Genomic DNA, 71,220 nt, shown 5'->3' with positions numbered 1-71,220 from the left:
TATTTTATTTCACATTTATTTTTTAGCATTTTATTTTATATTTTATTAATACCCTTGTTTCCTTTCCGGTTTTGTAATGTAAAAATAATTGTCATCCCCCGTCCAGTAGACTCCCTGTTTCGCTCATTTCATTCGTCAGCTGTTTGATCGGGATATGGTTTCATTGGTGCAAATTCAATCACCTCCATTTTCAATTTAAAACGAGAGAGAATTTCCCATTGGTAGCAAATGATTATCCTTTAAGCTTACAAGAACGAATTACTTCTACAAAAGAAGGGTCCATAACTTCGATTCAAGCAGTTTATGTACATGCGGACGATTTTACCTACAGTTTGATACAAAAGAAATTGTCCATCATTTTTTACCGACATACGGACAGGTTCGATAATCAATATTACACTTCTTCATAAACTGCCCCATAGAAGTTAAAAATATAGATTACTATGTGCCCGTTGAACATTGCTGCCCCTCCGGTAGATATTGATGGTATTCGTGAACCTGTTTCTGGATCTCTACTTTATGGAAACAATAATCAAATTATTAATGACTGGACGAAACCAATAAATAACCCCTCACGTGCGAAATTATAGAACTCTTTTTATTTATAATTTCTAAATTTCTAAAAAGAAAATTTTTCGATAGTATTAGAGCTATTCTCTAGTTCTTTACCGTGTTAATTTCCAAGTTCCCGTTGAAATAGGATCTACACAAGGAAAAGCACTTGCCATTCTTTGGTTATTAGGGGGCATCTTGAAAACGTCCGGGTCGAAATATGGCTTTCAAATTAAGTTCCGAATTAGTGGATGCTGCCAAAGGGAGGATGATACTGGGCTATGCAGCTCTTTTGTGTGGATCATTATTATCAGTAGCATTTCTAGTAATCACATTTGGAAAAATCATAAGAATCCTTGATATTGATAAAACCAATAATTTATTAAATGATTCATTTTCCCGTCGCTATTACAGAACCGTCCATGAGATTTTCACCTCATACGGCTCCCCAAGGCCATAAATAAATTTAAGGACCAGATTGCCCTGCCGCCAGCTTCCACCTAGACAAAAAACGTGAGCGCTAGAGCTTGCTTGCTATTCATTATTCAATTCATTGGAAACTTGAGTAAGGAGTAGCTCTTTTTTTTATTGATTTTGAAATTGGAAAACAGGAACCCTTTCGTTCGATTTCTAGATCCCGGATAACTGGAAATTTTATTGATTCCTAAGAAAAGGAATTTGTCCATTTTTCGGGGTCTCGAGGGGGTGTGGAAACACATAAGAACTCTTGAACGGAAATGGAAAAGAGATGGTTTTGTAATGTAAAAAAAACTGTCATCCCTTAATTAATCTTAATTTTAATATTTAACATACAATTTAGATAATGAATTTCAGTAACAATTCTTTAGTCTCTGTGATAAATTGACTATTTTTTTTTTTACTTATTTATTTTAAATCCTTGATCCGAATCTGCATCTAAGTTTTTTCTTTTCTTTTATAATGATTGATCTTATAATGAAGTTTTCATTCTGTATATGCCAGATCATGAATTAGTAACTGCATTCAATCTCCAAAAAAATCACAATTGTTTCGAACTTTTTCTTTTTTTGGAATGGAATATTTACGGAATCCCCATAAAATAAATAGGATGATCAAACCTTATTTCATGGCATTTACCTCTTTCTTGGCACTTGAATATTTCCTAACAGTTCTGGACCATTTACTGTTATTGCTTCTGTGAACATAGTAGCCAAATAATCCCATCGTGTTACATAGGGTAAATATTGCCAATAATCCCTCTACTCTTTTTTCTATTAGCTTTTGTTTGGCAAGCTGCTGTAAGTTTTCGATGGGATCTTTAATACTGCTCTAGAATAATTCATGATTTATTCGAGAATATTTTAATGATATTTTGTCGAATGACTATTCATCTATTTATTTAAATGTAAATAGCAGCAAGAAAGTTCTATGGAAACCCGGCGGCATATGATTCAACATGCCAACTATTAAACAACTTATTAGAAACACAAGACAGCCAATCAGAAATATCACCAAATCCCCCGCTCTTGAGAAAAAATCAAAATGGATACGTAATCAATCCATATTGATTATTTTCAATAAAAAAAATTATTCTCAGTTTCAATTATAACAACAATTATGAGTATATGTAAACCCTAGAACATAAATTTTTTTACAGATATCTATCTTATCTGTCTATGATTCCTATAAGAAAATTTTGATTTAATGAAAATGGAATAAAATTTTGATAGATCATGACATGGAAAGAGTGTGATCTCAGTTTCCTAGCCAGTCACAGGGAGACCACGAAGGTCTTCCTTATGGTTCGCTATAGTCCATTAATAGGTCTAATAATCCTTCTTGTCCGGTAAGCAAGCAAGGCGAATGACCCCGTCCCTTCGTCTCGCCACAACACAAGCTGGGCCCACTGGACCAGAAGCTTCTCAAGCTCAATCTTTTACTTTTCTAGTTAGAGATCAACGTCTTGGAGCTTAATCCGATCAGTTCATCGATGGTCGGCAAGTATGATGGTTTTAATGATGATCCTGCACGTATTTCGTGTTTATCTCACAGGTGCTCGATTGGTGAAATAGTATCTCTCTCCAAAAAAAGCATGTTTTTTTTACCGCGGTTCGAATCAATATGGAATTATTACCTCATGCTCAGTTCATCCTTCAGAACCATATCACATCCCGGATCTGGTGAAATAGGATGAATTGAGTGCACCTACCATTGAAACGATGCCTGCTGCTGACATGCAAACCATTGAAGATGGCAAAAAGAATGCTATCCCAGGCTTCAGCTATTTCTATCCGAGCCCTTTCCTCTCTTTTGTTGTCGTCTCTTTTATCCTCGTCTCGCAGGAGGTCAAATTCGGATTGTTCTTCTATTTTCTTTTTTCCGTATAAATTTTCACCTAACAAAATAAGAACAGAATCACGCTCTGTAGGATTTGAACCTACGACATTGGATTTTGGAGACCCACGTTCTACCTTTGAGTTTCATTCTTGCGAACGTGTCACGACCCGATTTCCGCCTCGAAACTCGAGCCGAGACCGGCGCTAGGGAATGGGAATGGTTGTTCCGAAACCCGTAGCAAGCCTAAAACCTCTATAAATTTTTCGCCTACTAAATATAAATCTAGATCGTATCTCGCATACGACCCGTTTTCAGAAAACACCGTTAAAACATTTTTCCGTTTAACGTGGAAATCACATTCTGAAAATATTCATATAGGCGATATCGCGTTTTCAGAAATGCTGGTTGAATAACCCTAGTTATTCTGACCCACGCGCATTTCTGAAAACCGGTGCGGTGGTACAGGGACTTGGCTCACGTGCCTTGCCTCGCAGGCAGCCCTGTTTCAAACCGCGCACCCGAACAATATGTTTAATAAAATATATCGAACATTTTCCTTTTCAAGCGTTATATCAAATATATTTAAAAACATGCACAGCAGGCACACAAACGTAAGGCCAGCTAAAACTACACACAGTGTCTTTGCAGACCAAAGACACGAAGCTTGGCCCACCCGTAGGGGACACCATAAAACACCATATGCCTATTAAGTAGCCACTTATTAGAGATAGACAAAGTCAGGTTCCTATCAGAGTATATAGACAGAGGAACCATGACGTGGCTACAGGCATATCAAACCTATATACACTATTGCAGCAGCTAAGAGTTTAAAGTGTTATTTACATAACAACGAGATAAGCTTCCCTGATGGAAAAGGGTGGAAGCTCGACCAGACCCGGTAGCTAGGTACCTGAAAATGATAAACAACAACGGGGTCAGAAATATAAATATTTCTGAGTGAGTAGATAGGTTTACAGTTAAATACCAAAATCGCGTATAGACAAAATGTCGGTATATAAAAATATTACCAGTCCTCGATCCAAATGAAACCCTAATCCTGATTACATTATAATGCTATCATATATATAATGCATATGCACAACTCTTGTTTAATACAGGATGTGCTGTATACATATGTATCACAGCCATCTTGACTCTGTATAGGGTTGCTGGGCCGGAACTTAAATCACTGCCACCTCAGGACTACCCATTAGGTTTAAGCCGCTTTATAAGCATCTGGCTTAAAACCTAATCTCAATATGTATGCTTATAATATTTACCTCTCATCTAGTTCATTAACACCGGTGATCACACAGTCCTATTGTTGCCCAATAGATAGCTCGTTTCAGTGGATCTTCCTTGGCTAAGTTTCATACTTAGTGCGATTTATGGATTTAAAAACAATTGAATACTAATATTCAAAAGTAAACAAATGAACTCACAAACACCGCTAGGTCTGGAATTTAATCCTGTGGTTCTGGTCAGACTGCTGGCTAGCTGGTCGGACTAAACACACAAAGCAAACAGGATAAAACACATCAATATATGTTTCCTATAAAATTTCTAGGTCCTTAAACCCAGATCTAGGTCAAACATATAATCATATAAACATGTAACACTTATGGTCTGTTTTCTTTTAAAACCATATTATAAATTCTCGTTTTGAGAAAACGTTCTAACTTCTCTCTAGAAGTTATTTTAGGTATCACAATACCCTAAGAATACCATTTATAGTATAGACCTAATTGTCAAAACAATTCTCGGTCATATACTAAGTATTTAGCAAAACCGATTGCTAAATCTTTAAAACCGTTTAAACGTTGACTTTAACTCTTTTAAAGTCCATTATAAACGTTTAACTTTACTTTTAAAATCTCCTTTTAAAAGTCTTTAGGTTTAGGTTATAAAACCTTTTCACTTTCTTCTAACACAAGTTATCATTTTAAAATATCTAACTTTAGTTTAAAAACATTTATTAAAAATGTTTTAGCTTCGGTTTGGAAACACCTCGGGTTATTAGGCGAAAGCACGTCGGAATCGCCCCCGGAAAGTCCTCAAATGACCGAAGAAAAAATCGACCCCAGACCGCTCGTTGGGGCAGCTGTGCGGTCGCACAGCTTGGCTGTGCGGTCGCACAGCATTTCATTGCTGTGCGCCCGCACAGCACATGCTGTGCGTTCGCACAGCATGGTGTGCGAACGCACACCATGCTGTGCGGTCGCACAGCTCGCTGTGCTCGCGCACAGCGGGCTGCGTACCCGCACAGCCCCGGAAATGAATTTCCGGGACCCCCCGTCCTGCTTAAAACGTCCAAAAACGCTATTTTAACGTCCACAATCACGTATACACAATTTAAAATCAATTCGGACGTTTAAAACGATAATTCGATACGGTAACCGTTTATAAACGAGTTTATATTCGAAATAAATCGAAATAAACATTTAATACGGATATAATACCTCGATTACGTGAGTAATCGTTGAAGAAATTGAGTTAGAATCGAGAAATGGATCGATAGGCCGAAACCCTAGTTCGTCGCCGAAGTTACAGAGCTTAGCAGCTCATTTTCTTTCTTTCTGAAGAAAGAATAAGGCTTTTGGCCTTAATTTGCATCAAGTGATGCATATATATATTTAATGGATAAAGTGCACTTTAGTACTAGCTCAATCGTGCACTTTAAACCAACTTCTAAACTAGTCGTTCGTAGCCTAAACGGAAACGATTTCCAAATTTCGTGAAAATTTTATCAAAAATCAAATAAAATATAACAAGAATAAAAATATAATTTTTATTCCCATCCGACTTATATTTTATTCTTAATAAATCATTTTTGATTTATTAAGCCCGCATTGACTGCGCATGATAAAATTTCTGCTTCCAAATTTTATCAAATTTTCACGATAACCTTTTTAAAATATTTTGCGAATATTGGCACCAAAAATATTCGCTAGGGACTTATGAATTATTCTGCACCCAATTCATAAATCCATATTCTCTCCGTTAACTATATAACTAATCAAATTTAAATTCTAAAAATTTAAATTTGCAATCCTATAGCCATATTAAAAATTTAGGGACACTTGTAAATTAAATTTATCTTTAAATTTAATTTACCTACTCCCGTCTAATAAAATATTAGACACGTGGCTATATTTTATCCCTTAAATTTTCGGGTTATTACATTCTCTCCCCCTTATATAAATTCGTCCTCGAATTTACATATACTTACTTTTCACTTATAATCCAAATTTCACTTATACTTAATCTCACTTCATGCTTCGGAAAGCATAGCACCATCTTGTCTGGCGTTCTCAATCATATCTCTCTTCCTCGCTGTTGTTCTTATCATCTGTTTGAACTTCCGTTCAGCAACAGATTATCCACTTTATATACTCCCCTTGATCCTATAACTCGTATAGAATACTTTTTACTCTTTAGCTTAGCGTCCTGCAACGCATTCCAAGGACTAATTTCTAGTCTCTTTCTTGCTAAGCGATCCAAATAGGTTGGTATAAGCTAATACCATTTAACTTACTCCAGGGTTATCATAAAACTAGGTTACCTTTGCTAGCTTCTGATAATTCCTCTTTTAGTATGCCACCTTTGTCATACATACTCATTTATTTTATTTTTCTTTCTTTTGTTTTCTTTTCAACCTTAGCTGTTTGTTTATGGATTATCTTATTATTGAGATGACTTTTAGTATGTTTTATGATTACTGTTTCATAACTAACCACTCATCTTTTAGTTTCCTTACGTTTCTATACCTTGTATAGAATGTCCTTTTATTTACTCCTCAATCTATAGTAACTTCCTGTTACAGATTGGGTAACTGATCTCCTCTCTTTCCGGAATGTGGTTGCGTAGGTGTAGGTGTGGTTATAATCTAATTACCTCACTATGAAACACCTTCTAATTTTCTTTACAATCACCGCAAAACTATATTTCCATTACTAGTTTTCGGGATATCCAATGTTAATTAAACTTCTTAACTTCTTCTCCATACACATATCTTCCTTGTTCACAGCCAACAGTTTTCATAACTGTGCTATAGCTGTTACTATCATGTTTAATTAACTGACTATCAATTTTAGCTCCACTTTCAAAACATTTTACATTTAAACAAAATGTTTATTAAATATTTTTCCACTTTTAGTCGGCCATGCATTATGCATTTCTAACCCGACACTTAAAATACATGTACACTACATGTATATTCCGTTACCAGTCAGCCTAGACTTCGCAGTCATAAGGCTCGGTTCTCGGAACATATCTTTTGAAATTACTGTCTCAATACAGTTTTCAAATTCTTTTTATATACATATATGGAGCTTATGTTGATAATTCCAAGCTAACTAAAGTTTATACTTACTATCGTAATCACTTGCGCTTTTGGCTCACTGCCAAAATTCACGCAAGTTTCACAGCATCACCTCCATCTTCAAGCATCATATACCTCTCCGTTCGACGATCGCAACGGTTAAAACTTAGATAACCGTCCTGGGATTATCCTATCCCAATATCAAACCAATCTAACGGTTCGATTACTAGTTAATGGGGTTTCACTATATTCTGTTAGTTTCCAGATAACATCTGAAACTTACTCCTTTAGTTCACTATTTTTATCTCCTTCTTACCTTGATAACATTTTCATCTTATGTTAATCCAAGGTTTATTATACTGTTTAAGTATATTATTATTCATAAAATAATTAATAATTATTTATTAATGAATACCTTGTTTGACACGACTTCACAAAGTCTGTCTGTCGTTAACATAATCAACGACTCTCTTTATTCAAATCAGAACTAGTAGTGTAACTACTTGGTTTTGAAAATTATTTTTCCTCTTCATCATCTTTCTCTTAGTTGATTTGTTGTTGTTTGTTGGTTAAGTGCTGAGGTTTACTCCTCTCAGACTTATGAGTTTTGGTTTATCTAGCCACTCGTTTGGATTCAAGAGATATGTCCATTACTGACATCCGTCTGTAAGACCAATCTCAAATCCATTTTAATTAAACACATGCGTATGACTTTGTTCACCGACAGTTACTTGAAGTCAAACTAACCGAGTTGTGTTTAATTATATCCTACTCTCTCTTATTTTAATCGCAATTATCTTCTATTATCTATTCTTGAACTTCTATTTATTACAAAAGTCCATCACTAGACTTACCTCTTAGTCTATCTTAGAGTAAGAATGTAAATTCTCACTTCCTACTCTTCTCAATCCTTAGTAACTTCTGATGTTTCGGAATGAAACATTAGAATCCAGATCTTTATTGTTTATTATGAACAATAAAAATCACAACATCTATATTCGCTATCTTGTATCCTACCTTGACTTTATTACAGAGTTTTCGTTCAAATATGCTTACATTTTAAAACAAATACAGTTTGTTTTGTAAACAAATTGTTTCTCAACAATTTATTTCACAAAAATTTTGTTTAATAAACAAATAGTTTCTCAAAACAATCATTTCAAACATATGTGCATTTACACATATTCACTCACATATACAAGTATATGTGTGTACCAGCTGGATTTTCTTTAAATTCATCTCTTCAAAACTGTGAATCTAACAATTCACATTTTAAAACTTTTGTACAATTGTGGCTCAGGGTGATGACATCTCTCATCCCCAAAGAGTTGCTATACAATTCACTTTCTCTTTGATTTACAATATACATGATGCATGTCCTAACAAAATCATTTTTGTATAGGTATATGGAATTCAAGTATTCCTTTTTCTATAGTGATTGTTGCAATATGCATTCATGATGCATCTGAGCACAATAATACATTCTTTTAAAACAAAACTGCAATACTCACTTTGTAAGCTTCTTTCAAACTATTTCTCCGTAACATTTCAAGTTTCTTAATCCTAATAATTTATTCTCACATTAGGATTATTATTACTTCACATCATTTGGTTGATTATCAATAGTTATTGATTTCTATTTTTTTTTTTTAAGGATGCACGTTTCTAACATCCCTAACTTATCAATTCTCATTTCTCATTTACTTTTAATGTTTACTTATATGTGTATTTCTTTTTGTTTAAGGATATGATTTATATCTGTAGTTTATGTTTTCCAATTCTAACGTGATATTGAAAACACATAAACATACTAACTTAAACACTAAACACATAACTAAACATTACCTGACGATGATCGCGAAGACGGAAACGCCTCACGAATCATCGGGCCTTTACCTCGCCCTCCGCAGAATTTCAGTTTTCCCTTATCCTTTCCCCCTCGCGGAACAAAGTAGGGGTTGTAGTGCCTCGCGGGTCCAGAGTTTCCTACCCTAGGAAATGTAGCAGTAGGTTCTTCAAGTTTGGTGTAATAGTACGGCTGGAGGGGTATGTCATTCCTCCTCAACTTACTTTCTATCTGCTTCGCACGCCCAGCCAGATATGCTACAGAATCAGACTTTACCGCCATGAGTTCCTCGAACTCAGGCCCCAAACCTTTGACGTACCTACTCGCAACTTCCTCACCATCACGAACTAACTCAGGTACTTCTTCACATAAACACATAAACTCAACAGTATATGCCTCCACATTCAAGTCTTCCCTAGTGTACTTATCCATATAATCCCTTAGCCTATCCAAACTTTGGTTTTCTTGCACCTCCCACTCGCTCACGTATTCCCATGACTGATTCGGCGAGTGTCTTATTTGCTGTTGAACCCTCCTTAGATGGTCCACCTCAGCTAAGAACTCTTTTACCTTAAATCCTAGATAAGCTGATGTAGCAGTCGATTCAGACACAGAGCTATGGCTATTTCCAGTACTGTTTATGTCTTCATTCAACATTCTCTCTAATTCCTCTACTCCAATAGCATCCTCCCATATGTCCATGTCACATGCTGATGTTGAGTCAACAGCCTCTATGGGAACAGATGTATCAGGTATAACAGGCAAACCTGGTACATTATGTGGATCAGACCCCACATGCGTATGAGCTCTACTAGGCCCAGACATACTGAAACACATGAAATTTTCAGCGTAAGTACCGTATGTAATAGTTATAGAAAAATCACATTTTCATATAACAGGTATCAACTATTAAACCCATATAAGCAAAACATATAACAATCACACACAATTCAGAGAAAATCTAACTATTTTCTCGAGAGAAAAAAAAAAAATTCAGAGGAAATCTTTGATTTGTCCTGTATTCTAACAGAACCATTCTCCTCGAATACTGGTCATCTGTTCTGACCATTCCGCTCCATGATTGTAACGTGTTTCCAGCTTTAGGAACATCTCACATGTTCCATCAGTTGTAACGTGTCTCGAACACAAGAACAACTCATGTGTTCCTGATCAAAACATCAATACATACTACACACATGTATAGTTGCTATCTATAGCTGAATGTATTCAATAACTGACAACTGATCAAGACATGACTCGAATCCTATGTTGCTGCAATAGTTCACTAGGAATTCTTATGACTTCTAGTACCTCTACTTAACAAATATCAGCAACAATTCTTCAGACATTCAAGTCCTAAAACATTGCTCTGATACCACACTTGTCACGACCCGATTTCCGCCTCGAAACTCGAGCCGAGACCGGCGCTAGGGAATGGGAATGGTTGTTCCGAAACCCGTAGCAAGCCTAAAACCTCTATAAATTTTTCGCCTACTAAATATAAATCTAGATCGTATCTCGCATACGACCCGTTTTCAGAAAACACCGTTAAAACATTTTTCCGTTTAACGTGGAAATCACATTCTGAAAATATTCATATAGGCGATATCGCGTTTTCAGAAATGCTGGTTGAATAACCCTAGTTATTCTGACCCACGCGCATTTCTGAAAACCGGTGCGGTGGTACAGGGACTTGGCTCACGTGCCTTGCCTCGCAGGCAGCCCTGTTTCAAACCGCGCACCCGAACAATATGTTTAATAAAATATATCGAACACTTTCCTTTTCAAGCGTTATATCAAACATATTTAAAAACATGCACAGCAGGCACACAAACGTAAGGCCAGCTAAAACTACACACAGTGTCTTTGCAGACCAAAGACACGAAGCTTGGCCCACCCGTAGGGGACACCATAAAACACCATATGCCTATTAAGTAGCCACTTATTAGAGCTAGACAAAGTCAGGTTCCTATCAGAGTATATAGACAGAGGAACCATGACGTGGCTACAGGCATATCAAACCTATATACACTATTGCAGCAGCTAAGAGTTTAAAGTGTTATTTACATAACAACGAGATAAGCTTCCCTGATGGAAAAGGGTGGAAGCTCGACCAGACCCGGTAGCTAGGTACCTGAAAATGATAAACAACAACGGGGTCAGAAATATAAATATTTCTGAGTGAGTAGATAGGTTTACAGTTAAATACCAAAATCGCGTATAGACAAAATGTCGGTATATAAAAATATTACCAGTCCTCGATCCAAATGAAACCCTAATCCTGATTACGTTATAATGCTATCATATATATAATGCATATGCACAACTCTTGTTTAATACAGGATGTGCTGTATACATATGTATCACAGCCATCTTGACTCTGTATAGGGTTGCTGGGCCGGAACTTAAATCACTGCCACCTCAGGACTACCCATTAGGTTTAAGCCGCTTTATAAGCATCTGGCTTAAAACCTAATCTCAATATGTATGCTTATAATATTTACCTCTCATCTAGTTCATTAACACCGGTGATCACACAGTCCTATTGTTGCCCAATAGATAGCTCGTTTCAGTGGATCTTCCTTGGCTAAGTTTCATACTTAGTGCGATTTATGGATTTAAAAACAATTGAATACTAATATTCAAAAGTAAACAAATGAACTCACAAACACTGCTAGGTCTGGAACTTAATCCTGTGGTTCTGGTCAGACTGCTGGCTAGCTGGTCGGACTAAACACACAAAGCAAACAGGATAAAACACATCAATATATGTTTCCTATAAAATTTCTAGGTCCTTAAACCCAGATCTAGGTCAAACATATAATCATATAAACACGTAACACTTATGGTCTGTTTTCTTTTAAAACCATATTATAAATTCTCGTTTTGAGAAAACGTTCTAACTTCTCTCTAGAAGTTATTTTAGGTATCACAATACCCTAAGAATACCATTTATAGTATAGACCTAATTGTCAAAACAATTCTCGGTCATATACTAAGTATTTAGCAAAACCGATTGCTAAATCTTTAAAACCGTTTAAACGTTGACTTTAACTCTTTTAAAGTCCATTATAAACGTTTAACTTTACTTTTAAAATCTCCTTTTAAAAGTCTTTAGGTTTAGGTTATAAAACCTTTTCACTTTCTTCTAACACAAGTTATCATTTTAAAATATCTAACTTTAGTTTAAAAACATTTATTAAAAATGTTTTAGCTTCGGTTTGGAAACACCTCGGGTTATTAGGCGAAAGCACGTCGGAATCGCCCCCGGAAAGTCCTCAAATGACCGAAGAAAAAATCGACCCCAGACCGCTCGTTGGGGCAGCTGTGCGGTCGCACAGCTTGGCTGTGCGGTCGCACAGCATTTCATTGCTGTGCGCCCGCACAGCACATGCTGTGCGTTCGCACAGCATGGTGTGCGAACGCACACCATGCTGTGCGGTCGCACAGCTCGCTGTGCTCGCGCACAGCGGGCTGCGTACCCGCACAGCCCCGGAAATGAATTTCCGGGACCCCCCGTCCTGCTTAAAACGTCCAAAAACGCTATTCTAACGTCCACAATCACGTATACACAATTTAAAATCAATTCGGACGTTTAAAACGATAATTCGATACGGTAACCGTTTATAAACGAGTTTATATTCGAAATAAATCGAAATAAACATTTAATACGGATATAATACCTCGATTACGTGAGTAATCGTTGAAGAAATTGAGTTAGAATCGAGAAATGGATCGATAGGCCGAAACCCTAGTTCGTCGCCGAAGTTACAGAGCTTAGCAGCTCATTTTCTTTCTTTCTGAAGAAAGAATAAGGCTTTTGGCCTTAATTTGCATCAAGTGATGCATATATATATTTAATGGATAAAGTGCACTTTAGTACTAGCTCAATCATGCACTTTAAACCAACTTCTAAACTAGTCGTTCGTAGCCTAAACGGAAACGATTTCCAAATTTCGTAAAAATTTTATCAAAAATCAAATAAAATATAACAAGAATAAAAATATAATTTTTATTCCCATCCGACTTATATTTTATTCTTAATAAATCATTTTTGATTTATTAAGCCCGCATTGACTGCGCATGATAAAATTTCTGCTTCCAAATTTTATCAAATTTTCACGATAACCTTTTTAAAATATTTTGCGAATATTGGCACCAAAAATATTCGCTAGGGACTTATGAATTATTCTGCACCCAATTCATAAATCCATATTCTCTCCGTTAACTATATAACTAATCAAATTTAAATTCTAAAAATTTAAATTTGCAATCCTATAGCCATATTAAAAATTTAGGGACACTTGTAAATTAAATTTATCTTTAAATTTAATTTACCTACTCCCGTCTAATAAAATATTAGACACGTGGCTATATTTTATCCCTTAAATTTTCGGGTTATTACAGAACGTACTCCCCAGGCGGGATACTTAACGCGTTAGCTACAGCACTGCACGGGTCGATACGCACAGCGCCCAGTATCCATCGTTTACGGCTAGGACTACTGGGGTATCTAATCCCATTCGCTCCCCTAGCTTTCGTCTCTCAGTGTCAGTAATCCCAATATCTTGATTTCGAATGGCAATGAATCGTAGACCCATATATATACTATCCGCTAATACACGACCAATTAATGTTTGAATAAAAATTCTTTCCGACATCATCCCATTTGGGGGACTCACAGAGATCCCGCGGGTGGTACACAACTTCTTCTACCCATCCTGTATATTGTCCTTTTCGTTCCATATTGAAATAAAAACTTATTAATAGGCGCGATTTTGCAAAAAATTTATGTTTTTTTAGAAAAAAGAAATATGATAATTAAAAATTAAAATCAATTATAAAAAATTAAAAAAATAGTTTGATAATATTAAAACAAATAGAAAAAAGAAACATGGAAGACCACATAGAAAAAAGGAGTAATTTTGAAAATAAAATATTAGAAAAGGAGCACGCTTGATATTGTTTCTTTTGATTAGGTACATATGCAAAGATAATAGTTTTAAGGGTATAGGGTGCAACTTCTTTCATCGATATTTGTTTTTTTAAAATTTCTATGTGATTTTTTTTTTTGATAATTAGGGAGGAAGTGCGCTTGTGGAAAGAATCAAACCCACGACATCACTTCATTTGAACTACAGCTCGTTGGTAATTTCTATGTGACTTTTAAAATTGTATTTCAATTTAATCTTCTCATTACATCACCTCATTTAATGATAATTCAACTTTGAAAGCTAAAATTTTGACTAGTGGGATTAATAAATTTATTTACAAAGTTAAAATTTTTGCTAGTTGAGTTAATAAATAAAATTATATTGATTATTTTATTTATAAATTTATACAAAAATTACACTTTCTTAATTTTGTTAGCAATTTAATCTACAGTGACAATTAAAAATAATAAAAGAAATACTCTCTCCTTCCCATTCTAATTGAACAAATTTTCTATTTTGTATGTCCCATTCTATTTGAAAACTTCTATTTATAGAATACATTTCACATTACTTTTCTTCTTTTGCCCTCCTCAATTAATGCATTTTAAAAGCATATTTTTAAAAAGTGGTGAAGCATTTAATGTAATATGAGAATATAAATATAAAGTTACAAAAATTTCTTAAACAATGTGCAATGAGAATCTTTTCAACTAGAATGGGACAGAGAGAGGATTACTTTTCTAAGTATTTACTACAGGGCACGCAAATCATAAGATATCAAATTGCAGTCATTCATTGCAATTGCAACCACATTTCTCACAATATCATCAATCTTGTATGCTTGCAATGAGTTGTTAGAAATAAAATCAAATGGACAATTAATGTACTTTCTGATATGCCGTTATATCTAATGGTTCTAAAATATCCTCAAATAATTTATTTTTAATATTCTAAAAAATTTCTTTAAAACGATAACTATTTGAAAACGGAAGGAGTATTAATTTATGGCTCCATTAGCTGCAACAAATACTGGAATGGTCCGGACTGTCCAGCTATATATACATCTTTTAATTATATCTTTGATTCCAGTCGACATAAAAGTTTTAATTAACGTGATACATGAATATGATTTTATCATTTTCTCTATTAAAAATTTTCCATGTGCTGTTTATTGTATTATGATTATGCAAGCACACTTCTATAAAAATCTTCTAATGGTGAAGAGGCGCCTAGGCACAGGTCGTTATTGTTTGGACCTACGTAGTACATCGCATGTAACTCCGGCCATAAAGTTGGAGAGGACAATCAATTGTCTGAATTGGACACAAATGTTCGGGTTTTATTATATGAACAAAGCATCAATTCAACCCCCGAATTTGACATAAAATATTAAAAAAATTATTTTCACTGGTTTTAATGCAAATCAATCCGCAACTATGTCATTTAAAATTAAAATGCCACTCACACCAACAAATAAGTTAAACTCTTCGTAAAAAAATGAAAAACTTTTAAAAAGATCTTTAGTATTTTATTTATCTTTTAAATTAATTTTTGATAATGAGACGTAAGAATAAAATATCTAAGTATATAATGAGACGTAAGAATTAAATATCTAAGTGCTACTACACAAGTGCTATTGTTTTTGTATATGTGATTTCTTGAATGGACCTCGACTATATATAAAACGACAATTTTAATCATTCCACATTCAGAGTAATCCTAATCGAGCCGTCCAGGACCTTTTGGGGAGGCAAATTTTTACCTCAAATTTTAAACGGCTGCATACAATGAATATAGTTAGAACTCGCCTTACCAACTCATCTACGTCTTGGGGTTCTCTTATTTTCTTTTTTATTTGTCACTTTAGACAAATATACTTTTCCATCGATAATTGTCTTTTTAAAATTTCTATGTGACTGTTAAAATTGTATTTCAAATTTAAACTTTTCATTAAATCACTTTATTTAATGATAATTCAACTTTCAAAACTGAAATTTTCACTAGTCGGATTAACAAACATATTTACAAAGCTAAATTCTTCATTAGTTGAGTTAATAAATATAATTAGTATTTTTGATTATAGACTAATACAAAAACTGTGCTTTCTTAACTTTATGAGCTATCTAGTCTAAAGTGACAATTAAAAATGATAGAAGGAGTATTACTTTTTTAAGTAGACTTAAAAAAAGTCAAACCTTCACGACTTATTGCAATTTAAACAAAATATTTTTATTTTTATAATAATAGTGAAACTGTATTTTTTTGTTGCAATAATAACCAAACTTTCATTTTTTTTTTACAAGTTTGGCCACCAATTTAGCTATTATTATACCCAAAAAAAATACAGTTTAGCTATTGTTATAGAAATTATAAAATTTAGTTTTTTTTTTCCAACAATAGAGTTTATTATGAAGATTCAACTTAAAAAAAGTGAAAGTCATATAACACAAGACTTATATATGATTTTTCAAAAATTAAAATATAAAACAATAGGCGACAATAAAAATGCAAGCAAAAAATAATGGAAAAAACAAGAAAATTCTAGACATAAATTCCCAAATTTTAACAGAATGATTCCGTTGAGAGAGTGTTTCGATATTTTCCTTTCCCGATCTGCCATTCAATCCGCTTAATCCATTTAAACCTACTATTTCTGATTTTCGATATCATCTTCATTTAAACTCTAAAAAGTTAGATCGATACTCTTTTAATTTCTTAAATCTACAAAATTTTAAAATTAAATTTCAAACAAACACTAAAATTTCTTGTGAGATCAAAGAAATCTAAGCAAATGAGGTATAAAAGACCTTAAACTTTATTTCAACAAGAAAATCAACAAGGCCCAAATCAAAAACTAGAGATGAAACTAAGGCTTATTGAACTAATTAAAATAAGTAGATTTATAATAATTAATAATATGGGCGGAGAGAGGATGATTTTCCGGTTAACCCGAAAAATCATCTTCTCCCACCCTCTAAAATTGAAAGAAAAAGAGACTTTTTAGAGAGAAATGAAAGCAAAAATTATAGAGATATTTTTTTTTAATTCTTAGTTTAAATTGAAACAAATTGTAAAAATTGGCCTCTTTTCGCCATTAAATTTTTCTAAGTATTTACTAGAGGGTACCCAAATCAAAAGAGTATGAAATTGCAGTCATTCATTGCAATTGCAACCACATTTCTCAAAATATCATCAATTTTGAATGCTTGCAATGAGTTGTCAGAAAGAAAATCAAATGGACAATTAATGTACTTTCTGAAGCATTGAATTATCCATTACTAATGACTCATCCATTATTAACCTTTTTTTGATAAAATAGAGTATGAAAATCTAGAATCTAATCATAACATTTGGGTCAGAGAATTGGTTATGGCTCTAATAAAGGATCCTTAGATATGTCGGCTGCTCATTTGATGTACTTTATATTAATTTGTGTCGCCAGAGCTGCAACAAACACAAGACGACATGTGATCTACCGCTGGAGTGGTCCAGAATCATGTCATACATCTTTCGATTATCTATCAAATGTTTGTCTATTACTTCCTCCGGCCATTTAGAAAATCTCATTATCATTTTTTACACTTATTAAAAAAATAAAAAATAATAATGTTTTTTTTATTTTAACCTTATTAATTGAAATTGTACATATCATTGATTACTAATAAATCACCACCAAGTTCCGAGTTAAAAGGGACCTAAAAGCACTGAACAACGAATGTAAGAAGGAATACCGGTGGGGTGTCACTGGATGTCCGATCCAACGGTCAACTCAGTTTTCTGTGAGGAAAGAAGAAGAATAAGAGTGAAGAAAGAAATACCTTTAGGGTTTGCACAATAAGATGGTTTTTATAGTTCCACCTGTGCAAACCTAGCTGAGTTGTCCTCTCCTTTCTTCTCTTGGTCCCCACTTTTTTGTTATGCTAATGTGTCTGATTCTGCTTCCTTCGGAACGGCTTGGTAGGTGTGCTCTGCACGGGGGGACATTCTCCTTGTGTTGTCAGAGATTTTTCTGTGGTCCCCAATAATTTGTTAAGCTTACTCGTTGCTCGGCATATGGCCCTTCTTGTCTTTATTCATTTGAGCGAGGAGCCTCTTATGGACTGATAAGTCAGATGCTAGAGCTCGACTTCTTCTGTGTGTCAAACTATGACTGGTTCTCTACACCGAGTTATACTCTGTGATCCGGTGACTTTATGACCCTCAACCTCGGCTCTGGTGATTACCTCCGGACTATCAAGCCCGGGTTACTTATTTATTTGGTACCTCGACTAGGATAGTTGTTCTTTTGCTTGACTTAGCAATAGACTTTTTAGGTTAGGTTGCTTCGCCCCTAACCGATGTTACTACTACGTTATCAGTAGTGCCCCCAGTTAATCAGATATTTATGTCCGAGGTGTTTTTACTACTATTTTTAATCACGTGCATTATTGGTGGCCTTTTGGATAACCACAAGCTAGGTTCAAAGCAATATTCATATACATCTTGTTGTTTTAGTTGTCAGGAACCACGCTCATGATTTGGATGAGTCATAAGGAAAAGAAGTTGTGTGTGGCAGCTGTTTCCGAGTTGTCCGTTTTTGTGATGTCTTTTGAAGTTTTTTTACGGTTACATTCTCTTATTTTCATCATTATTTCTGGCCACATGTCACTTTCTTCCTAATTTTCACATTAACTCATGTGACATTCACGCTGATTGAGGTAATTATAATTTATTTTGGAACCTTTGAGTTTCCCTCATTTTTTCAATCTTCATTAACAAAACTTCTTTTTTTTCCTTCTCATCATTTTCTATTGACTAATATTTCTCTCTCAACTTTTTGGTAGCAGGATTTCATTGCCTTTCAAGTTTTATCAATTTTTCTTCAAAGATCAACACAAGAACACAAGTAAGTTTTCGAAATCTTCTCTCTATGCTCTTTTAGTTTGGATTATTGATCGTATTGTTTTGTGTTGCCTGTTGCAATTCCTTTTTGCGCGTGAGTACTCAGTCGCATTATTCGAAGCTGGGAAATATACTTAACTGAACTTTACAATACTACCCCGCACGGGCCTTTCAAAATTACTCATGCGCCTAAGCCATCTGAGTTTGATGCTCTGTCTACTTCTAGAACCTAACTTATCAACTCTGTATCCTCTTCTTCTGGTTGATCATGGGTGGTGGTTTCAGCAATAAAATCGGCTAAAACTTGGGATTTTAAATCGGGGTCGAGGTTCGTATCTTATGCCGAAACCTTCTTTTTGTACAAACCAACTAATAAGCTGGCCAGACATCTCCAGTCTTTGCAAAGCTTTCCTTAACGGTTGATTTGTTCTCACAACTATCAAATGGGCTTCGAAATATCTTCTTAATTTCTCAGCTGCTGATTTGAGTGCCAACGCAAACTTCTCTATATTGGGATACCAGACTTCTAGGCCGACGTCTGCAAACTGTTCTCCTCTTTTAACAGTGTCGCCGCTACTGTCTACTCAATGGCTGTTAAGTATAAATATAGTATTTCACCTATTTTAAGAATTCCCAATACTAGTGATGTGCTTAGGTAAGCTTTCAGCTCTTTAAAAGCTTTCTCACATTCCTCGGTCCATTTAAAATTCTTCGTATTCTTTAAAATCTTAAAGAAAGGCAAAAAAACGCTTAGCCGAGCAACTCATAAACCGTCACAGGGATATGACTCTTCCATTCAGCTTTTGGACTTTTTTTACCGAGGTGGCAGACTTCATATTCATGATTGCCGCAATCGTTTCCGGTTTAGCTTCAATTCCCTTTTTTGAGACGAGGTGTCCCAGAAATTTACCCAATCTTACAGCAAAAACGCATTTCTCGGGATTGAGCTTCAAATTATACTTCAACCTTTCAAAAGTCTATGCTAATCATTAGCATGATCTTCTATCCGCCTCGAATTAACCACTATGTCATCAACATATACTTCCACATCCTTCCCTAACTGATTTTTGAACACAAAGTTCATTAACCTCTGATATGTTGCGCCGACATTCTTTATACCAAATGGCATTTTCTTATAACACCACCTCCCGGAGTCTATTATGAAAAATGTCTTCTCCTCATCCTCCTCACTCATCTGTATCTGGTGATATCCCTGCGATTAGAGGTGGCCATCGGCCGGGTCAGCCCGTGAACCGGTCCGGTCAAACCCGGCCCGGAACCGGACTAAAACCGGCCCGGAACCGTAAAAAGGGCGGTTCCGGGCCGGTTCCAGATTTGTTGAACCGTGAACCGGCGGTTCCGGGTCAAAACCGGCAGTTCAAGGGTCGAACCCGTTGATAAAAAATATATATATTATATTTAAAATATATATTATATTTAAAATATATATTATATTTTTATCATATAATATATGTTATATTTGTTTTAATTAAATTTTTAGTTAATATTTTAATTTTGAAAAAAAAATCTTTATTTTCTTGTAATACCATCTCCGTGAGTTATTTTATTATTAAACTATATTTTTTAGTAATTAAATTTAAATTTTATTTTTAATTTTTTTTCTAAACCGTTCTAAACCGGAACCGAAACTGGAACCGTCCGGTTCCGAACTGTCATGGAACCGTCTCTTAGGCGGTTCCAAGCCGGTTTCACTTTTTCTTGAACCGTGACCCGGCGATTCCGAACCGCAACCGCCGGGTTATGAACCGTGGCCACCTCTACCTGCGATGCATCCAGGAATGTAAAAACCACAACAGGCATCGACTAGTTAGTCGATGTTTGGCAGCGTGAAACTATTCTTTCAGCAAGCAGTGTTAAGATCTGTGAAGGCGATGAACAATCTCCATTTTCCGTTTGCCTTCTTTGTTAATACTACATTAGCCAACCAATCCAGGTAATCAACCTTCTGAATAAACCCGGCCTTTTACAGCTTCTCCACTTCCTCTCAGATGGCTAATTGTTTCTCTAACGAAAACATCCGCTTCTTCTACTTTACCGGTTTACAATCTCGGTCCACATTCAAACGATGAGCTATAATGCTTGAATCTACGCCCCCGATCTCCTCTAGGTTATTGGCGAATTCATCCAGGAACTTCACTAATTGGTCGATTTTCTCGACCCTACTATCTTCTGGCCAACCCATGCCCATCTTAGCTGTCATGCCCTTACCATCTTTCATGTCGATTGTCTCAAAAGGTTCTCTTGGCTTTTGCGCCTTCTTCTCTTTTAGCGTTAACTCGGGAGTTTCAATATTAAGTGCTTCCACTGAACCTCCCATGGTGGCCATATAGCACTGCCATGACAGCTTCTAATTAATTACCCCAGATAGTAATTACTCCCTTCCTAGTTGGGATTTTCAACATTAAATATCGTATACAAGCGGCAGCCCCGGTGTTGTACAACATTGGTTAGCCTAAGATTCTGTTATAAGCTAATGACATGTCAACAATATTAAAAAGAGTTTTTACATCCGTGTTGGTTCCGACAAGACCCCTTCTCTGCCGTCTTTTTGAGGTATTTCCACTCCGAGTTCTAGATCCAGTTCAATCATTCCTTCAGGGTTTAACGGCATTCCGCCCAATCCGAGTAAAGGCACATTCATAGGTCGGATGTCAGCTTTGGGCCCTCCCATCTGTAGGAAAACCAAAAAATTTAGCAAGTTTACGGAACTCCTTGACAGTTTTGTTGTCTATCATATGAGCAACAACATGTTGGTTATTATATAATACTTTTATTAAGATAGATGTGGTATACTATTATTATTATTACTGTTATTATATTCTTAGAAATGATAATATTATTATATAGTTATAATATTTCAGTATATATATAGATACTTTAAAGAATGTATAAAAAATAATAATTTCTATATGTTATTATTGATTGGAAAATATTTTTATATTTCAAATACTATATATATAATTTATATAAAATATGCTAAATTATAATTAATATATACCTTTAGTAAGGTAATAATATAATGGGTTAATTTCATAAAAAGTCACGACCTTTACACGAATTTTCATTTTAATCACGACTTTTAAAAGTTGCCATATAAAACCACGACCTTTCAAAAAAAAATTCAAATATATCACCAAATCAATTTTTGGTGTATTTTTGATGACATGGCCACCATAATCTTGCAGATTTGGAAAAAAATGAAAGGTAAAATTCACCGGAAAAATTGTCGGTGATAGATTTGAAAAAAAATGAAAGGTCATGGTTTTATATGAAACTCTTTAAAAGTCGTGATTAAAATGAAAATTCGTGTAAAGGTCGTGACTTTTTATGAAATTAACCCTAATATAATTGTCTAATATATCAATATAAGGTTTAATGTTTTATAGGTTATATTTGTCCGTTTTAGAAGGAGTTAAGATTTTGTTAGCATAAGTGGGTTATTTTTACCAAAAAAATCGAGTTCAGGTGGTTATATGTACTTGTTTTAGTACAATGGGCTATTTGTACAAACTGAAAAAATTCGATGACTTTTTTACAACTTCTACCTTATAAAAATAACTTAAAAATAAAAATAAAAATTTACCTTCCTCTTATAACTTAAAATTATATCCAAACGCTTTTTTTTTGTCAAAAGATAGTAAGATTGACATCAATAGATAACATCCTACCGTCGAAGTATATCATAGATCAAAATATAAAAATTAAAAAACAATTGACGCCCTATATCGATCTACAGAAAGAAACGAAACAAAAATAGAAATTTAAAGATACAAATTTAACAAGCGACTAAAAACAGGATGAATTCCAGTGTGAAGAATTCACTGGCACCAATCATATCCCAAATTTTCTATTAACCACTTGTTCCGCTGCTAATATACTTTAAACGATGAAAAGAAAGTCTTGAATATTCAAGAACGTGAAGCTGAAACTTGAACAAACACTTAAAAATCTTGAACAAATCAAGGATTTACAGAAACCACGAACAAAACACACAAAAACACACCAAAACTTCAAAGAACGAAGCAATTTATTCAAACAAACAACAAAACGTTGAAAGAAATGAGCTAAGAGACGATGATATCCGGCTAAAAGCCAAAGATCACCGTCCCCTGCGCTTGCAATCGAAAAAAAGCAGACTTTCTCTCTCTAAAATATGGTTTTTCTCTCTAGAACATTTTTCACCACTTCACGGCAGAACCATATCCAGACGCTTAATTTATTCATTTTATTCCTACACTTTAATTTTCCACTCTATATTTTATACCAGCGTTTTTTATAAAACCGCTTCAAACATTTAACAAAATAAAAATAAAATTATTGTTATATTAATTAAATGTGATACTTTTTACAAAATTGATTAATTTTGTTTAATAAAATTTATTTAAATGTGTGATACATTTATATCTTAAAATGTCTTTAAATTCGGAAACCATGAAGTATACTTTTGAAAGTTATTGCTACGTCATATATTTTAATTAATTTTTTGTACCAATTGTATTTTTTTTAATACATGAATCGCTTATAAGCTCAATCTTTCATACATATTGCATAATCTCATCTTACAGCTAATCAAATCAAATGGCTCTATCAATGTAATAATTTTTAGGGTATAAATTATTGCACTCCACCAGTGATAACTACACTCCATTTTTAGTTTAAAAAAAATTAACTATTCTCTAATTATTATTTTAAGGACCATTTATTTTATTTTCTCTAAACCAATATTATAATATATTATTTTTTACATAAATCTCTTTATTTTGTATGTTTGCAGCAAAAAACAATCACAGCCCCACTTTTATAAGAAAAATCAAATTTTAAAAGTTAATATTTTAATATTTTAAATTATTAATGATACAAGTAGCTTAGAAAATTTATTAAATTATATATACATATTAATAAACAGGATATAGTTTTTTTAAATTTATTTTTAATGATAACATTGATCATTTTTTTATAATATCTTTTAGTAAACTAATATCAAGAAATATTTGTCTGCTTTTGATATATGAAAATATTAATGAGTAAACTAATATCAATAAATTTTTGTTTTTGTTGTCCCAGGCTTTTTACCCATTTTTAATATACAACAATTTGTAAAAAAATAAATTCCATCCTAGTTCAATGAATTAATATTCATTAGTATTCACTGCTATCTATTGAAATATTTCAGAAAATAAGAATCTATGATTATTAAATAAATGTATATAGTATAAAAAATTATTTTATTATCATAACTATATTATTATCATATCTATTTATATGTATTTTATTCATTGTGTATGAGGATTGAAAGTTAAATAAACCAGGCAAATGTATATAGTATAACGTTATGATACTGATATGTTAATTTAATGATACTGATATGACAATCAAGCATTACTTCTCTAAAAAATTATTTCTCTGTAGTATTATGATACTGATATGATAATACAATGATACTCATATTGCTAATTAGACACTGTTTTATCATAACATTATCATATATATTATCATAACATTATCATATAGGTACCATAAAATATTATCATCTCGATATCATATGGTAATGTTATAATAACGACATGATAATATTATGATAACGATATTGATAATCAAATATTATTTTCTCTAGAAAATCTTTTTTGGCAAAGCCCATACGGAGGCCTCTCTACTTTATCATTTTTATTTAGAAAGGCCCTATACTATTCGCAATATATATATATATATATATATATATATATATATATATATATATATATATATATATATATATATATATATATATTAATTCGAAATTTAAGGATAAGTGTTTTCCTTAATTTATTATTTTTATAGATAATAATTATAATAATTAATATATATGGATGATTATCAAAAAGGGGTTTTTGAAACATAAACTTGTAAGAGTTACAATGAGATTGAAATACAAATTTGTCTCAAACCCTAATGTTGTTGTATGACTAAAAATACACATTAAGGAATGGGTTTGATGATCACGAAATTCATTATTCACTAAATCACTAAAATTCGAAATTGCTTGTGAAGCAATAGTGCTAGCACACAAGCACTAGTTTTGGCTAAGGTTTGTTCGTGTGGATACTCGTAGAGGACGCATTCTTTTGGAGGCATTTCTGATCCGAGGCCAGATATCACCAAAGTGCACCACCTCCTTCCTTCCTACATTGCTGTTGAATTCGACATACAAGTAAGTATTAATTCTGTTGTTAATCTATTTATTTGAATTACATAGATCTTGGTTTGGGTTTTAGATAAAATTTTTGAAATTTCGCTGCATTGTGAACCTAGAAAACCCAACAGTTCTATCATCTCTGTAAATAATTGCATGTGCTCTTTTTGTGTTGCGGTGGAAACGCAAGCATATCTCTTTATTCATTGCATTTATTAGAAGTATTTGGTGCAGTGTGTTTCGGAAATTGGATGTAGTTTGGATTCTCTATTGTAAATTCCATGGTTCAATAGCAAAATATTATTCCTTTAGTCCGTATTGGATGCTTTAACAGGTTCTTTTGGTATATTATTGTGTTTGAGATTTGAAAGTGTAGAAGCAGTAGAGTTTTTTAAAATAGTAGTTCAATCAAGGAGAGAAAGTGATTTTCAACTGTTTTACGAAAGCTATTCATTTTAAAATTTATAATATGAGTTTTTTCTATCATTACTAGAAAAAACAGTTTTAACAATAGATATTTCCGTCGTTAAATCAGTTTTCTGTCGCTGAAAGGTTGAAATCCGTCGCTAAATTAATAAAATTTCGTGGATAATTTGCTTTTTAGTAGTGTATTCGAGAATGGATTTCTTCTATAATCTATATTGTGTCTTGTTTTTGGACCGGTGACATTTTTTTTCACTCATAGTTTAAGTTTTTAATATGCCATCATAAATGTGTTATTTTTTGTGCGAAAATTTTGAGGGTTGACTTTTACCTCTTCTGATGATTTTAGTATACATATTTATTCTTGCAAAACATTTTCTTTATCAGTTTTATATAAGTTGACTCATCAATTATAAAAAGAAGTTGACTCATCAATTATTTGGCCGTCCTTTGTTGTGCAGCCGTAGTTATCAGTTTTTCACATTTGACGCCTTCCATTTTGCGAGTATTGAATGAACCAATTATGAATATATTCCATACATTATTTAATTATTTATTTCAACATTATAAATAGAATTTCACCTATACAAAAAGTTAACATGATGAGTGAAATTATAATATTTATAATTGTTTTTTTTATAATTAAAAAAAATAAAGTGTTTATAAAAAAAAATAAACTCACAATTTAACAAATTGTTGTGAAGCATGTAGACTATTTCAGCTAGTTGGTATGTTTTTTTAGTATTTACATTGTCACGTTTAACCATCATAAGTTATACAAATGACATATGACACAAGCAATGTGTAGAAAGTATTGCTTAGTATAGTTGTTTTTTTCATTTACTATTTCCAAATTATATTTTTTTCTATCATCATTATATCTATTAATTATGTTTTATAAAAATTAATAAAATTAAAATAATATTTCTTCATCCCAAATTAATTTTAAAAAATATATTATCTGTTTTAAATTAACAGACTAATTGTTTTTTTTTATCTCGGATTACAAATAGTCATTTATTATTGAAATGACTAATTATATATATACCTCCATTAATTCATATAAAATATATTAATAAGATAAAAATATTAAAAGATAAAAATTATTATAATATTAACTAATGGAAAACGTGCAAATATGTTTTTATAAATTAGTTCATTTTATCTAAATAAATTACAATTTTTAATTTTTCATAAGTAATATAATTTTTTTTAATATTTATGTTTGTCATAAGCTACATATTATAATATATGGAGGAGGAGGGACGGTACTTAAGTTATTTGTTTTTGAAAATTTTTCATTATATTATTTATTTAATTATTTAGACATTTTAAATATATATCTTATGACTTATAAATTTTTTATTGCTTTTTAGAACTAGAATAAATTTTATAAAATAAAATTTATCATTAATATCTATATTAAATAAAGTGACAATTAATAATAATTAATAAACTATAATAGAAGTAGTTGAATGAATAAAGGTAAAATTGATATTTCAAAATAATTAAAATTTGAACACATTTATTATAATTTTATTAAAATATTAGTGAGGTGTTATAATATAATTTGATTAGTCTACAACTAGGTAGTACGGACACGGACACGGAGAAACGAGACACTTGGACATAAACACGGTGAAACAGTGTTATTTTAAGATTTTCTATATAAAAAATAAAATTTCGTGTTTCTGAAATGTCAAGTGTATGTAATATTTTCGAAACAGGACACGTTAATTGAATGAAGTGTCTCAACTATCTAATTCTACATAAAACGTCTACCAAATATTTTCCAGGGCCCATACATAACTATCATAAAGATAAAAGCTATTTTTTGATATAATTTTATTTACTTATTATTTTCCTCTTTGGGCACCACCCTTACCATTTTAACGATTATTGGCCAACATTGTACTGTATTGTAAATAGAAGAAAGTACTACTTTATTACTATATTTATGATCAGAATGGGAGCCTTACTCATAAACAAAGTATACTTTTGAAACCAATGGGAGTTGGTTCAAGTGGTAAGCGGCTTGGTATCGCTTAAACAAGGTTTCGGGTTCGAGTCCTTGTGAATGCAGAAAATTTCCACTGGCAGACTCACCCACCATGCCAGGTGCGCAATGCGGGTCGGATCCGGATTAGTCAGGACGAAGTCTTGGAAATCGGATGGGCTTACCAAAAAAAAAAAATATACTTTTGAAAGTTATTACTACATTATAAATTTTAATTATTTTTTCGTATATGACTTGCTTATAAACTCAATCTTTGATACAGGTTTTATAATTTCATCTTACAGCTAACCAAATCAAATGGCTCTATCAATGTAATAATTTTTAGAGGAAATTACACCATTTACCAAAAAAAATGAAAATAATTACAAAAGTATATGTTGACTTTTTTCATTTACAAAAATATTAATAATATTTACAAAAGTACAAAAAAATAAAAAATAATATCAAACATACGGTGTATACTGTGGGTATAATCTTAGTATACTAATAAACTAACATTATATCAACATTGTACCAAAATTATACCAACATTATACATACTGAGATTTTATTAATATTAAATAAAAATTTACCAAAATTACATCAAATCGTATACTGAAAATTAAATTAATAATATACCAAAATTATACCATCAGTATACCAAGAGTATACAAATTTTCTAGTTCATTACCAACTATAGTGAAAAATACACATAAAAAAATACATGTTATCAACTAGAAAATATATATAAAAATTTATAATCAATATACCAAAAATATACTGAAATTATACCAATAATAAACCAAATATTATTTTTAAATTATCTGATTTATAGTTTTAATATTCCAAAATTATACCATAATTATACCGACATTATACAAATCGTACTTTTGTAATTAATTTTCATTTTTTGATACTTTTGTAATTAATTTTAAATCAGTCGTATTTTTGTAAATAAAAAAAGTTTACAGGTATTTTTGTAAATATTTTTAAAATTTTAGGTATTTTTGTCATCGTCCCTAATTTTTACGCTATATTATAAGTTCCACGTGAAGCATATCCCCTTTATTGTGAACGTGGAATTTGGACAATTTTACCCTTCTTGTCCACTTGAGCCAATATAAATACATGAATATGCTCAAAGCTTTGTCACTACACCCAGAAACTAATATCTTCTCTAACAACACCATAAAATCCTCATTTCTTACACCAAAAAAATGGCACCAGTTTCTTCAACTCCATTCCTCTCCACATTCAAAAAAATTGATTTTTAAAATAGAAAACTCTAAGTATGGGATGGAATATTGTTTTTATTGTTGATATATGCTCATAAGATAGTGCATTCTCAACTATTAATTGATTGATTATATATTTGATGCTCCTACACCAGTTTATCTTTGAATTTTGAAATCCAAAAATATATTCTTTCTCCATTGTTATTACAATTAAGTTTTTAAACTTCAAACATATGCCATACATATTTTCAATTTCCCATTATGAGATCAAAGACTAATTTAACATATACTATATATAATATGGTTATGCTTATACTATAACCCAACAATCAAATGATACGGTTCTGGATTGCATCCAACTCATATTGACTTCTATTGGTCACCTTAGAATGATATCAATTTGTAATGGTCCATTAATTTAGAACTTTTATTCTAGAATCCTTTTGCCTATACTTTAATGTTATATGATGACTTTGAAATGATCTATAATGGTCCTCCGGAATTTATTCTTTAGTTCTATTCCTTTTCATTTAGTCCGCCTAGGTGTGAGCATTCCGTCGGTTCGGTGTCAACCGAAGTACCGAACCGACAATCCCGAAACTAAAATTAATCGATTGATTGGATAATTAAAATTTAACCGGTCAAATAGTTAAAAACGAACCGATTGAATAAGAAAATTTAATTGAAATTTATCGGACCGAATAACAAAAGGAAAAACTTTAAAAGGGAACCGATCAGACAGGTCGACTATTTCCGTCGGTTCGGTTAAAACTGACAAGATTACAATAATTCTTTTTTTAAAAATTAAAAAAATCAATTTTTTGTTTGTTCGGTTGGTTTGATTACTTTAGATAATTCAAATCTCTAACCGAATCAAAAGTCAAAAAACAATTTTTTTATGTGATAATCAAATCAACCAACTTAAAATTCATAGTCGAATCGAACCGACTAAAACTTATTAATTCAACCAGTTAATTGGTCGGACGTTTTTTTTTTTTGCTCATCTCCAAGTGTGCCTCATCTTGCTGGTTACTTTTTCATTTTGAATAAATTTTTTCTACAATCTTAGTTGTAGGAAACTCTTACAACCATTGACATAACACCTGTTGATTGGCCTCTTTCAATATATTTAATATATTTATAAAGTTATAATTTTAGTTTTGATATTTTGTTGGAAGTTATATTTTACTTATTTATAGTTATTTTTTTTTCAAGTAATACTCCTAAAATTATAATTCTTATTAACATTTTATCATGAATGAAAATTAACTCATATATTAATAATAATATAGTCTAAATTTTAATTTACTATTATAACAATTATCTAAAATCATTTAAGTGTAACTTACCATAATTTAAAAAAAATAAAAATGGATGAAATATATGTTTATCTAATAATGTATTATTTTAAAAAAATTATTAATAATAATTTTTAGAAGTTGAACTTATAAAAAAATTATTTTTGATTAACTAATTTAATAATTTTTATTAATTTTATTTTTTAATTTCATTCCAACTATTATTTTATTATATGCAACATTACCGTCTAAAAAACCTAACATATAAAGAAAGATTATCATTTGAAAATAAATAATCATACTATTTTTCAGTTTGCAATTTTTGAAAATAGAGTAAACAAAAACAGATTAAAAGAAACAACGCAAGAACAACTGAGATCAAAATCAGTTGATTTTTAAAAAAATACGTGAGAAATGAAGAGGTTATGGAAAGGTTGTGCATGCAAGAAAATTTAGGAGGTTTTGAATTTCAATTACATGGAAGTCTATATTCTAGGGGAAGATGAGAGAAACTAAGACCACCGTGCTAATGATCACAATTAATGGTAATTTAGAAGCACGATAAAATAAGTTTTAAAGGACATTAAAGTTTGAAGTAAATCTGAAGAAGGAATGACCGGGCCTTATATGTGTGATATTTTGGACTTCTACAGTGCTGGACATAATTTTTTCAAATCTTTATCAATTTATTTGCTCTGTCGTTATTAATTATTACTCTGACAATAACATCATTCTTTAGTAATCATATATATTATTTTATTATACGAGTTTTTAAGAAATTTTAGAATAATTTTAAATATTTAAATATAAAGTTAATAATGTATGAATTTAGAACTGTTGTCATAGTAAATAGAATCATGCATATAGTAAAAATAGAATGATACATATAGAAGTAAATTAAAGGGTTGATATTATAAAAATTCACCAACTTTACTCATTTTTTCATTTTAATCACACCGTTTAAAAATTATCATTTTCATACACGAATTATCAATTTTTTCAAATTCATACACCGTATAAAATCCGGTGAAAATTGCTGAGTTGACAACCGGATAATGACATGCCATAAAGAACCGAATAATGGCACGCCATAACGAACCGAATAATGACACGTTAGCAATTTTCGCCGGATTTTAAGCGGTGTATGGATTTATGAAAAACTAATAGTTGGTGTATGAAAATAATAATTTTTAAATATCGTGATTAAAATGAAAATATATATAAAATTGATAAATTTAATATTATCTCTAAATTAAATTGGAGAGCCCAAATTTCCAACTCATAGGAAAAGAATATGAAAAGCAAATTGTCAACCCTGTTGATTATGGGAACCACAAAACCACCAAATATGATGATGTGCACGTGCGATCATACTTATTCTCTCACGTGCCAATAATATATAAACACTATAATTAAAAGTAAGCATGATTAGATATATCCCACCATTTTGACTAATGCCCAACAAATGATTCATCATCATGGAAGCAATGCCATGTCACACTTAGAATCATATCCATCAGATTTATAATATTTATTTATTTTTATTCATTTAAATCAATTTCATACCATTAGCATTTCTCCAATCTTTTTTTGTTGAAATATTTAATTTATTTGACAAAAGGCTCACCAACACTAAAAATGATGCAAGAGTAATGTCCATTTTAGTAAGTTGGGAGATGTGATCATTAGCCATCTTGCTAGGAAAAAAAACTTAATTCTATCGATAAAAGTAAATTGAAAATAAGACACCGTTTGAATTGAGAGAATTCGAATAATTAAAATCCATAAATTTTACATAATCCATGGATTTAAATAAAATCCGTTGTTTGCTATAATAAAAAATGATTAGAATTCATAAATTGTCACAGTCCACCATCCTACGAAATTCTTTATTTGATTTTCCACCTAAGAGATGGGAAAGTTGAAATACACCAATTTTTATACATGATGGATTGTTAGAATATTTTATTATTTCAAAATTATTACTATAAATCCATTGATTTTAGGTTCTATTCAAACGATAAAATTTGTAAATCCACTAATTTCATATTCCATTGATTTTGTTAAATCCATCGATTTCAAAATCTCTCAATTCAAACGGTGTCTAAAGGGATTTTTTTATTAAAAGTGGGTTTTCTTAATTAATTACGTTTTTCTTTTCATTTTAATAAGTAATAATAAGTAATTAAGTATGCGTATGGATGATTTGCTGAAATTGGTATTTGGAGACAAATAGTGCTATTTCCCAAGTGTCAAATAAGCACATCAATATTGAACAACAATGGTTGAATAGATCTTTTCAAGTCATTTGATTTTTTTTAAAAAATAGTCCTATTTATTTTTAATTTTAGAGAAATTTCTATTAATTTAATTAAATAATAAAAAATATAATCATTTTAGTTTTTTTTTATATAATTCATGGTGTATTTTAAATATAAACTTTGGAACATAATATTATTCATTAAACAGTTATGTATCTTACCAGTTAATAGAAATTAATAATTTAATTTTTTGAGAAATTGTAAAATAAAATAGATTTGCTTTAAAAAACATTTTTTATCAACTTTTTTTAATACACTCATTAAATGTAATAAAACTATTGGCAAAATAAATTTTAATGTTTCAAATTTGTACCATTTTAATTCCATTGTTCGATATTCCAAAATAATTAAAATTTGAACACATTTATTATAATTTTATTAAAATATTAGTGAGGTGTTATAATATAATTTGATTAGTCTACAACTAGGTAGCACGTACACGGACACGGAGAAACGAGACACTTGGACATAGACACGGTGAAACAGTGTTATTTTAAGATTTCCTATATAAAAAATAAAATTTCGTGTTTCTGAAACGTCAAGTGTATGTAATATTTTCGAAACGGGACACGTTAATTGAATGAAGTGTCTCAACTATCTAATTCTACAGAAAACGTCCCCAAATATTTTCCAGGGCCCATACATAACTATCATAAAGATAAAAGCTATTTTTTGATATAATTTTATTTACTTATTATTTTCCTCTTTGGGCACCACCCTTACCATTTTAACGATTATTGGCCAACATTGTACTGTATTGTAAATCGAAGAAAGTACTACTTTATTACTAAAATTATGATCAGAATGGGAGCCTTACTCATAAACAAAGTATACTTTTGAAAGTTATTACTACATTATAAATTTTAATTATTTTTTCGTACCACTTGTATTTATTTAAATACATGACTCAATCTTTGATACAAGTTGTATAATTTCATCTTACAGCTAATCAAATCAAATGGCTCTATCAGTATAATAATTTTTACTCTATATTATAAGTTCCACGTGAAGCATATTCCCTTTTTTGTGAACGTGGAATTTAGACAATTTTACCCTTCTTATCCACTTGAGCCAATATAAATACATGAATATGCTCAAAGCTTTGTCACTACACCCAGAAAATAATATCTTATAACAACACCTTAAAATCCTCATTTCTAGACTCTCTTCTTACAGCAAAAAAATGGCACCAGTTTCTTCAACTCCATTCCTCTCCACATTCTACACAAGAGTCCGTCTCGCCACTCGCGACGACGTTCCTCACATTCACAAGCTTATCTATAAAATGGCAGACTATTACGAGCTTGCTAATACCTTCGAAGCCACGGAATCTTCCCTCGCCACCCATCTCTTCAAATCGCCACCTTTCGAATCATTCACCACCTTTCTTGCTGAAGTTTCCACTAAACCCTTACCCAAAATAGACTGCTCGTATTTTACGCCCGTTGATCGCGTAGTCCAGGTAGATCATCAAGTAGCCGATCCCGAACCTGAACATCTCTTCAAGAGTTCAACTAGCGATGATGTTACTGTTGTCGGGTTTACGTTGATTTTTCCGAATTTTTCGACGTTTTTGGGAAAACCGGGTTTTCATTTGGAAGATTTGTTTATTAGAGAAGGGTTTAGAGGATTTGGCATGGGGAAGATGCTGCTGTCTTCGGTGGCGCATCAGACGGCGAAGATTGGATATGGGAGAGTTGAATGGACGGTCATTGATTGGAATGTGAGGTCTCATAAGTTTTATGAGCGGCTGGGTGCTAAGGTTTTGCCTGACTGGAGGATTTGCAGGTTGTCTGGTGAAAATCTTGAAGCTTATCGTGATCTCAACTCCCTTTAGACTTCTTTAATATATATTTCTTTGTTTAAAGAATGTGTCGGATCAACAATAATAGTGATTGTATGGTGGAAATGAGTAAGATTGTACTATGGTTTTTTGCTATCTTTATATTATGCATTTAGTCAAATGAATTTATCTATAATTATTTTTCTCATACGATCTTTCTTTACAAATCTTGTCACAGGGACTTTGCATATTTGGGGTTGGATTTTTTTTTAGAAATCCTGTTTATATTTTTTTTTTTAGATAAATGATAGCGGATTAGCTCCTGTTTATATTTTTGTTTATATTTTATTTTATAGACTTTGATGTTTTGCCTTTTTTTTAAGTTATGTAGTTTTTAATATGCCAGTTTATGCGTGCCACTTCTTGTACAAATTTTTTGAAAAAAGGTCTTTGCCCCTTTTAATAGCTTTAATAAATATATTATTCTTAAAAAAAAAAAATTGGTATTTAATTACTAAAATGCGGAAGTATAGACAAAAGATCCATTCATGGTAAGAAGCAGTGGCATAACTGCTCTTTCCATACCATGTTAGCATTAGGGTCCCATTCATTATTGGACTATTTAAAAAAAAGAATTAAAGAATCAAAATTAGAATTGACCATTATCTCATAACTTTTTATTTTTTTTTGAAAAACCATTATCTTATAATTTAAAAATCATATTTCAACACATGTTATAATGAGCTATTATTTTTCTTGTACATTAATTTTCTACTCTAAATTTCATATCAATATTTTTATTAAAAAACATTTTCAAACTTTTTTAAAAATATAAGTTAGGATCCTTTTAAATTCGGCTAAACATGAAAGGTCAAGTTCGGCATCTGCACTATTTATTTTAAATGAAATGTGTAATTCAAAGAATTTAAATTTAATTAAGTTAATCTACAATTTTTACTAACAACGAATGGGGAATAGAATCACTATATTATCATGATCAGCCATACTGAATCTTTTATCCTATTTTATCTTATTAAATTAATTTAATAGGATAAATTCTCACTCCTCCACCTACCTTTAGCCCTTTTTACAATTACATCCTAATTTAAAACAATCCTCAATTTTACTCTAATTTACTCTTCTATATTTCAATTGTATTCCAAATTAATTTTTTTTGACAATTTAATTGCTTTAAGAATGAAAAGTTCAAACAACTAAATAGAAAAATATTATTATATTCTTTTTTATTTGAAAAAAAACAAACAAGTTCCTAAACTTTAAAAACGTTCAAATAATTCATGAAAGAATAATTATTAAAAAAAATTAAATTTTGTTAAAAAATTAATTAAATAAAAACCGCTTCCGAACTATCCACCATACTACCCCGAATTTATCCCGATATAATTTTTTTCAAAATTATTATTCGGAATAACATCTTTTCGCACTCCGACTGTCACTCCGGCTCCCACTCCGGCAAAAGCCACTGGCGTCTTCTCGGAGGAGACAAACAGATCACAATTTGTCTTCTCCGAGATAGCGGAGGTGTATTTTAAATTAATTTTAATTTTAATTGATTTTAAACTAATTTTGGAAATTCTTTCAAAGAGCAGAGGTGGTTTTTATAAAATAATAATATTTATTTGTGTTAAATTAAATATTGTTGTTATTTTTTAAATCGATATGGTTTTGTGCAAAATATATTTTCTTACTGTTTTTTATTTTAATAAGTTATTGATAATTAATATATTTTAAATAAAAAGATTATTATTATTTTTTGAATTTAGTGAAGAAGAAGAAGGATTTTTTGTATTATTAATAATATTACTGTCTAATTAGAATATAGGTTAAAAATAAGATTTATTTTAGATTTTTTTCAAGTGAAAAGAAGTTAATTTAATATTTTAGAATATAATTAAAATACAATAGGACAAAATAGAATAAAATTAAAAATTTCTTACATTAAAGTGTAATAGTAAAAATAAAACTCCCTCCATCTTATTTACTGTATATTTTTTTTATTTGTTATTTATATATTTTATGATAAATATAAAATAAAACTCCCTCCATTTTATTTTGTATGCCACTTTTTATATTTTTTAATATCCCGAGGAAAATATCACTTTTATATAATTAAAATGCATTTTTTTAGCCTTAACATTGATTACTATATTATGTACGTTGATAAATAGAATTGATGATGTATTTATCGACATCATATTCTCAAAATATGCTTCTATAATATTTATTGTTTTTTAGAGTTAATTTTATAAAAATTAACCAATTATATACATTCTTTCATTTTAATCACGTATTTTAAATTTTCTTATTTTCATACACGAACTAACACTTTTTTTCAAATTCATGCACGGTACTGAGGTGTCACGGCTCCATTGGTGTAATTCGCTGCGGTGGAGGCCATTTTACACCAATGCATGAGTGCCACCTCAGCACCGTGCATGAATTTGAGAAAAAGTGCTAGTTCGTGCATGGAAATGAGAATATTTAAACTACGTGATTAAAATAAAAAAACGTATAAAATTCATAATTTTTTTGACATTAATCCTTTTTTAATATATAATAAGATAAAAAGTGTCAAATAAAATGGAACAAAAAAAGTATTTTTTTGTAGCTCATTCTAATTATAAACTCCTTTTATCATATATCCTTTATAAGTATAATTGCTTATTTTATCTCTATATAGATTTAATATTTAATACCAATATTGTCACAATTATTAGTTAATGAGCTCAATCATACATTAAAACATATTTAATAACAATATTAATTTCTTAGCATTCTAAAATTATTATATTCAACACTTCTATTCAATATCTAATTTTAGATTTTATTAATGCCATCAAAATTGACCCATAAAATGATTAGCGGTTGTTTGTTGGGTTTGTTGTTCTCAAGCAGCCAGCAGTCGTCACATTTGACGCTATCCATTTTCCGAGTATTGAATAAACCGATTCTTATTAAATGAATTATTGTTTTTTTGACTCTTCGAATTATTGGGCGGTCGTTTGTTGGGTTTGTTTGTTCTCAGGCACCCATAGCTGTCACATTGGACGCTATCCATTATCAGTATTTGAGTCAACCGATTCTTATATTTATTTTAAACTATTACAATAATTACAATGAGTTATAGTTATAGCTCAAATAGTATTAATACTGAGCAGTAATCTGCTAGATCATGTAATCGATTCCTCCCACAAACGCTTACCCTTCTCTAATTATATAAAAAAAACTATTACAATACCTTATTTTCGTTGACCTTTTCCAAATTATCATGTCCCTGTAATTTGGATTCTACTCCTTCTATTTACTTATTTTTTTTATGCACATATTAAAAAGAGTTATAATTTTTTTAATCAACGCTAATAATTAGATGTATTTTAAAATTATATACAAATATATTTAACTATGAAGATGAAATAAAAATAATAATAAAAAAGAAAAGAAAAGAAATATTGGTATATTAAATTTCAAAATATGATGTTTGTAACGATCTAATCCTAAGTTTTAAGACGTTATAGCATCTCCATTCTTATGTTCAAGCTCACAATTCTAAGTTTATCATCTAGAATAAAATTAGCATCTCCATTGCTATGCTATACTTTCAATTGAATTCAAAGTTTTTTTTTCTGCTTGCTTTGCATAATAGAGTTCCATCTTTCGATTTTTCGGTAACTCGTTCTACTATCTCAGGTGAGAATTCTTTGTGCTCATTATGCGGAATGGTGGAAACACAAGCTCGTATTATTATTCACCATCGTTTCGCTAGAATTATTTGGTGTGATGTTCTGTAGAAGTTAGATTTTTCTTGGACCTTTTCTAGCTATTTTGTGGATTTCATAGAGGAGCTTATTGGAAGTCAGGAGAAGTTTTTTGGTTTCTGATGGTGTGGGAAATTTAAAAATGCGGAATAATGTTTTGCATAACAAAGTCTCTAGCAAATAGGTGGTGATCTTTAACTGTTTTTCGAAGACTATTTTTCTTTTTAAGATTTGTTATAGGGATTTTTCTTATTTGGGTTTGGATTTCTTTAGAAATCCGTATTTTTGTCTTTCTCTGAATTATGACTTTTATTCCTTTGGCCGTTTCTCTTAGTCATAATCTCTAGTGTGTCATCTTGTGCGTATCACTTTGTGTGCGAAAACTTTGAGAAATGATATTTTGCCACTCCTTGTGGTTTTTAATAGGCTTAAATATACCAAAAATCACCAACTTTCACATATTTTTAATATTTAACATAATTTTTTAATTTTGACATATTTTGTTAAAGATAATCCCACATTGTTTAGGAGAATAAATATAAATGAGTTTATAAGTGTAAAGGTTCAACCACCTATTAACTAGTTCTAGTGGTTGAACCTAAACACTCTCATAAGCATGTGGGTGGATTGTCACATTCTCACCGATTTATAATTAAATACTCCCACCAATATTTCTAATATATTTAACATGAATTTTGCATTTTTTTACAATTAAGACCACGTGTGTGTTTTCTTTGAAAATTAGTGTCCGTTTACATCTAAAACGGTTCCGTTTTAATCTAAAACGGTGTCATTTTAGATCCAAAATGGCGCCGTTGCTTTAATTGCAAAATTTTAAAAATTCATGTATTTTTTGCCCAAATTAAAATATTATGTTAAATATCAAAACACGCAAAAGTCGGTAATTTTTGGTGTATTTAATTTTTTTTAATATATATATTATTTATTTAATAAAATCAAATTCGATCACCAAAATAAAATAATACAATAATAGTTCGGATGTCCTCAGAATTAATTATCCAGGGTTTTAACCTACCCCAACTATTTAGATATAGGATCTCTCTAATATCAATTATTTCATTTATTATAGATGCTTCTTTATAATATATAATTTGTCAACCAACATCGTTTAAAACATATATGATTTAAATATCTTATTATTTTACCTAGATCTAAGTTAGCAATGATTAATTGTATTATTAGTTTCAATATTTTTATGAATTCTTCCCATGGCAAGAATCCTAAGCTCTATGTTTCTTATTTTCGTTTACCAAGTCTTAATTTCAACTTCAAATGCAGAGAATGAGCAGCCAAACAAACCGGTTTCCCTCTTCATCTTTGGTGATTCATTTTTTGACGTTGGAAACAATAATTATATCAACACAACTACTCAGAAACAAGCAAATTTCTGGCCTTACGGACAAACATACTTCAACTTCCCCACCGGGCGTTTTTCCGATGGTCGTTTGATATCCGACTTTATTAGTAAAAAAATCCGTAACCACTACGTTTTCCTTATTTTTTGGATAATTAATGATTTATTATCTCTCGTGAATTTTAAAAATTATTATTTTTGCAGCCGAGTATGCAAATCTTCCGCTGATTCCACCTTTTCTACAACCTGGATTCGAAAGTCGAGAATTCTTCGGGGTGAATTTCGCATCGTCTGGGGCAGGAGCGTTGGTGGAAACTTATCTAGGCTATGTAAGTCTACTGATTACTGTATTGCTAGTTCACAGATCTATTCTAAACTATTGACTTTTGATTTTACTTGAACTAAAATTCTTAAACATAGAGCTTTTCAATCCGATTATGCTTTAAATTTTTGAAAAAAATAATTAAAACATTTGCTATGTCCGACTTCAATTATAGAAGAAATGGTTTTTAATTATTGAGAAACTTAAAATTTTAGTTTAATCCGCTTCTAGTGGTAAAAATAGATCTATTTTGTTCTTATTGAGAAAAACTAATGAATTAAAAAATATAATGTAACTTTAGTTTGGGTTTCTTTTATAATTTCTTGTTATTATTTTTTGAATTTTAGTAATATTTTAGCACTTGAATTTGAAATTATTAATTATATCAATGTTTAATTATCTCTTACTATGATTATGTTAATTGTTATGTGAATGAAAGAATTTTATAATGGATACTTAGTAATTAAGTACTTATTAAACAAATATTTATTTATCAAGTTGTTCTTGATAAAGTACTTAGTGGTTAACTTAAAAACAAAACATAGAGGTCAAGTGTATATAAGTTATTTATTATTTTGTATTTATTATAGACTATTATTTTAATATTTTAATATATAAAGCCACCAAGATAGCTTTAAATAATATTTTGTACTTTGTGGTTAATATTTTAATATGATAAAGCAACTAAGATTGATATGTACATAAAGCTATTTGATAGCTAAAAATGCAATGCCTACATAATATAATCGTAGCAAATAAGATCGTATCCACAGACACAACAGATCAACTACTATTTATATTAATTATAGCTAAGAGAATTATAAATTTGAATTGAATTTATTTAAGCAAATTAACTAAAGTAAATAGAACGACATAAATTAATATGTAAAGATAAATTAATGGCAAATAACACTAGAGTTTCGGGATTCACTTAATCATAAGATACATTGTCATCTATGGAATTGATGTAATTCAATGACGGTATTCAAAATTTATTTAGTATTCTCTCGAATTAAGAAAGCCTATTCAATTAAAGTGAGTTTAATTTCTCAATCCAAACCCTAATTTAATTGAATGACAAAGGGTTACAACCCATATGTCATACACAAATCCGTAGGTATATCTCTATCCTATGATAGTTATGCGAATTAATTCTAGTTCAGAATTGATGTTTCATCTCTCAATACTTCACATAAATTCTAGATAAAGTTCAATTGATGATCAAACAATCAAACAACGATGAACACGAGAATTAATTACTGAAACACGATATTAAACAATATCTTGCTAATATAAAACTTCAATCCATAAAATAACAATGAATCCCACAATTAAACTACATCTCTGGCTCTAATGTAAAAGTTTAGCTACACATAATCTGAGACTGGAAAGCAAAAATAGAATTGAAAGAATTCATTGAAAAGAAAATAAGGAAAAACTCTTTCGATTCCAGGTTAGATTAATTGCAGTTGATTTCTTCCTTCAATCTTCAAGAATTCTAGCTTCGATGTTCAATTGTTCTTTTTCCTCCTTGTGGCTGCTTCGAAGGTCTCTGAGTTGTGTAAAAAGCGAACCCTAACTCAGCTCCTCTTTTTGCCTTTTATAATCCCAAGCCTCAAGGAAACCTAATAAAAACAGATTATTTTTAGTGCATAACCGGACCTGCTGACCAGTTCTGCTGGGCAGATCAAGCTGCAGGTCCGGCTGGCTTCGGGTTCTCGGCAGTGAGTTGACCGAACCTCTAGCCGGTTCCACTGGGTAGGTCCGGCTGAGTATTGAATCTGCCTCTTGGACGATTCTGCTGGCAGGTGAAGCTGCAGGTAAGGTCGACTCTGAAATGACGAATTCTATTGCAATTTCGATTCATTTGGCTCTCCATTACGCAAATGCTTATTCCTAAAGAAATTTTAACAAACTCAACGAATCAGGGCATAAGCAAACCATAATTTACGTAATCCCATAACGATTAAATCAAAATATTCGCAACAAAAACACATAAAATTATAGTTTATCACTATTATTTTGTATTTTTTTAATATTTTAATAAAGCCACCAACTAATGTCAATTTAATTTTTTTAATTGCATTTTTTCAATTCGGTAAGTACCCTTGAAAGCTCAATGCTAATAATTATATCCCATGGAGTACTCGTATGCAATTTTATTTGCTCGGTCAAGATTTACGGGAGAGTGTTGGAGAGAGCGAAACGACGGATATTAAACTATGTAGATCATTAGACTTTACTCAAATTACAGAAAGATCACTAAAAAAACTTTTGTTACAAAATGATCATTGAACTATATCTTTTACTACAAAAATGTTCACTACTAAAAAACTGTGTTTTACCGACGGATTTTAGCGACGGATTCAAAATCCGTCGCTAATTTTTTTTTACCGACGAATTTGAAATCCGTCGCTAAATTGTCATTTAAATTGGCGGGAGTGTTCCCGCCAGCTTTAGCGACGGAAAATCCGTCGCTAAAGTTGGCGGGAACACTCCCGCCAATTATTTTTGATGTATTTAGCGACGGATTTCAAATCCGTCGCAAAATATGTTTTTAGCGACGGATTTTAGCGACGGATTTAAATCCGTCGCTAATTACCGACGGATTTTAGCGACGGATTTAAATCCGTCACTAATTACCAAAAAATAAAAAAAATCGTAAAAAAATTATTAAATTAAATAATTTTTTTGTCAAAAAATTATTTAGAAAAAAAATTATTAAAGAAAAAATAATAATTATTTTTTTAATTATATATAATATTATTTAAATATAACATAAATATATATATATATTGAAAATATTGTTATTTATTTATTCATTAATAATTATTTAAAATAACTATTAATTATAAAAAATAATTATATTAAAATGTGGGAGGAAGTATTTGTCATTTTTAGTTACATTTAAATATAAATATATATATATATATATAACAAGAAGCTGAGCTGGTTCAGGTGGAGATATGCGCGGGAGAACTTCAAAGTTAAAGAGCAATGAGTGGGAGCAGTGGGAAGGATGGGTGACCTACTGGGAAGTTTGTAAAAATTGTGAGTGGGTGATGGAGGCAACGGATGGGTAACCGAGGGCGACGGGGGACGGGTGGGGGACGGGTGGGGGACGGAGGTTGACGGAGTGTGACCGATTAAATAATAATAATTTATTTTACGATTTAATTTAATTTTTTTTTTTGGTAATTAGTGACGGATTTAAATCCGTCGCTAAAATCCGTCGGTAATTAGCGACGGATTTAAATCCGTCGCTAAAATCCGTCGGCAATTTCTGAAAAATCCGTCGCCAAATTTTTTGGTCCGTCGCCAAAAATTTTGCGACGAGGATTTTGCCGACGGATTTCATGCTTTTAGCGACGGAAAAATCCGTCGCTAAAAGCAAACATTTTAGTAGTGGTTTATGTTGTTACAAAAACAACACTAAACTTTTCGTGAATTACAAAAATGTCACTAGATAATACCTCTTATTACAAAAAGGTCATTAAACTATGTTCCGTTTTGTAAATTTGGCTTGCCACGTAAGCGAAAATGTTGCGTTTTTGCTATAAAACGCAACGTTTTAGATGGATGAACCCCTTTATAATAAAAATTATAGTTCAATGACCATTTTGTAACAAAAGTTTTTTTAGTGACCTTTCTGTATTTAAGGAAAGCTTAGTGATCTACAGAGTTTAATATCCGCGAAACGACACTCCCGACAAGCCAAGATGAACTTAAAAAGTGGAAGGTTAGGACCGGTAAATCTCTATATGCTTTATCGATGGTGGAGGACGACTTGCTGCAACACGTCAAGGACGTGGAAACGCCCAAAGAGGCATGGGACACTCTTGTCGGAGTACACGCTCGAAAAAATGATGTGAAGCTCCAACAACTCGAGAATGAGTTATTATCATTATCACAACGAGATTTAACGGTGAGTCAGTACTTCTTTAAAATTAAATTTTTATATTAAAAAATTTCAAAGTTGGATCCTGAAAATAAAATCATGGAGACACGAATGAGAAGAATAATCACTCACGGGCTACGTATAGAGTTTAATGCTCTTATGACCGCAACCCGTGGATGATAGATATTAAACACACCAAGTCACTAAACTTACTTGTTATTACAGAAAGGGTACTAAACTTCATTTTGTTACAAAGAATTCATTAAACTATACCTTTGGTTACAACGACATGTCACTCATATAAGACGTACCGTTTTGACATTAAAGCGCACCGTTTTTGTTTATGTGGCAAGCCGTAATTACAAATAGAAATATAATTCAGTGACCTTTTTGAAATTCACAATAATTTTAGTGACCTTTTCGTCTCTTTTTTTTCCAAATAGTTGTCTGCATTTCTTGTAAATCACAACTTAAAGTGTTGATTTTTCTATTTTAATCTTATTTAATGTTATTATTTATTGTCATTAGTCTAAAAAATAAATTAGACAAAACATTTAATAAGAGTAAATAAAAAAAAGTGAATATAAAGTTGTGAAAAATTAGAACATTAATTATGTTTTTTAAACTGTCTGAAACCGAGAAAGTGTACTAATGTTTGGAACGGATGGAGTAATAAATATTGGGTATAAATAAGGGTTGGTGGCTATGCCATTTTGTGTATGTGACATATGAGAAAAGAGAGAAAGGAATGTGAGTGGGTGATCATATCAAAGTGAGTGGGTGCAACAAATGAGAGTTGTACAAATTACACTTTAATGTAATAATTTTTTTTATTTAATTTAAGTCCTCCTAATTTTTAACATATAGTTGTATCTTATACTCTGTTAATAACAAGAAAAGTTAATCTTCTATACAAACCACCGTATAGATAAACTCTAAGGCATTCTTTTTTTCAATCTCGCATTTTGCACATATTTTTTGATTTTCTCTTTGTCATGATCTGAAATCTCGAGTCGAGATCAGAGTTAGAATATATCAATATTATCTCTAAAATCCATAGTAAGTCTGAAAACGCAATAAATTTTTCACGTTTCAAAATTCTATAATTTACATATTACATTTCAAGAAAATTCATTAAATTTTTTATTTCGTTTAGCGTAAACATATTCCTGAAAACTGGTACTGTAACAATGGAAATGAGGGCATGATTTACTTATCTCATAACATAAGTGGTCATGTTTCAGGCACAACAACATAACCTTTACATAATCATAAGCAACCATAAAATATGTAATACTATTAAATTGTTTGTCTTTTATAAAATATCACAACTTTTTAAATCATTATACAAATACTGTAGTTTATATCAGAGTTCATAAAAATAACGTGACCTACTTAAAATCGAAATATAAAGAGAAAATGACACGCTTTACTCCATTTTTCATAATCTTTGCAAACATATCTTCTCAAGATAAAAGATATCAAGCGTGCGTTTTTTCTATTTTCCTTTTTTAATTTCTACTTCTTTCTTTTACATTGTCTTGTATCCTTCTCTTTTTCATTTTATTTCTTTACCAAATGTGCTTCTCTTTTTCATTTTATTTCTTTGTAACTATAATTTTTCTTTTTTTCTTTACTTATTTTTGAAGATAAAAAAATAATACATATAATAAAATAATTGTTATTTCAATTTTTTTATCCTTTTTATTTGACTTTTTAATATTAATTTTCTTTATTAGAATATCTATATTTTGTTATTTATTTTACTTATAATAAAGTATACAAAGAAAAAAATATATTTTTTAACTAATTGATTTGAAATAAAATTCTGAATTATTGTATAATGTTTTATATTAATCCTTATTCTTATCAATTCAAACAATCGATTTGATCGTCGTTATTGAAGTTGAAAATAAATATATAATTAAAAAATACACAATAAATACATTTAAGATATTTTTTTAATTGTTAACTTGATGAACTACTACGTATTACAAAAAGTAACAAAAATTCAATTCATGTAGATTTTCTCATAGCCTACAAGTTACGGCATTATTCCTTCAGCTCCTTAATTTAGAAGGATTATTCAAATTTAAGAATACAATAAACTAAACTAGCAAAGGAATACAACCATAATCTAGTGCATAAAATATGTCGTCCTAGTACATCCAAAATAAACAAATCAAAGTTCGAAGTTGCTTTATGACATTATCGATTTTTAATTTAATTTACGGTTGCTCGTTGATTGCTCTTTAGTTGCTCATATATTGCTGAACCAAATTTTATAATAAGTTTTTATATACATGCTTTCATCAATTTTACATTTCATATAACTAAATATGAATTCTCTCGGTTTGTTATCAAATATAAATTATGATTTTGTCAAATTCATGTTTTATAGTTTTTGTACGGATAAAGGATCAATTCACCCCCTCAACTTGGCACGAAATATCAAATGAGTCATTTTGGACGTTTTTGGGTCAAACAAACCCGCAACTTGCGTTTTTCACTCAAATCAGCCCCTCTGACACAAAAACACCCTAAAAAGAGAGTGGGATTGCTAAATCCAAAAATTAATTCTAATTAATTACAATTTAATTCTAATTAAACACAATCAAAATTATAATTAACACTAACTAAACTTAATTATTCAAATTTAACATCTAAACCTAATCTAACATTGCTGCCGCCGAAATCTCTCGCCGCCGCCGCCCGGACACCAGAAATCGTTTCCGCTGTCATTCTTGTCTGAGAAATCGTTCTCAGACGAGAACAGGCTGTTCTCGTCTGAGAACGAGCTGTTCTCACACGAGAACAGCTCGGTTCTTGTCTGAGAACAGATCTGTTCTCAGACTGAGAACGGGACCGTCGGCGTCCGGTGGTGGAGGGGAAAAAAGAAGAAGAAGAAGGGAGAAAATGGAGGAATTTGGTGGAAGAGAAGAAGAAGGAAGGAAGAAGAAGGGAAAAAAGGAGAAAAAGATCCTTAAATTTTTATTAAAAAATAAAAAAATTAAAGTTTTAAAATTATAAAAATATAATTGAGATTTAAAAGAAATTAAAAATTATTATAGGAGATAAATAAAATATTGAGGGTTTTTTAAAAAAATTTCCATTTTTTTCCAGAGAGTGTAACACACTTGCTTAACTGAGAGTGGGAGAGGGGTTTTTTGACCGAAAAACGCAAGTTGCGGGTCTGTTTGATCCAAAAACGTCCAAAATGACTTTTTTGATATTTCGTGCCAAATTGAGGGGGTGAATTGACCCTTTATTCGTTTTTGTACATTTGGTTTAGAGATATTAATCTATATAATATTTATGCAAAATTTATTTCAATATTACTTTTTGAAACAAAAGGAGTTCTAAATGTAATATTTTGAATAAAGAATATTTTATGTATTTCATTATTCTTTTCAATTATATATACATAACAACGTTGTTGTTTTTTTTAGTAAATGGTGATTATATTAGCTCCACCACAAGATGCATATGCAAAAAATAAAACTAATGCTAAAACCTCAAAAGAAGTCTAAGTATCGGAATACATCGTTACAACCATAAATAAAATGAGGGTTGTAATATTTATAGTGAATTACAGTTGCATTCCAGTTACTTTTTTTTATATTTGTAGAATTTTTTCAACAAACTAATTAATTTTCGTAAATATGGTAATGCATAAAAAGTACTTTGTGCAACTTGAATATATATACTTAAGTTCTTTATAGATAATAGAGTTGTATTTTATTTATTATGTGATGTGAAATTATTTTCACTTGATATTTGATATTCTTACTTTTTTTTTTATGTTGCTCTTTGTTTTTTTTTTTATGTTTCTCTTTGGTCGCGTTCTAGTTGCTGTTTGGTAACTTTTCAGTTGATTATGAATTTTTTAATAAACAATTGATTTTTTTTATAAATATAATGTATAAAATATATTTTATATAGTTTGAAAATTCATTGGGAGTATTTATCTATGACCGAGTTTTTTCTTTATTTTTTAAAGGAATGCTAATAGATGAGATTTAATTATTTTACTTGTTAATTGTTTTTCAATTAGTTTTTTATTTATCCTTTATTTGTATTTCGGTAGCTCGTAGTGTTCTATAAGGAAATTGCTATAATCATATTCTTTCATTTTTATTAATTTTAATATATCTAAATTGATATAATTTATATTTTAATTTTATTCTTCACGAGAGTTAACATAATTTATTTAAATTTAATATAATAACTAAATTTTAATTAGAGTAAGAAAATTAGCATAAATTTTAATTTTAAATTATATAAAAAATATTTTTTATAAGAATTAGCACATCTAAATTCCGTTTAATCTGCTCTATATTCTTCGTCATGAGAAAAATTCCTAAGAAAAAAAAATGTATTTTTCTAGAAAATATAAAAATAATATTTTTAATAATATGATATTCTATATAAAAAAAATTATATAATAATTTAATTTTAGTACAAACAACGATAAACTTAAATAAAAAATATTTATTAAGAGTAAATATAATAAATTATTTTATTATTTTTAATTTTATATAGATAAAGGTAAATATATTTTTATAACTAAATCTTAGATATAAATATATAAAAGTATCATTATATAAAATCTACAAAACCCATTAATTTAAATTTGTTTTAAAGAAATCCAATTTATTTATAATGAATGTTTAGTCCTTATATTTTTTTATTTTACAAAAAAAAATGAAAGTAGGTAGCCATGTGCAAAAGATAGCTCACTAAAACTGTAAAGGCCAAATAACCAAAAAAAGGCCAAACCTTTCATGATTTTTCATGAAAGTCCAAACCTTTCAATTTTATCCAATTTGTCCAGAAATCGATTATTTGGTTTCAATTTTGTCCAATCCTCAATTGGATTTCAATTTTGCCTATGTGGCGCCTATGTGGCGCTGACAAGGCATGCCACTATGATAAATAATAGGTAAAAGGTGCATTTCAGTTCTTAGATATATTTTGAAAGAACATTTACACCCTCAAACTTTAATTTTTTTTCAACTTAATTTTTAAAATATTTACCAATTTTATATTTAAGGTTTGTTTTACACATTTTCACCCTCTTCTTCATTTAATTATCTATAAATAAATAAAATTATAAATTAAAGTAAATTAAATATTCCGCTCCCGCCGTCCGATAGAATTTTTTTCCAACAATTTTTTTAATCAAACTACTCAACCAAAAACCTCCACCCACCGCCACCACCTTTTTCCGCCCACTGCCACCCATCTGTCGCCAAAAAAAATCCGTTCAAAAAGTAAATTAATATTAATTTTTTTTTACATTTGATGTAACAATTATTTTAAAATTTTTCATCGATTCCGACACACCGCCGCCGTTTTCCGACATTTACACCCACCGTCACCAAGGCCGGATTTTTTTTCCGGCCACTATTCTTCCATTAATGTAACTTTAAACCAAATAATTGATTTCTGGACAAATTGGATAAAATTGAAAGTTTTGGACTTTTGTGGAACAATCATGAAAGGTTTGGCCTTTTTTGATTATTTGGCCAACAAACCATAACGCTTATCCGAATATAAGTTAAGTAGAAAAAATTTCCTTTTAACGAACAATTATAGCTTTTTGCCTAGTGGTAGAGTTAAAAATATTTGTAATTTCTAAATTATACACTTTTAACAAAACGGACACCAATATTCCATTTGTAACAGTTTGATAACTTTAATTAAAATTTATTTTAAACAGAAGGTTTATCGCTCATTTCAAATTAAATTTTGTACATATAACTTGTTGTTTAGTTATTACGTGTTTGTCATTTTAATACTGATGTACAATATGACATGGAAAGAGAAAAAAAATATCAGCGGCCACGTAAGAAAAAATGAGCAGGTAACCCCTCATTTCTATAAAACATTAGTTGGGCTATCAAAATGTTACACAAGAAATGTTGGTAACTATTTTGTTAAAAATGTATAATCCGGTAACCACAAAAATGTTTAACCCCCGAAACTATATTTGACTCATGGAATAGAACGCATGAAATGGAATAGTTATTCTATAATTAATTGAATGGATATACTTTCTTTTAAAAAAAAATACTTATTTCACAAAATTACTGAATAATAATTCCATGATTTTACTATATGAAATTACTATTACATGAACAATAGTAAGAAATAATTATTCTATACGGAATGATTGTTTTATTCCAGACCTATTATATAACCCAAAAGTGGCCTTAGTGGTAAGTGCTTGAACCAATAAATCATAATAAAGTTTCCATTTGCTAAAACTATATAATTAAGGAAATGCTACCACTGCAAATTAATATTAATATTTTAACTTTAATTTTTCTTTGGCCTAATTACTTAAAAACCACTCACCTTATAACTTCTTTTCATTTATACTACGACCTAGGAAAATTTTCAATTGTACCCTATTTTCGATTTTTATGTTTTGTTTGTACCCCAAGAGTAATTTTTTTGATAATTTAATTAATTTAAAGATGAAAATATTAAAAACAAGATACATAAATGATTAACATTAACGTTTTATTAGAATATAGGTTAAAAATGAAGGACTAATTTAAACTTTTTTAAAAGAAAATAGGTCAATTCAACTCATTAGGGTAGAGATGAAACATAAAAATCAAAAATAGGGTACAATTGAAAATTTTCTTAGATCATGGTATAAATGAAAAAAAATTATAAGCTGGGTGATTTTTAAGTAATTAAGCCTTTTTCTTTTAGGTGATTGACCTTCACACTCAATTGAGGTACTATAAAAAAGTGGAGACATGGTTGATAACTAAGTTGGGTTATAACGAAGCTAAGAAGATGATATCTGAAGCTATTTACTTATTTAGCATTGGAAGCAATGATTACACAGTTCCTATTGTGGATAATTGCACTGAAGTTTTTAAGCCCTACTCCAAATTTGTTGACATGGTCATTGGCAACATTACTACAGTCATTAATGTAAGTATTTTAAATCTTCACATTTTCTTAATCTAAATGCAATATGCAAGTAATATAATGCAGCCTGTTTTTCAAAAATATTGTTATCAAATGATCAATTAATTTAATTTTTTTAATTATTAGTCGAGACTCGTTATGGTTATTTTATCATCTTTGGGCTTAAAATATAAACTAATAATCTCATTTGGGCTAATGGTGCGAAATAGGAAAAACTATTAGACCTTTTAAAATCTATTCAAACCTCTAAAACATTGTAAATATATCACAATTTGAACATTTCGCTGGAAATTTATCTAACATTTTAAAAAGTCGGAGAGGTTTGATATTTTCATACCATTAAGCCATCTCGTTTTATCTTATGTTTTAAATTTTAATTATTGAAATGGGATTGTCTAAAAGTGAATTGTAAATCTTTCAATCATAGATGATTTAATATTATATTCGACATGTTAGCAACTAATTCATCTAAAAGTTCAAGTGTTAAATGAAATTTTAACTGTGATTTTGTTATTATCTCTACTTGTTATTAATTAAAATTTCAGGAATTTTATGAGATAGGAGGTCGAAGATTCGCATTCGTGAATCTTCCATCATTAGGTTGTCTTCCTGCTATGCGAATGCAAACACGAGATGATAAATGCTTGGAAGAAGCATCGTTGCTCACATCATTACATAACAAATTTCTCTCTACGCTCCTTCTAAAATTAGAAATGCAAATGAAGGGATTCCAATATTCGTTGTTTGATTTCGAAAGCGAACTTCAACAAAGAATAGACTATCCTTCCAAACATGGTAATGCAATAAATAATTCGTCTCTCTATTATTTTTGGCCTAAGAACGGTTAAACCAAATTAATCAGTTTAATATAAAAATACATAGTTTTTGAAAATGTTTAGTGAATTAGTGAAAAATTGAATGATGAAGGATTCAAGGAAGGGAAAATGGCATGCTGTGGAAGAGGAAAGTATAGAGGATTTTATAGTTGTGGAGGAAAAAGACCAAAAGAAGGGTATGAGTTTGAGTTATGTGAAAACTCAAATGATTTTGTGTTTTGGGATTCTTATCATCTCACTGAAAGGGCTTACAAGCAATTGGCAGATGAAATGTGGAATGGGCTTCAGAATTTCTTTCACCAATCTAAAGCAATATTTCAAATTTGAAGCTTCCATAAAGTAAGATATTTTGGTGTATGAATAAAATTGTGTATTGTTGATAATTTTTTTTTCATTTTTCTTTCGATGATTGGTAAAGGAGAACGCATGTGGAAGAAATTGAACCTACGACCTTAACCGAATGATGCTCCCCTTTTACACCATTTGAGTTATAATTCATTGATGTTTTAATGATAAACTTAAAATTGTTACCTCTGTTATAATAAAAACATAACTTATTTTTTTAACAATTTGAAACATAATACCCTTCTTTAATTTTGGATAAACTAAGAGGCTGTTTGGTTCGTCTAAAAAAGGGGAGAATGGGAATAATTCTCATTATTTGTATTTATTTTGTCAAATTGTAGCAGAGAATAAAAATGTGATTACCCCTTCAATAGAAATCACTCATCCCCCCTTTATCTCAAGGGAATGAACTTTCGGGATTGGAAATCAAAATTTAACAAAATATTTTAACAATAAAAAATAGATAAAAAATTATTAAAAAAATTATTTTTAAATATTTATTTTAAAAAATATACTTAAAATAATAAAAAATATTTCTTAAATATTTTTCTAAAAAATAATTTTTTTAATTTTTTTAAAAAAACATATTTTTAATATTTTTTTTCAAAACAATTTAGTATTTTTTTAATATAATATTTTTCATTTTTGTTTTAAAATAATTTTTTTATTTTTTTTAAATATTTTTTTAATATTTTTTTATGTAAAATAATATTTTTAATAAATAAAATATTTTTTTTAATTAAACTTTACCCATTCGCATTCCTACAATAATTTTGAAACAAAAATCAAATGAAAACAATCATTCTCATTCTCATTCCGATTCCGATTCCCATTTTCATTCTCAACTTTAAACCAAACGGCCTCTAAGTAATTTAGAAAAAGTTTAATATATTTCTATGGAAATTGTCATTGCACGCTTTAAATTCTAATCATACAAAATATGTATTGGAAAAATAAGCGTCCATATATAAAGTTTAGTTTTGAATTAAAATTGAGGTCTCATTGAGAGAAAATAAAGTTTAGACAGCGTGCGTAAAAAGTTGGACTTACTTTCTAAATATCTGTCTTTAGCCAAGTATTTACACCATTTTAACCCATCTTTTCCTCTTATCTAAAGCTACCTAATTCGCCAACTTATTTACCAAAATACCTACCTTATAAAGAAGCTTTATCTCATTTTAGGTTAAATTTTTACATAGCCATCTTTTTTTTCTCTCTTCTCTCTTCTTTTCTTCTTCTTTTTTTTTTCTTTTTCATTTGATTTTCAGTTTATCTCCTCTGATTACTTTTTCGTTCGTTTTTTCCGTTCGTCTTTCACCAATCTAAAGCGACTTTTCAAAAAAAAAGTATTCACCAAAAAAATATTGAAGCTACCACAAAGTAAAGTATGTTGGAGAATGAATGAAAATAAGATTTTTGATGATAAAATTAAAATGGAAATTTTTATCTAAATCTTGTTTCTAGTGAACCTTTCTCATATTAATTAGGAGTGTTCACGGATCCTGGATCTTTAAAATCGAACTGAAAACCGGACCAAAAATATCTAGGACCGAAAATATCCGTTAACCATTGATTTTCTCCGAACCGAACCGTATCGAAAATTTTATTGGTACGGTTCTAGATATTTTATAAATAACCGTACCGAGAACCGAACCGAATCGTACCGAACCGAAGTAACGAACTTATACGAATAACCAAAAAAACTTATATATATATATATATATATATATATATTATTCTATTTTTAATTTGATTATTATATTCCTATTAACTTTGAATTACTAAACATTACCGAAAAATAAAATCTCCGAACCGAATCGATTATTGGCACGGATCCGGAGATCCAATTTATGACATTCCCGATTTTTAGTTTGGTTCCGGAGATTTGTCAATCCCCGGACGTGCTCACCCCTAATGTTAATGGAAGAAGTTTTCAATTAAAATTTTATTAGGTTTAAACTCTATTCATATAAAAGTTGAATAATTTTTTAATATTTCTTTTACATTAGTTTAATAATGTATTGCGGTATTTTAAGAATTAAACTGGATCATCTGGTTCAACTAGTTCGATTCTTCTTTAAAAGTAAAAGTTATTGTGATATTTGTTTGAACCGGATAAGTAGTTAAAATAAATAAAAAATGAATCAATTAAACTGTAAAACTCTTCATATTCTTTATTCATAATGTGATATTATAGATAGCTATTTTTTTAACACAATAAACAAAAGAGAATGGTGAAAATCAAATAATTATATAAATGAAAATATTGTCAGTTGACGAGTTGATTTGCTATTTTGAAAAATTCAGAAGGAATAAATTGGCATTTTATAATACGCTTAAAAATTAAAAATATTTGTGTGTCAAAATTCAATTAATTGAATAACAGATGAAGGTACATTCTGCTATAAAATGATGTTCGAATTGAAAATGCATAGCCACCTACCAACGGTTGATGGAGATCATGTTCAAAGAGCAAATCGGGAATATGATGGAAGTATACGTAGACGATGTGATAGTAAAAAGCAAGAAAGAAGAAGACCACGAGTAAATGAGATTTATTGCTATCTATAAATAAATGAGATTTTTGTGACTACATTGATTAAGGGTATATAGGGAAATTAGAAAAAAATTGTAGAAATTTATAGTAATTATTGTGTTTTCTTAAACTATGTGATAATATGAATGCGGACAATTCTATTGGGACGGAAGAAGTACTACGAAAGGAATGTCTCGAAGGCAAGAACTTTTTGCGGCAGTCAAACTACGAGTGTTTACCACACTTGGTGAGAGTGAATGCATCAGTTTGTTCAATACAATATGGACAGACCTGTTTTCCTGGTATGCTCTAGCCAGAAGATAATGTATAAGTCGAAAACTCGTTAGTTGTCCACATAAATACCGCTATCATTTGAAAAGTATGCCGCTTATGAATGTCATAGGTCCGGGTTCCAAATTCTCACAATTGGTCCAACTCTGCTATCAAACAACTGGAGGAAAATATCCATATGGGCTTTTGGATTTCAGGATTCGGGATGAATTGTCGTCAAAAACATAAATTCATCTTTCATGACATTTTCCAGGAGGCAGATTATACAGCGCCACAATTACTGGCCATGAAGAATATTGTTCCTTATATCTATTAAATGGTTGGAACCCATCAATACATAAGCACAATCTGATATTTTGGAAATTCAGTTGCGAAATCTTCATATAACCCACTAAAGTGTTTCCAAGCTGGCGAGTCACACAAATGATACATCTTAATATCATCCATCTCGTGTTCGCGTGCCATCTCATATGTTTAGTTGTATATTTTGAAGGGTACAACTTCTGTAGCCTCCGAATTATAGGAAAATAATGACAATACCCAAAACAGACTATGTAATGTACTATCTATTGGGCTACGGGAGGGCATTTTACCATAAATTTTGATTAACTACTTGTGTAATTTATGTTAAAGTATATACTCAGGGGTGATTACAGGGTGGATGCTTTCAAATTGGACTCCTCATTCATGAGAAAGAGATGATCATTAAATTTTGTTATACGTTGCCAATTCATTAAAAGATCTCAAATCGAATCGATATTGATATAACGATTTGATCCAAGGTCCTCTATTGAATTGCTCATTCAATAAGCATTCTCAATATTATACTTTGAGGAGGACACGAACCTCCACAGTCTTTAGCACGAGATTTTGCGTCTCGCGTGTCTAGCATTTCATCATCAAGACATTTTGAAAGTAAAACGTATTTCATGAATGATATCTATCTAGTGTATGTATGGAATATCTTTCTGAAATCAAACTAAAATTGGTCAGCAAAAAAAAAACAAATTTAAATTTATTCCTTCCCTAGTCTCAATAGAGTTGTCCATTTTGATAAAAAAAATTTACCCCAAAACTTTTTTCTACTTCTAAAAAGAAACGATTTTTAAATTTAATTTTCTATATTACCTCTATTTAAATTTCACTAATAAAAAAGTATTCATTGCTATCTACAAGTAAACTGAAAGTGGACCTATATTAAATAAGGGTATGCTAAGAAAAATAGAGAAAAAATTATAAAATTCATAACAATAATTGTATTTTTTAAACCGGTCCATGTTGACAACTCTATTGGATAGAGGGAATAACCAAATTGCAAAAATTAAAAATCAGTGTACTCATGAAACCAATTTTGCTTCTGTTCTCTAATATCATTTTTTTCTCAAAGAACTAAATATCAGTTCCAACATAACATGCAGGTAATTAGTGAATCTGTGCTATCAAATTTAATGACGTAACAACGTCATTTGCTACTTAAATAGAAACAGAAACTAAGAGAACATTATTTTACATTAGTACTTGATTGAACCAATGGCTAAAAAAATCAAATTCAAGAAGTGGTATCTTGTTGAAAATTAAAATAGAAACTAACCGAATATTACTCACCCAGTAAGCTTATAGCTTAAATCAAGACTAATTTGTTGCCATTCTTCTTCCTTCATGGTAATTTCTTGCAACTATTACTCGATCCGCCATTAATATTAGGAAATCCTAAGGTCGTTGCACATACGACTCCCGACTTAAACACACCATAATTGTGTTTAATAAATTTGAAGGATTCGAAAATGTCGATTCTGTTGAAAGTTTGATTCTTTAGATCATACAAAATGAGCTCTTTCCCTTGAGCATAGTCTAACAAAAAAACTTCATCACCTTCTTTTGAGTAGCATAAAGGTTTCAATCCGGAATCAAAATTAAGATATTGATGATTATGTATAGAAAGCAATTTAGTCCAAGAAACCTCAATTCCGTATTCCTTCATAATCCAAATTTCAACAAAATCCGAAAAACAATAGCTCATACTAAGGCATCCTCCGAGTTCTGATACCATATTCAACACTTTCATGTCTCCATCTATTGTATCCCACGGCAGTGGAATGGCAATGGGACCTCACGAAACGTTTCATCACGAAGATCAAATGCAAGAATGAAATTACAAAATAAAGATCTGTCATAACTAGGTCTTGCTACCCAATGCAAGACGGAACCTACAAGAACACCAGAATGCTCGTAATAGTTATGATACGTATTAGGATCCTGAATCCTTCTCAAGGAATTATTTTTGACACTATATATCAGAACTCTTAAAAAATCTTCAGAAAACTGTTTAGTGACCATAATAGCCTTATAATCATCAGAAATTGGATCATACCCGAATCCATTAAATAGAGTGAACTCTTTAGTAATCCGAAGGGGAAAAGATTTGAACTTGTTAGTCGACGGATTCCACAGAGTGATTCCTTCTTTGTTATACAAAGAAACCACACCATTACAAGATCCGAACACGCTGTCAGGATTTACAGGAATGAAATTATCAGGAGTTTCCACTAAAGGCTTGAGCTTGTGTTCGATCTTCAACAAACTGGTAATTGGTGAATTATCTATGTCTATGATGTAGATGCAGCCCTCGAGGTCCCAATCGCCGAGAACGAGTTTGCGATTCTGATTGGTTTGAGAAGGGAGATTCAGATGGGAGTTGATGAATTCCGGGCTGTCGATTAAGGAACGGAATGATTTGGACAAACACCTGAAGCGCAGGAGAGATTTGACGGGTAAAAGAGTGAATATGCTGAACAGAATGTCGAATGATATTGATTTTGACATTCTTGTTTTATGAGATCAATGGGTTGAAGAAGTAGTAGTGGGATAGGCGTTCCGTTTTCTTGAGAGATATGAGATTAGGGTTTAAGGGAAGGAAATATGTAGCCTAGCGGAGTGATAAGGAATTTTTTAGCCAAGTCTATACTAGGAAATTGTTAAACTTTTCTTATTTAAAAGGCCTAATAGTAAAATGAAGTCTCTGTATTTCAAAATAAAAAATGAAAAACTCTCTTTTTTTCTCTCTATACCACCTCTTTATTTATGTTATTTTAATTTCATACAATATAATAAATAGTCAAATTCTTTTTCATTTTTTTGATGGATTAAAATTTATAACGAAACGCAACTCAATTATCAAGAAGCGAAGATAAATTGAAGATCTTTCAATAACAACATGAATTCGTCTATGAGCTATACTTGTTTTATTTAGGGATTATAAAGAAGAAAAAATGGATTTCGAACTTTTACAAATTCTAAAATTTGTATAAAATAGACTCTATTTTTTTAATCTACTTAAATAAGTAATATTTTATAAATATACTCTATTTATATAATAGATTCCATTTATTTTTTACAGTTTGTCTTTTTTATGAATGTTTTATTTTGTCATTTCTTTATGAAAAGTTAGTTGTGCTTTCTCTGTGAAAGGTTTGCTGCCTTTTTTTAAAAGAAGTTATCAAGTGTTGATTGAATCGGATGCTGTGAGTTTGCGGGTGATTGGAGAAGGTTGAACGAAAAGTGATTGAAGATTGCACTTAATTCGCAAAAATAGTTAGTAATTTGTTTTTATTCTTGTAAGTAAGATCTGCAAATCAAGCAGCTTGTTGTCTATTCCATGTCAGGTAATCGGGTTTAGTTTTCAAATTATTCCGAATTTCTTACTAATGTAACTATTTCATATTCAATTTAATGAGATCCGATAAATTCAAAAAAAAGGCCTAATAGTAAATAGTAAAGTAAATAAATTTTTACGGATTTTTATAATTTTATCTAAACAAATTAATTACAATTCGTTACAATTTTAATAAAAAATTTCCGATCAATTTATGTGTTCCAATTTTTAGTTGAATTATTAAATTAACTCTGTAATTAGCAAAACTCATTTTTTCATAATTTCAAAATTTAACTTCCAATATTAAAAAAATAAAAATTAATGTTAAAGTATAATTATAAATTAAAAAACATTTTTGATGATTAAAGTAACAAAACGTATTTAAAGCTAAAAAAACCTGGAAAATGCAAATAAAACTACTCCCTCCATCCCACAAAGATAGGCTGTTTGGACAAATATGAGAATTAAAAAAAATAGTTAGGTTAGTTAAAATTAGTTCATTTATGTACTTTTTTATTTTTAATCTTTAATAAATTTTCTAAAAAATAAATAATATATTGATGACTAATTTTTGTGTTAGTGTACTTTGCATTCGTATCAAAAATTGACATTTATTCCATATTAGAACATGAAGTAATTATAACATGAAGGATTATTTTAAGTACATATTAAAATATAAGATATTGATTGGATTTATCCTAAATGGAAAAGAGGCCGATTTAATATTTTAGGGTGGAATTAAAAGCGAAAAGTGTGGATTTGGATATTATCAGCGATTTTATAACGTGAGGGTGCAAACGGAAAGGAGTTAAAAGGTGGAGGTTTTTTCAGACTATTAGCAAAACAAAAAATTTAAGTTATATCTATCTATACTATATATAAAAGCACGGATGGGGGGGACATGCAAATTTACTAAACAATCCTTTTCAGTTTATTACTAAATAAAGGTTTTATAGTCATTAGCTAATTAGTTATTTAATTAATCAATATTATAATTAAAATCCTAATTAGAATAGGTAGCTAAATTATCTCCAATTTAGTTTTTAGTATGTAAAAAATAACTAAATTGTCTCCAAATTAGTAGGAATACCTATCTTTATAAAATTAAAATACTGTATTTGGTCAATATAATATTATTTAAATTTCTATCTTATTATTTTTAAAGATATTATTAATAAAATTAAGTTAATTATTTAATTATGGTTATTATAAAACCAAAAGAAAAATAAATTCAGTATGAAAAAAATTTAATAACCGAATATATTATATTATTTTTACGAAATTTTTTAACTAATTTAATATTAATTATAAATAAAAAATTGATATAATTATAACAAATTTATTAATAGTTTATTGACGAGTTACGTTACGAGCCACTGCATAGCACGTAATGCGAAACTAGTCTTATTAAAATACATATAACTTAGAATTTTTCTCTATAAGCAATTCAAATGCCACTCGTGGACATCAAGCATTCTATCAAAGTTCCTTCACTGATTTTGCTTCTTCTAACTTTACCATAAGAGAAATTTAAGCTCACCTCTGATAGAACTATTTCCTAAAGGAGAACTGAATCTTTAACCTTAGTCTCTCATTTGTAAAAGCTTACATTGCGAATTTGTGAATATTCCGACCCGCTTCGAATGTCTCATCGGTCGGCCTCTTCCCCGTAAACATATCCAACAACAAAATTCCGTAACTGTAAACATGGTCACCATATGTTGATACCGCAGTTTCTACTTCATGTTCTGTGACTGATTCTCACAACATCAAAAATGGTTAAAATAAAAAAAATTACTATTAATTAACATTGATATTCATCTTAGTGATAGTAATTATTTCTTTAAATTCTACAAATAACGTTAACCTTAAAAGAGAAAAATATATGCATTACAAGACATTGATACAAGGGTGGCGCTATTTTCATAGCATAAATTACTAAGGCCAAAGCAAAAAATATTATTTTAACCAAATTATCTTTTTTCCAATTTGAATGTACTTCTTTCTTTTTATTCTATTTATTTTTAAAAAAATACTTCAAATAACATAATTAGAAAGAAAATTCTCCAAAGTCCAAACAATTGAACAAAATATTTTGAGTTATTATGAAAGATTCACTTACCAAAAACACGGAGAAAATATACATAATTATGGACTAAATTAGCAAATATTACATTGATATAGTGATACGTACTTATCTAATTAAACAATAAACAATTATTTAAAATTTAAATAAGAGATTTTTCATAAAAACCAGCTTATGAAACAGCTCAAAAAAATCATAGAAATACTAATTAAACCTATAAAAAAAACTAGATAGCTAGAAATTAAAAAAAAAAAGCAAATGACTCTCACCTAATATGCAAATGTTGAAGATAGCTTGAAACCAGAAAAGCTTATAGCTTGAATCAAAATTTCTTGCTATTTTTCTTCCTTCTTGGCAAATTCTTGCAACTATTGTTCGATCCGCCATTAACATTAGGAAATTCTAAGGTCGTTGCGCATACGACTCCAGACTTAAACACACCATACTTCATTTTATTGTATTTGGAGGATTTAAAAATGTTGATTCTATTGAAAGTTTGATTCTTTAGATCATACAAAATGAGCTCTTTTCCTTTATCATAGTCCAACAAAACTTTATCACCTTCTTTTGAGTAGCATAAAGGTTTCAATCCAGAATTAAAATTAAGATTTTGACGACTATGTAAAGAAAGCAATTTAGTCCAAGAATCTTGAATTCCATATTCCTTCATAATCCAAATTTCCACATAACCCCGAAAACAATAGCTCATACTAAGGCATCCTCCGATTTTTGATACCATATTCAACACTTTATCATCTCCATCTCTTGTATCCCGTGGAAGCGGCAAGGGCAATGGGACCTCATGAAACTTTTCATCGCGAAGATCAAACGCAAGAATGAAATTATAATATAAAGATCCGTCATTACTAGATTCGTCGTAACGAGGTCTTGCCACCCAATGCAAGAAGGAACCAACAAGAACACCAGAATACTCGTAATAGTCGCGATACGAATTAGGTTCAGGACTGTGAAGATCCTGAATCCTTCTTAACGAATTATTTTTCACACTATATATCATAACTCTTAAAAAATCTTCAGAAAATAGTTTAGTGACCATGACCACCTTATAATCATCAGAAACTGAATCATACCCGAATCCATTATACAGGATATCGACGATCCAGAGAGGAAAAGATTTGAACCTGTTAGTCGAGGGATTCAACAGAGTGATTCCTTCTTTGTTATACATGGCAACGACACCATTACAAGATCCGAACACGCCGTCAGGATTTACAGGAATGAAATTGTCAGGAGTTTTTACTGAAGGCTTGAACCTGCGTTCGATTTTGACGGGACTGGTAATTGGTGAATTATCTATGTCTATGATGTAGATGTAGCCCTCGAGGTGGCAATCGCCGAGAACGAGTTTGCGATTCTGATCGGTTTGAGAGGGGAGATTCAGATGGGAGTTGATGAATTCCGGGCTGTCGATTAAAAAAAAGAATGATTTGGACAAACACCTGAAGCGCAGGAGAGATTTGACGGGTAAAAAAGTGAATATGCTGAACAGAATGTCCATTGATATTGGTTTTGACATTGTTATACAATTGTGTATGTGAAAAGTGTTTCGTTTTCCTTTTGAGATATGAGAGATTAGGGTTTTGACTTTGAGAACTCAGTGGGAAATTTGTAGCTTATTCCATACTAGGAAATTCTTAAACGTTTCTTTTTAAAAATTGATAAAATAAAAATTTAATCACCCAAAATATCCCGTCCTTTCGATTTTTTTTGTTTATAGCCTTCACTTTCAAGATCTTTAATTTTGGCTAATTTTTCAATTTTCACTTTTAATTGTAGCTATCTGTCCAAATTGGAATCAGCAAAAAACTCAAATAAATTATTTATCTTATTTCATATTGTTTCAATTTACATTTTTCATTATAACGAATTTTAAAAATAAAGAAATATGAGAAATTTATTTGAATTTCTTTTTCACTCCAATTTAAACAACTGACTACAATTAAAAATTAAAAAATAGGCTAAATTAAAAATTTTAAAAAATGAGGTCATAAACGAAAAAAAGTGTGATACTTTTGGATGATTGGACCTAAAATAAAGCTATACATTATATACTAACCCCTTATGTATGCAGCCGCATACATGCATCATGCACTGAATCGTTTTGCAACAATTCTATTAACTGCTCCATTGGGTACACAGCCGATATCCAGAATGTCAAGCCACCAACCCGAGGAACCAGAAAATGGTTCTACCAAGTCTCCCACGACTATAGTATCAGCGATCCAAGCAGCCGAAGGATTAGAAAAAGATTCTATCAAGTCTTCCATGACTTTAACATCGGCAATTCAAATAGTTGATGAATCCGCAAAATGTTATACCAAGTCTTCCATAACTTTAACATCGGCGATCTAGACAGCTGACGAATTAGAAAACGTTCTACCCAGTCTTTTATGACTCCAGTATCTACAATTCAGACAGTCGATAAATTAAAAAAGGGTTTCTAGTCTACTAAATTTTTTATGACTCAGTTAGTGACGGACACACTTGAGAGACAAGGAGGTCACTAGACCCCTCTGAAATTTAAAGAAGAAATATGTATATATATGGAGAGCTGGAGAGCTATTCTAATGATTAGCCAAAGAAAAAATAAATATCCAGTAATTGGTTAGATAGATAGGTTTGTCTATATAAGTTTCTCAATTACATACAAAAGGAACTATTTCAATTTTAAATAAATTTTTATCTAGTTATTTTTCATAATAAAAGAAAATATTCTAATTCAGAACTTTATATTCCTAAAAAAACCATTAGCAAATATGAATTTATTTTCTATAATTTTTTAAATAAGGTTACAGTACTCAAAAAATTAATTTTATATTTTATAAATTTTACATATATGTATAAAACAATCATATTAATTATGTTCCAATTGAAATTGTTTCACAATAACATATTATAAAGATATCTAAATTTAACAAACAATAACATATTATAAAGATATCTAAATTTAACAAGCAATTCATACGATTTAATTGATAATGTATGTAAAGATTTTTTGTTAAAAGGTATGTGTCACTGTGTTAATATAAATTTCTTCAAAAGATAAATATGGTTCGAAAATATAAATTTATTAAATTTTTGTTTAATGAATATTATAATTGATTATAATATAGCATCATAATAAATACAATATCATGATATATTGATATTGATTTATTAATTTTTTATAAATAAAAAAGTATTAATTTATATATTCTCTTTATACATTATATATATATTTAATTTAAACCCTCCTGAAAAAAGAGTCTGTATCAATCACTGTTTATTAGAATATGCACTAAGTTGAGTAATAATTAAAGGCCTAATGTCTCAAAAAAACCCGACATTTTAGCCCCTTCTCAATCTTACCCTACAGTTGAAAACTAGTCAATTTTACCCTGTTTCGCATATTTGTGTTTCAATTATACCCTGAAATATTAAATTGATATTTTTTTTGTTTGGAAAAAATTAAAAGACGTTCTCCTTGTCTAACATATATTAATTGTATATGTTGAAAATTTATTTAGATTTAGGGGCCGTTTGGTTCGCCATAAAAAGAGGGGAATGAGAATGGATATGAGAATGATTCTCATTGTTTGTGTTTGTTTATCAAATTGTACTAGGGAATGGAAATGTGATTACCCCCTCAATGGGATCATCTATTCCCCCCTTACCCCATGGGAATGGACTTTTGGGAATGGGAATCAAAATTTTATAAAATATTTTAATAATAAATAATAAATATATAATTATTAAAAAAACTATTTTAAATATTTATTTTAAAAAATATACTTAAAATAATAAAAAAAACTTTTTAAATATTTTTTTAAAATTATTTTTTAACATTTTTTAAAAATAATTTTTTATTTTAAAATAATTTTTTAATTTTTTTAATTTTTTCGAATTTTATTTTTAAATTTTTTAAATTTTTTTAAATTTATTTAGTTTTTTTTATTTTTAAAATAATTTTATTTTTTTATATAAAAAAAATATTTTTAATAAATAATAAATAATTTTTTTTATTAAATTTTATCCATTCCCATTCCTACACTAATTTTGAAACAAACAAAAAATGAAAACAATCATTCATATTCCTTCTCATTCCGATTCCCATTCCGATTCCCATTTCCAACCTTGAACCAAACGGCCCCTTAGTTAAATTAATTAAAAATTTAAATTAGTTTTAATTTGATTATGGGTTTTACTTAGTTTTTAAAAATAAAAGATTTATTTGTACTTTTTTAAATAGAAATAAATTTAATTTTATCTTTAAACTGAGTTAATTAAATGGTTTTATCATATAAATAAAAAAATTGTGAAAAAATAAAAAATTAAGGTACAATTGAAACGAGAAAATACAAAATAGAGTAAATTGACCAATTTTCAATGTCATGGTAGAGTTGAAAAGGGATTAAAAGGTCGGGATTTTTTGAGATATTAAGCCTAAATTAAAATGTTAAATTCATGAAAGCGAATGTTCACGAAACAGTTTTCTTTCCAAGAAGCATGATACCGGAGTGGCTTGCATGGTCCGGAAGATCAAGGTAAAATCGTGAAAGCTAGAATTGCAGCTATCCATGGCCTCATATCCCCCTTGAAATGCTTAATTAATGTCAATTCAGGAAGCCCTAAGCTGGTCGAAGGGAGCTTCTAACGTCTCTATTGAGGCGGACTTGCTCGGGGTCATTGCAGACCTAAGGCCGCCGCTAAAACAGGCATTGATCCTCTTGTCAGTATGGTTGTATCTTTTCGTGTTAGCAATTGTATAATTCGTCGTTTTTGTTTGTAAGACGATCTGCAAACTATATTGTCCATTCTCTACCTCAAACAGGTCGTTCTATGTCAAGTTTCTAAGAATTGTGTAGTAATTTTTCTGCTTTTCATATAAGTATAATTGTCAGCGATTTAAGTTAATGATTTAGCCATCCGATCACTTCATTTGTTAAATTACAAAAAAAATTGTTAAATAAATAATTAGAATATATCAATGAATTAGATTACTAACATTATTTCGATGATGTAATTTATATAGGATATATCCATATTTCTAAAAATATATGCAAAAAATTAGTTCTTATTGGGGCATTAGATCATCTAGATGTACCATATAACTCAAGAAAAAACTTCATATTGCAAAGTGCAACCAATAGGAATAAAACATTCTATTGACTTCTAAATTCCAATATCGGTCAAAATATGTAAATATTTTCTAAATTTTTCACCATATCAATCTTACATCTTTTACAACAGAACACACATTGGGAAGTATTAATCAAACCTTTGGTTGAAATAGTCAAATGCGATTTGCTAAATCAATAAAAAATTGTTCACACAATTTTGATATGTTCAGTTAATATTATAATACCTTATCCTAAAAGCTATATCCAATAAAATTAATTTTGATAGAAAAACATTTTTTTTGCAGATTGCGTCTATGAGCTCTCTAACAGAAGAAAAGAGAAATTTTGAAATTATTATTTAAAAATTCATAAATTACTTAATAAATATATGTGATGCGGACGTGTCAAAGACTTGATCTTGATTTAGTTGTTACTGATTTTTCGTTATGAGCCATTTCATATTATTTTATAAGCTTAACGGCAAAAAAAAAAAAACCCAAACCTTTACAATATATTGGATTTAAACCAAACTTTTTAATTTTTACAATAATAGCCAAATTATTTCTTTTAAGTGCAATAATAGTCACAAATTGTATTTTTTATGTGAAATTTTTTCAGTTTTTTGCCATTTCTTGTAACTTTTAGTATATTATTATACATCAAAAAAATAATATTCGCCTAATATTTTAATTAAAAACAATAAATTTGGCTACCAATTTAGCTATTATTGCAACAAAAAAAATGCAATTTGGCTATTATTGTAAAAATTTAAAAATTTGGTTTAAATTACAATAAGTCGTAAAGGTTTGAGTTTTTTTTTATCATTAAGCCTATTTTATATCTGCGAGAGTATTCAAAAAGTGCAAATTGTGTCAAGTTAGACATAAAAAAAATATTTGAAAAATCTACTTCAACAAAAATATGTTTGATTGTCTATAGAGAAGACAAGATGAAAATCCAAATTATTGAAACTATGGATCAAATAATTCACTGCAGAATTGATATTAATGGTAGTAGTGCCCTTTGGAGCTTGATTTATGGAGCTAGAGAAATCAACAACAGGATTAGAATTTGGGAGAAGCTTAAGGTGCTTTCCAGGAATATTGATGAGCCCTGGTTCATTCAAGGGGACTTTAATGCCAATATGAAGTATGAGGATAGAATTGGTTGCAGTATAATAGATGATGAGCATGCTGAGGAAATGGTGAACACTATGTCTGCTGTAGGGTTAACTGAGAGTAGAAGTATAGGTTGCCAATATACTTGGAACAATAACCAGCTTGATAATAGTAGAATTTGGAGCAGATTAGACAGAGTTTGTGCTAATGGTAGCTTCAATGACACTTTTCCAGAACTCCTTCTTTGAAGCTCTGCCTTGTGGGATTTCTGACCATAGTCCCATAGTGATGCATCTTCAGAATGTTGTTAGTAACAGAAAGAAGCCTTTCAGGTTTTTTAACCTTTGGACTAATCACCCTGGCTTCAGAGAGATAATTGAGGAAGAATGACAAAAAAAATTACACTAATTTTACCATGTATCAGATTGTAAGGAAGCTGCAAGCTATAAAATTCAGACTCAGAGAGTTGAATAAGAACAATTTTTCTGATATTTCCCTAAGAGTTAAGAAGCAGAGAGATAGACTGGATATCCTGCAAAGAGATCTCCAGTTTGACCCTCTAAATCAGTACCTTATCAGTGAGGAGAAGGCCATGACTATTCACATGAGATTCCTTCTCCACTGTGAAGAAAGTTTCTTTAAGCAGAAGTCTAAAATTGACTGGCTGAAGTTGGGAGATGCCAACACTAGATACTTCCACAACTCTGTGAAGCAAAGGACAGCCATTAATAGTATTCATGTTCTGAGGCTAGACAATGGAGACCTCTTGAGCTCAGAAAAGAATATCCATGATGAAATGACAAGATACTTTTCTCAGTTATTTTAATAACTCTGAGGATCAGAGGAAGCATATCAACTATGACACCTTCAAGCAAGGAAATAACATTACAGTTGAGGAAGGGGAGAGTCTGATGAAGAATGTTACTGAGACTGAGGTGAAAGAGGTTGTGTTCTCAATAGGGTCTGACAAAGCAGCAGGGCCAGATGGGTTCAACAGTTATTTTTACAAAAACACTTGGGACATTATAAAAAATGACATCACTAAAGCTACCCAGGAGGCTTTTTCCACTGGTAAAATTCTCAAACAAACTAATGCAACTTTTATTAAATGTTGATAATCTTGCTGATTTTAGACCTATAGCTTGTTGTAATGTGTTGTATAAAATTGTTACTAAGGTCATCACTAAAAGACTTAGTCCCATTCTGATGAACATTGTGTCTAGTAAATATTCAACCTTTATCCCTAGAAGGTTTATTGCCCACAACATCATGCTGGCTCGTGAGCTAGTTACGAACTATCATAGGAATACTGGCTCTCCTAGGTGTCTCTTAAAAATTGACCTTAAAAAAGCTTATGATTCCATCTCTTGGGATTTCATTGAGGAGATGCTCATTGGTCTCAAATTCCCTTCTAAATTCATTTTCTCTTATTATGGATTGTGTGAGAACTCCTAGTTTTTTTATCACTTGGAATGGCTCTGAGGGGGATAAATCTTATTCAAAAAAAGGGCTTAGGCAAGGGGACCCTATGTCTCCCCTGCTTTTTGTTATGTGTATGGATTATCTTTCAAGAGAGTTTTCTATGGTGAGTTCTGATTTTAAATTCCATTATGGCTGTAAAGTGCTCAAATTAAACCATCTGATCTTTGCTGATGATTTATTGCTTTTTTGTTTTGGAATAAAGCTTATGTGTCTTTTCTTATGAGCAAGCTTGAAATTATGAAAAACACGTCTGCTCTCCAAGTTAACCTCAATAAGAGTCAGATTTTCTTCTGCAATATGGAGAATGGTGAGAAGAGCATCATTTTGAATTATATGGGTTTTCAAGAAGGATCTTTGCCTCTTAGGTATCTAGGAATTCGTCTGATTTCTACTAGACTGTCTAAAAATGATTGCAAAGACATTATAAGTAAGATCACTAATAGAATTAATAGCTGGACTAGTAATTTGTTGTCTTATGCTGGGAGAATTCAGCTTATCAACTCTGTTTTAATGAGCATGCACATTTTTTGGGCATCGATCCTTATTTTACTTAAAAGTGTAATTAAGGAAATCTAGAGGATATGTGCTAGATACTTGTGGTATGGGAAGGATGAAGGGAGATATAATGCTATGGTCTCTTGGAGGGAGATTTGTAATTTTAAAAAGGATGGAGGTCTTGGGGTTAAAGACATTAGCTCCTGGAACAAAGCAGTTGTGATCAAACATATTTGGCATATCTTCAATAACATTAACTCTCTCTGGGTTTAGTGGGTGAAAAGTAACAAGATTAAAAACAATAGTCTGTGGGGGATCAAGAGTAATGATAGCTCTAGATGGATCTGGAATGGCATCCTCAATAATAGAAGTGAAACCAAGAGAGTGATTGACTACAGACTGGGTGATGGAGTCAAAACTAAATTCTGGACTGACCTTTGGATTCATGGGTATACTGCTCTTGATAAGTTTCCCAGAGTGAAGATGAGAGATGCAGACATCCCAAAAAAACACCTCAATTGCTGATCTCTGGAAAAATGGGGATTGGAGTCTCCCTGACCCTATAGATGATGCTACTGAGGAGACTTGTAAGTATGTTAAAGATAATTTTGAGGTAAGAAATGGGCAGGAGGACATGGTGCATTGGACTGTGGTGCACAATGGCAAATTCTAAATTGACAAAACTTGGAGAGCTCTGAGAAATCACAATGACAGATTAGCCTGGTGCAATATAGTTTGGGGAAAGAATGCAATTCCTAGACACAGTTTCATTTTGTGGTTAGCTATTAAGAGGAGACTTAAAACTAAGAACAAACTCAAAAGGTGGGGTACCACGCCTGATGATGTTTGTGTGATGTGCAACAACAGTTAGGAGAATATTGATCACTACTTCTTTGAGTGCAATTCTTCCAGAGAAGTATGGAATAAAGTTATGAGGATTTGCATAATTCCTCTCAATGTGGGGTCTTGGAGAAGAATGGTTAGTTGGCATTGTAGAAAAGCCAAAGGGAAAAGTAGTCTTGCTAACTTCAGGAGAGTTGCCCTGGCTGCTGTCATTTACTTCATTTGGAATGCTAGAAACAAGCAAATATTCAAGATGGAGAATACTAGTCCAGACATGGTGATCAAAAGAATCAGGAGTATTTTAATGGACAAATTCAGCAGGTACAGCACTAGTAGTACTCTTGAAGAAGTGATGAGGGAAACTCAACGTTTATGAGTGGCTATTTCTTTTATGGTTCTTTGCTGCAGAGTCCTGAGGCTTTTGTAACATGATTTTCTGCAGCAGCTTTGTTGGTCTTAATGTTGTCTATGGTGTCTACTTGTTCTGCTTTCTTTGTCTGAGGATTTTGTAACAGGCTTTAGAGAGTAGTTAAGAGTTGCTGTTTCTTGTTTATTTTGTCATGTGACTGTGTTCCAGGAAGTTGTTTTGATTCTTGTTTTGTTGCTCGTCCCCTGAGGCTTTTGTAACAGGGGTGAGGCAGTTTCTTGGAACACATGATGTAAGCAGTGTCTTAATAGTGCATCTCATAATTAACAAATAATGTAACCAGTGTCTTAATAATCGGACTGGCTGGTCGAAGTGATTAAACCGGAAACCAGCCAGTGGTCCGATCTACAACGGTAAAAACTGAATCTTTTGGTTGAGCCGGGTTGGACCAGATTAAAACGATAAAATCGGTTGAACCGATAAAAAAATCGGTTGAACTGGTAAAAAAACTGATGAACTAGAATTTCTTTTATTTTTTAAAATTTATTAAACTGATTTAACCGACCATTGAACCAGTTCAACCGGGTCAACCGCTGATTCGGTTTTTAAAACGCTGGATGTAAGACTAAAACATTTATGGCATCAACAAACAAATCATAATAGCCATGTGCATGGGCCGATTCAGTTTAGTGTGGTTTGAAGTCGTTCAAAACCGACCAATCAAAATTTGCTAAAATTCTGAATTGAATTGAGTCAAATTTTTAGATTCATACCACATCAGACCGAACCAAAACATTTTGGTTTGGTTCGGTTAGAAACCGAAATTAACTTTTTCATATTACTTTAAAATTAAATTAAATATTAAAAAATTGTTGTCCAATAATTTTCTATATAATTTTAATAGTAAATTTTATCAAGGGTATTACTATTCGCCGCCCCAAATTACTACCTACCGCCCAACGTTTTACCAAAATATCCCTAGCCATTTTCAGCTAAAAAAAAGAACTCAATCCTCTCAACTCAACTAAAAACTCGACAAATAACCGAGCAAATTTATAATAAAAATATCAAAATCACCTAAAAATATAGAACGGGAACCTCTAATAATTAATTGATTTTTAATTTCGTTTTTTAAATTTTTTAATTTTTTTTTTAATTTTTTTAATGGGTCATCGTCTTGATTTGGCGATGGACCCTATGGGCTATCGCCTCGATTTGGCGATGGCCCATTAAAAAAAATTAAAAAAATTAAAAAAATTTAAAAAATTAAATAAATAAAAACCGATTATTTACCGGAGGTTCCGTCTTCTATTTTTAGTCGATTTTGACATTTTTATTGTAAATTCGCTCGGATATTCGTTGGGTTTTTAATTAAATTGAGAGAATTGAATTTTAAAAAAAAAAACTGAAAATGGCTTAGGGGTATTTTGGTAAAAAGTTGGGCGGTGGTAGTAATTTGGGGCGGTAGGTAGTAATTTGGGGCTGTAAATAGTAGTCCACTTTATCAATTATAAGATATTTATTGACTTATTTATTTAGTAGAATCAAAGAATAAAGGCAAAAAGTATAAATAAATATATTTATATTAATTTTTTAAAACAATTTACTTTTTATTTTGTTGTTCGGTTTTT

The 71,220-nt window shown here is 30.5% G+C and overlaps 5 protein-coding genes across 5 annotated transcripts; 3 read left to right on the top strand and 2 right to left on the bottom strand.

Moving 5' to 3' along the window:
• Positions 1 to 33,411: 33,411 nt before the first annotated feature.
• LOC126659813 (GCN5-related N-acetyltransferase 8-like) lies at positions 33,412 to 34,304 on the top strand. The gene has a single exon (XM_050353142.1). It carries the CDS (start codon positions 33,497 to 33,499, stop codon positions 34,148 to 34,150), a length of 654 nt encoding a protein of 217 aa, XP_050209099.1. The 5' UTR covers positions 33,412 to 33,496; the 3' UTR covers positions 34,151 to 34,304.
• A 4,702-nt stretch (positions 34,305 to 39,006) lies between these two features.
• LOC126660967 (GDSL esterase/lipase 5-like) lies at positions 39,007 to 51,705 on the top strand. The gene is made up of 5 exons (XM_050354692.2): positions 39,007 to 39,357; positions 39,452 to 39,576; positions 50,194 to 50,421; positions 50,964 to 51,213; positions 51,346 to 51,705. Exons 1-5 carry the CDS (start codon positions 39,102 to 39,104, stop codon positions 51,579 to 51,581), a joined length of 1,095 nt encoding a protein of 364 aa, XP_050210649.1. The 5' UTR covers positions 39,007 to 39,101; the 3' UTR covers positions 51,582 to 51,705.
• A 4,794-nt stretch (positions 51,706 to 56,499) lies between these two features.
• LOC126661974 (F-box protein CPR1-like) lies at positions 56,500 to 57,249 on the bottom strand. Its single transcript, XM_050355858.1, has one exon. It carries the CDS (start codon positions 57,247 to 57,249, stop codon positions 56,500 to 56,502), a length of 750 nt encoding a protein of 249 aa, XP_050211815.1.
• Positions 57,250 to 60,486: 3,237 nt separating this feature from the next.
• Positions 60,487 to 61,701, bottom strand: LOC126661973 (F-box protein CPR1-like). The gene has a single exon (XM_050355857.1). It carries the CDS (start codon positions 61,699 to 61,701, stop codon positions 60,487 to 60,489), a length of 1,215 nt encoding a protein of 404 aa, XP_050211814.1.
• Positions 61,702 to 66,817: 5,116 nt separating this feature from the next.
• On the top strand, positions 66,818 to 67,857 carry LOC126661972 (uncharacterized). The gene is made up of 3 exons (XM_050355856.1): positions 66,818 to 67,149; positions 67,220 to 67,390; positions 67,536 to 67,857. Exons 1-3 carry the CDS (start codon positions 66,818 to 66,820, stop codon positions 67,855 to 67,857), a joined length of 825 nt encoding a protein of 274 aa, XP_050211813.1.
• Positions 67,858 to 71,220: the final 3,363 nt, after the last annotated feature.

The sequence above is a fragment of the Mercurialis annua genome, linkage group LG8 (genome assembly GCF_937616625.2).
Source record: "Mercurialis annua linkage group LG8, ddMerAnnu1.2, whole genome shotgun sequence".
Lineage (NCBI taxonomy): Eukaryota > Viridiplantae > Streptophyta > Magnoliopsida > Malpighiales > Euphorbiaceae > Mercurialis > Mercurialis annua.
The sequence above is the reverse complement of the archived record's forward strand: the minus strand, read 5'-3'. Positions and strand labels throughout refer to the sequence as shown.

Bases quoted from the DNA above. Each gene is read 5' to 3' on its own strand.
- LOC126659813 (XM_050353142.1), top strand. From the start codon at position 33,497: ATGGCACCAGTTTCTTCAACTCCATTCCTCTCCACATTCTACACAAGA.
- LOC126660967 (XM_050354692.2), top strand. From the start codon at position 39,102: ATGGCAAGAATCCTAAGCTCTATGTTTCTTATTTTCGTTTACCAAGTC. The intron at 39,358-39,451 runs GTAAAAAAATCC...TTATTTTTGCAG, and splicing joins TTTGATATCCGACTTTATTA to CCGAGTATGCAAATCTTCCG. The intron at 39,577-50,193 runs GTAAGTCTACTG...TTTTTCTTTTAG, and splicing joins TGGAAACTTATCTAGGCTAT to GTGATTGACCTTCACACTCA.
- LOC126661974 (XM_050355858.1), bottom strand. From the start codon at position 57,249: ATGTCAAAATCAATATCATTCGACATTCTGTTCAGCATATTCACTCTT.
- LOC126661973 (XM_050355857.1), bottom strand. From the start codon at position 61,701: ATGTCAAAACCAATATCAATGGACATTCTGTTCAGCATATTCACTTTT.
- LOC126661972 (XM_050355856.1), top strand. From the start codon at position 66,818: ATGTATCAGATTGTAAGGAAGCTGCAAGCTATAAAATTCAGACTCAGA. The intron at 67,150-67,219 runs GCTAGACAATGG...TACTTTTCTCAG, and splicing joins AATAGTATTCATGTTCTGAG to TTATTTTAATAACTCTGAGG. The intron at 67,391-67,535 runs GTTCAACAGTTA...TGCTGATTTTAG, and splicing joins AAAGCAGCAGGGCCAGATGG to ACCTATAGCTTGTTGTAATG.